At 42.7% G+C, this 60,629-nt stretch overlaps 2 protein-coding genes and 1 pseudogene across 2 annotated transcripts; all 3 read left to right on the plus strand.

Annotated features, from left to right (window-relative positions):
- The first annotated feature begins 4,790 nt into the window (after positions 1–4,790).
- On the plus strand, positions 4,791–11,959 carry Znf660 (zinc finger protein 660). The gene is made up of 3 exons (XM_021173253.3): positions 4,791–4,864; positions 5,649–5,744; positions 8,741–11,959. The coding sequence occupies exon 3, from the start codon at positions 9,034–9,036 to the stop codon at positions 10,045–10,047; it is 1,014 nt and encodes a 337-aa protein (XP_021028912.1). The 5' UTR covers positions 4,791–4,864; positions 5,649–5,744; positions 8,741–9,033; the 3' UTR covers positions 10,048–11,959.
- Positions 11,960–15,643: 3,684 nt separating this feature from the next.
- Znf197 (zinc finger protein 197) lies at positions 15,644–25,806 on the plus strand (annotated as a pseudogene).
- On the plus strand, positions 25,410–33,553 carry Znf35 (zinc finger protein 35). Its single transcript, XM_021171246.2, has 4 exons — positions 25,410–25,552; positions 27,320–27,608; positions 28,608–28,752; positions 31,921–33,553. Exons 2-4 carry the CDS (start codon positions 27,420–27,422, stop codon positions 33,159–33,161), a joined length of 1,575 nt encoding a protein of 524 aa, XP_021026905.1. The 5' UTR covers positions 25,410–25,552; positions 27,320–27,419; the 3' UTR covers positions 33,162–33,553.
- The last annotated feature ends 27,076 nt before the right edge of the window (positions 33,554–60,629 follow it).

The following is a 60,629-nucleotide window of genomic DNA, read 5'->3' on the forward strand; positions in this document are numbered from 1 at the left end:
TCCTTCCACCTTCGTGGGAGTTCCAGAGATTGGACTCAGTTCACAAAAGCAACTGAGAGGAGAAAATGGTTTATTTTGGTTAACAGTTCAAGAGAAATACAATTTATCACAACAGGGAAGACATGAATAGAGGCAGGTGGTGGTGCGTGGCTTTAACCCCAGCACTCAGGAGGCGAAGGCAGGTGGATCTCTGAGTTTGATGCTAGCTGAGTCGACAGAGGGCTAATTGCAGGACAGCCAGAGCTACACAAACCCTGTATCAAAAAAGTGGAAGGGGGAAAAAAAGCACTGTGGCTCCAGTGAGAAGCTGGGTGGTCACATCTTATCCACACACAACAGAGAGAACGAATGTGAAATGGGATGTCTACAACAAAGCTCCACCTCCTAGAGGGTCCACAACCTTCTCACATCTTAAACACACACAAAAGAGAGAACGAATGTGAAATGGGATGTCTACAACAAAGCTCCACCTCCTAGAGGGTCCACAACCTTCTCACATCTTAAACACACACAACAGAGAGAACGAATGTGAAATGGGATGTCTACAGCAAAGCTCCACCTCCTAAAGGGTCCACAACCTTCCCAAACAGCACCAACAACTGAGGATAAAATATTCACATACAGAGATAAATAAGCAAAGAGAGGTAAATAGCACCAGGCACATTTGAAAAAGCAACAGAAAACGTGTATACATGCATGCATATATACATACACAATCATAAAATTCATATGCAGCAACACCTTACGGGGTGATAAAGTTCCTCACAAGAACCAAAAACTAACAAAAACGTCAGTGCCATCAGGGAACATCTTTTTGAGCTGTTGGGGGTGAGGGTGGGGTCTAATAAACTCCCTAAATAGTATGACTATACCTGTTGTCCTTGGTTGCTTCCCAGAACTTGAAGTTAAGACCCTATTACTGAAGACACCACACATGTGGAACACAAAATTTGGAGAAATTGAGCTGGAACTGACTAAAAACAACCTCCTCATGAGAACCTAGCTTTCATAGGATTTGAAAAGTGTAGAGCAAGCTGCCAAGGGAGACCAGCAGTCAACAGTCCACCCCAGCTGAAAAGCCTACAAACCATACCAATGTGAGCCCTGACAAGGTATCCCAATGGAGCAATAGTCGTGGCTGCTAGCTAACTGCTGTCTAACTGGCCTTTAGGACTTATCAATATGTGTGAATTCATGCCCGGTACTGTCAAACAACCTGACTACTCATAGCTGGAGAGGTTATAGACCCTAGAGGAGGTCCAACATCAAATCAGAATTCAAATATGGAAAATAGTTCTGATGCCCAAACATGATGGTAAAGGGGCTAGGAAGTATACACTGAACCACTTGCTTCAGACAGGAAATAGTTCTGATGCCCAAACATGATGGTCAAGGGGCTAAGAGATATACACCGAACCATTTGCCTCTGACACATGCAAACAACATACACCAAAACCATATTCTCCAACTAGTAGGGAAAGTCATGCAGTCTTAACTTATTTGTATGGATGTTTAGCCTACATGTATGTCTCAGCACTTCATGTGTGTTTGGTACCTGCAGAGGCCAGAAAGGGCACCAGATCTTCTCTTAAAACAGAAGAGATTGTTATGAGGCACCATGTGAGTGCTTCGGGTTGAACCTAAGACATCTAGAAGACCAGCCAATGTGCATGACTACTAAGCCGCCTTTTAGTTCCAGCTATTAGATTTTGTTGATAGGAGTACTCCCCACATAAAGAGGCATTGTCCATTTATTCTTCACTGGACCAAACCAGTCCTCCCACTAATAAAGCACTGAGCTGCTGTACAGGATACCCAGCAGAGTGAGGAGCAGATTATCTTTTAAGGCATACAAATGTTTTGCTCAAAAACACAGTAAAGCTGGGCAGTGGTGACGCACACCTTTAATCCCAGCACTTGGGAGGCAGAGGCAGGTGGATTTCTGAGTTTGAGACCAGCCTGGTCTACAGAATGAGTACCAGGACAGCCAGAGCTACACAGAGAAACCCTGTCTCAGAAAAAAAAAAAAAAACAACACAGTAAAAGTCACACATATGATGGATGGTCCATTCCTTTTTCTTGGTAGTAGGTATTCCTGAAAAAAATGCCTGATTGGAATTGTTAGTTGACAAAACTACAGTGTTTCCCTTCTTGTTAACCAATTCCACACACTTAAAAAACTTTTTAGGAATGAGTGTATAGCTGGCATCATACAATGACAGCCAATAAAGTTCTTCTCCAAATTCTCTAGTTCCATTGTCTTCTGTGTAGCTATAGCATATGTTATATGTCCAGCTTCCCAATGTGTACCATAAGGATGACAGATTCAGTTTTCCATGGACCAGCAGTCACTCAAGGATTGGGTAAAAAGTAGGGAAGCAGACAAAGTAACCCCGGGGGGAAAAATGTATTTATCCTAGGCTGAGTAAAGGGTGGTGACCATAGCTGAAGTTTATGCATTTAGGCATAACCCATTTCTATGTACCCAGCCATAAGACTGGAGGCACAAATTCCATTTCCACTTTAAAAGATTGGGACATGCTATATTCCTCGAGGGTATACAAGCTGTCCTTTAGAGCAGAGGATGCCAGAACTATTGCAGTAACAGCATATCTGTGGCAGGCAGCCTTGGAAAAATTCAGAGCATATCGTGATGTCATCAAGAAGCCACAGTGAAACTTTTCCAGTCAGCATTAGGTTGACTTAACAAGGGGCAAAACAAAACAGTGCTGCTGATGAGAGAGCCACACAATGGGAGTTCTCAAGTTGAGTAGCTACTTCCCCTGAATTGCTGCATTTCCACCTAGAGGAAGTAGGGAAGCTATCAACATTAGGGAAGTAAAACTCATAAGGCTCAGGAAGTAAACACAACTTACAAGGTATTGCTAGAGTGGTAACTAGCAGTTACAAGCCCTTTCTGAAGACCCAAGTTAGATTCCTCATACCCACGTTGAGAGGTTCACAAGGACTTAAAACTCCAGTTCCCGAGATCTGATGACCTCTTTGGGACTCTGTGGGCACCAACATGTATGCCTACATGTACACACACACACACACACACACACACACACACACACTGTTTTTTATCTTACAAGACTCAGAAAGATTCTGAAACCTAGAAAATTCATAAGGCCCCTCCACAAGTTTATAAAAGTAGTAAGAATATAAGGCGGGTAGTGGTGGTACTTGCATATAATCCTAGTACTTGGGAGGCAGAGGCAGGTGGATCTCTGAGGTGAGGCCAGCCTGGTCTACAGTGTGAGTTCCAGGACAGCTAGGACTACACAAAAAAACTGTGTCTCAAAAAAATCCAACCGAACAAGAAAAAGCAGAACAAACAAAGAAAAAACCCACAGGAGAAAAGAGACTCTCTGACCAGTCAAGATGTAAGTTGTGCAAAGCTCTACGGGAGCAATATTTAGATATTTGGGACTACTCACCCATGCTAGAGTGTGGTTTCCAGTGATGCTGCTGCCCCTGACTCGTCCATGTTCCTATAAGGAATCTCTCATGTATTTTCCTGTAATTCTTTGGTCTGATGGTGGTGTCCTATCTGGAGGAAATAGAAATTGTTTACATAGCCCCTGGAAAAATTACACAACACTGCTGACACAAGAAGAGGAATTCAAAGAAACAAAGATGCAATAAGTTTTTAACATATGAGCCTCTGAGAGACATTCCAGATTTGAACAACAGTGACCAACATATAATTCATTAGTAAATCACTCTGGTCACCCCTTCAAAATGTGTATAGTCCCAATTTTTACTTGCTATTTCATTTCCAGTCGAAGTCATCATTTCCCTCTGCACAAAATGCAATACCTTTTTTAATAAATTTGTGTTTGTTCTTCCTGTCTCTCAGCCTGTTCTCCAAAAGGCAGCAGGCACTACTAACTGTAAAAGACAAATTAGCTTTCACACAAGGTCATTTTAGAATACCTCCAAACACAGAGCAGATTATTCAGAGAATTTACAGGAACAGGCTTCTTGGCTCATTTCATATTTCGTAGGCAACAAATATTGGAATGTGTGACAACACACACACACAACCAACAACCTAACAACAACAAAAGAAAGCTTGTGTCTCTCCTTGTTTCTGAGTTCTTAACAGCTTGCTTCCTGCAGCATCCAGAGAGATCCAAAGCGCTTACCACGGCCTCTAATATCCTTACTGCCTCAGGTAATTCCTGATCCAAGAGTTTTGCTCCTAATGTTCCGACAGGAACACACTTTTCCCAGATGTCTGCATGTTTCCTTCGTTTCCTAAATAAGCTTCGTCTATGCAGTCTACCACTTCTCCCTCTTTTGGTTCGCTACCCAATAGCTACCAGGTATCTCTTTTCACCTCCCTTTACTTTAATGCAGCCTCACTGTCTTTACCACTGCGTGTGCAGTTCTTAGAACAGTGACAGAGAAGTAACCCACCATTATGTATTTTCACCTGCTGCAATAAATAGCCGAATCTGACTGTGAGGCTAGGGGTTGTCTCTGAGAGCCTCAGTATCCGGAAGAGGCCTGGCTGACCAGGTTATTGGTTTCTCTCCCCGTGCTACCTGAGGCCTTGGCTGAACTCTCCACGACTGTCCACCCAGTTAGTAATAGTGATGTCTGGAAGCCAGGGCATCTGCAGATCTTCAGAGCTTCTAAGGAACCTGGACAGCTCAGCCCTGGGGCACAGAGATGCTGAGACCTCCGGCTGCCTAGAAGGGACTGAGGGACTGAGGGGCGTGTCAGCTGGACGACTTGGCCTTGGTACAGAGATGCGGAGACCTCCCATTGCCTAGAAGGGCCTCAGGCGCAAGGAAGGCATGCAAGTCTCTGTTGCCATTCGCCGGCTTTGTTCCGGAGGACTGCGTGTGGTTCGGTGAGGGGTACGCCCTGGGCATTGGGCTCCAGGAGCGAGTGGCTCCCGTGGGTGGTGCCATCCTGGGTCTCAGGGGTGCCTGCCTCTGTCCAGCATCTCCTGTGCGGGGGTGCAGGGTGGGGCGATGACAGGACCTGCCAAGGCTCTCGGGGACCAGGCTCTCCCAGGACGACCCAGCCGCGGACCTGTGTCCAAGCCCAGCTGTGTCGCCAGCCAAGACACTGGCGTCTGGAAGAGGGGGTAGGATTGTCCAGGAATAGTTACTCATTTATGCCCTCAACCAAAACCACCCATCACTGAAAGAGAAGATATGGAACAAACTTATAGGCCGACCCTGCTCATCAAAAGGGCAAACAGCATATTCCAAGGCCGAACAATTTTAAGAAATCAGTAATCAGTAATGTTTATTTAGCATCCATTAAAGGCCTTATGTGTAATACTTATTATTCTTATTACTGTTATTATCACTATTGTTGTAATTTGAGACAGGATCTCACTATGTAACATTGGCTGACTTGAAACTTGCTCTGTAGACTAGGTTGGCCTTAAACTCACAGATTCACCTGCCTCTGCTCCTGGAGTGCTGGGATTAAAATCATATTTGACTACCATGCCCTGCTACTAGTCTTTTTTTTTAATTAATTTATTATTATTATTGTGTTGTGTGTGTGTGTGTGTGAGAGAGAGAGAGAGAGAGAGAGAGAGAGCATTCTGCAGGTCAGGGGGTTAACAGAAGACACAACACTGCCTTGGGTGTAAATCTCTCACGTGTATCTGTTTACAGCGACTCAAGATCTTCCGCACTGAATCCAAGGAGGCGATCAGGAAAAGTGTGCTGGACAGATCCTTTGGAGCACATTTACTGTGTTTGAGAATGAGGGTGAGTTGTTCTCTTCTCTTCTGAGTGATCGACAGCCAGTCTGCCTGTGAAGTCAGTCTGGAGAGGGGAGAGGGGAATCTTGCCTATTAAAGGAAATGGGATCAGGATTGAAGGGACTCCTTTCCTTTCTCCTCCCTGAAGTTCCCCTCCCCCTTATTTCTCTCTCTCTCTCTCTCTCTCTCTCTCTCTCTCTCTCTCTCTCTCTTTGAGATGAGGCCTCAGTACCCTAGGCCACCCTCAAAACTGCTATGTGGTCAAAGACTGATCTTGAACTCCTGATTCTCCTGTCTCCACCTTCCAAGATTTTATATACTTATGCCACTATGTCTGACAGAAAGGGAGAATTTCCTGAGGATATTATCAGTTAGCAAAAAACACAGAAGTGAGAGGGGGAACCTGTGGAGCTTGAGGAGAGAGGTTGGGGTGATGGGAAAGAACGATATGAGGGAACTCAGACTTGAGTGTGATGAGACTTAAATTTGAATACTGTAAGGTCTAGTCTCCCTATTTGTCCGTTGGATGTAAGACTTGGAGCTGGGTCATCACAGGAAATATGGGGGCAGTTTCCAGCACTGAAGATTGCTGTGAGTTCCAGGTCAGCCTGGGCTACCTAGTGAGACCTTGTCTGAAAAAATAAAAATCAAAAGAGTCTAGTATACTGGTGCATATGTTCTAGCTTCCAAAATTCTGACAGTCCCTGAAAAAAGTGTGACCAATCAGTTTCCTAGTGAAGGCAGACTCTTGAATGGTTTATACTGAGATATAGTTGCTAGGACTACAAATATATTGTCATATTTATTTAGAATATGGAGTCTTTTAAAAGTAATTATTGTAGCCTGGCATGGTGGTACATGCCTTTAATACTAGCACTTGGGAGGCAGAGGCAGGCAGCAGATCTCTGTTAGTCCAAAGCCAGCTTGGTCTACTTAACAGGAAGCTAGAGCTGTATAATATGTATATATATATATATATATATATATATGTGTGTGTGTGTGTGTGTGTGTGTGTGTGTGTGTGTGTGTGTGTGTGTAGGGAGAGGGAGAGAGAGAGAGAGGGTCAAAAGAAGGTGTCTGAGTCCATAGAATTACAGATGATTGTGATCTGCCATGTGGGTGCTGGAAATTGAACCCAGGTCCTCTGTAAGAACAACAGGAAGAGACCACTGAGCCATCTCTCCAGTCCCAAAGTAGCCCTTCTTCATCAGATATGATCTGACATCCATCTTCCTCCTTGAGTTCTACAGAAATGCTGTGAGCCTCATCACAATGACTTATTAAGTGTTAAAGAGATGTTAGTGAAAGGATAGCAAATTTCAGTTCAACAGAAGAATAATAAGTTCAGGAAATTTATTGGTCATAGTTATAACAGCATGTTGTATCCTTAAGTTCCTCTCATTACATACACACAATTAAATGGTTATACTAACTTCACTTAACTATCAGAAAACACACCGTGGATAGACAGGATTTTTATTTTTAGCTTTTTTTTTTTTTTTTGAGGCAGAAGCTCATGCTATACAATATTTATTAAACAAGGGTGAGGATGCAGGGTGCAGGATTATATCATCTATATGTTTAACTATTCAGCAGTGTGTTCATAGTCTGAAGGAAGCACACTGTGAGGACATGTGCATGGGTGTGGCGCAGTCACCTGCCAGTCAGTGTGCTTTTACACTTCAGCACCTCCAGATTTGAGGGCTGCAGATGTTACATACACATGCAGGGTTTTGTATCCAGCGGATCATGACATTTCTGTTTGCTCCTGATACATGGCTTTATGCCTGAGCCCCTCTTGTGGTACTGTCCCTACTCTCTGCCCACATTACTGTCACACCATACACCATTCTGGCAGAGGTCCTTTGTTACTCTTTTTTATTTTTATTTTTTTTATTAGGTATTTTCCTCATTTGCATTTCCAATGCTATCCCAAAAGTCCCCCATTCCCCTACCCACCCACTCCCACTTTTTGGCTCTGGCGTTCCCCTGTACTGGGGCATATAAAGTTTGCCAGTCCAATGGGCCTCTCTTTCCAGTGATGGCCGACTAGGCCATCTTTTGATACATATGCAGCTAGAGTCAAGAGCTCCAGGGTACTGGTTAGTTCATAATGTTATTCCACCTATAGGGTTGCAGATCCCTTTAGCTCCTTGGGTACTTTCTCTAGGTCCTCCATTGGGGGCCCTGTGATCCATCCAATAGCTGACTGTGAGCATCCACTTCTGTGTTTGCTAGGCCCCGGCATAGTCTCACAAGAGACAGCTATATCAGGGTCCTTTCAGCAAAATCTTGCTAGTGTATGCAATGGTGTCAGCATTTGGAGACTGATTATGGAATGGATCCCCAGATATGGCAGTCTCTAGATGGTCCATCCTTTTGTCTCAGCTCCAAACTTTGTCTTTGTAATTCCTCCTTTGTTACTCTTAAACCCTATTCCTCAACTTGATCCTTCAGTTGCAAAACAGACACCTAAAACTAGCACAGAAAGCTGGCTCTAGCCTCAGATAAGCCCTGTGAGCTATGCTGTGCTGGACTCACTCAGTATTTGAAGGATGGTGTGAAGAGCCACCAAGAAGCTTACATGCAGAGGTGCGGGCTGGGACCTGGTGCCCAGACCTCAAGAAAAACATAAAACCTCAGTTGGACCTTAAAACAGTCTCAGTTGCTATTCTGTAGTTCTGTTTGTTCGATGCCAACCACTGAATCAAGGAAATATTTCAGCAAGAAGTAAAAACCAGACTAGTTTGAACATTAGGCATTTCAGGTACCTGAACCAAGGACCTTTGCTCATACGTTTTCTCAGTACAAGAGTATACCTGACCCTGCCTTTCAGTTGTTTTGCTCCCATTTTAGAGAGTGGAACAAGACGAGAGCAGAGTGGATTTTCCACTGTCTGTTGCAGTTCTGAGGCTGGACGTGCTGAGCTTCTCCCCTTGTCTGTCTTTATCTTTTATTTTATTGCCTTTTATCTAACCTCACTCTTCTCATTGTTTTGAACAGTTCTCTGCTTTTGAACACTCACCCTTCTACGTAAGGCTCTGTGACCTACTCCATCTTGTCCTCCTGGAATAATTCTCACCCTATTACAGGAAGGTGGGGCATATACACGTTCTCTTTCCTGTCAGGTGGTGAAATAGACTGAAGGGGGTATTAATTCTAAGACATCATTCCTGAACATCAGAATCATGTTTTACCCCCAAGAGAATTGCACATAAGTGTTGCAGAGGAAGTAAAAGATTTAAAAGGAAAAGAGAAGAGGAAAACGGTCACTGAGATGCCCCCGGCTGGAGAGGATGCGGAGAAAGACAGGAAAGTTCAAACATAAGACATTTGAAGATAGCAAGTCGCCCACTGAAGGGAGTGACCAGGAGCGTGAAAACAGTGGTCCTCAGTTCTGTGCCTCCACGACGGGGAAGAGAGGTCATGGTGAAAGGAGACAGTTTGTGTGCACTGAGTGTGGGAAAGCCTTCAGTCAGAGTGCCAACCTCACTGTGCATGAGCGAATCCACACAGGGGAGAAGCCTTATAAGTGTAAGGAATGTGGAAAAGCCTTCAGTCACAGTTCCAACCTTGTGGTTCATCAAAGAATCCATACCGGACTTAAGCCGTACACATGCAGTGACTGTGGGAAGGCATTCAGCGGGAAGTCACATCTCATCCGGCACCAGGAAGTCCACAGTGGGGAGAAAACACACAAATGTAAAGAGTGTGGGAAAGCCTTCAGCCGGAGCTCAGGACTTATCTCTCATCACAGAGTTCATACTGGCGAGAAGCCCTACACTTGTATTGAGTGTGGGAAAGCCTTTAGCAGGAGTTCAAACCTCACTCAACATCAGAGAATGCACAGAGGGAAAAAGATTTACAAATGTAAAGAGTGTGGGAAAACATGTGGTTCTAATACAAAGATTATGGACCATCAGAGAATTCACACTGGGGAGAAGCCCTACGAGTGTGCCGAGTGTGGGAAAGCCTTCATCTTCAGGAAAGCTCTTAATGAACACCAGAGACTCCACCGCAGAGAGAAACCTTACAAATGTAACGAGTGTGGGAAAGCTTTTACTTCTAACCGAAACCTTATAGATCATCAGAGAGTTCACACTGGAGAGAAGCCTTATAAATGTAATGAATGTGGTAAGACATTCAGGCAGACATCTCAGGTTATTCTACATTTGAGAACTCATACTAAAGAGAAACCCTATAAGTGTAGTGAGTGTGGGAGAGCTTATCGTTATAGCTCACAGCTCATTCTGCATCAAAGGAAGCACAATGAAGAGAAAGAAACCTTACTGTTTACCAGCCAGGTGTGATGGCACATGCCGTTAATCCCGGCATTTAGGAGGCGTTAGTTTTAGGCCAGCCCGGTCTACATAGCAAGTTCTAGACTAGCCAAGGCCACAAAGTGAGACCCTGTCTTAGGAAAAAAAATGGCAATAATGTTAATTACTACTTTTCTGAAAATTAGATTTTTTAAATAACATTAAACTTAATTCTGCTTCTACAAATCCGTACACAGAAAATAGTAAGTAGCTAAAGTCTAACAAAAGGGATATTCATGCCAGCATTATACATAGCTGAAGGGGAAAATGAAGAAACAAACAAAATACAAACCAAACTACCAAACAGAGACCACCCAAACTGTAGATTATTATATGTGCAGTGTGAAAGGAATGATAGTCTATTCATATTTTGCTTCTGAAACCATTTTTTAAAAGAATTTTTAATGTATGCCATGGGAGAAATTTCTGGATAACATGGAAAGTGGAGGAATGAAATATCCAGATAAAATATTTTCACCTAGGAAAACGGAGAAAGAGAAGGAGAACCAAACCTAAATTTTCACCATAGTTATCTCTAGGTGATAGGTTGTAGATTATTTCTATTTTCTTCTGTATGCTTTTCTAGGCTTTCTAGATTTTCTACAATGAGAGTGTTACTTTTATATTTACAAAAAAGTATAATCTATTTTAAATACAAGTACATGCTTGTTTTTATTTAGTGGTAGGAAAAGTACCTATTGTGTAGTCTTTAAATCTTGGGATTCACCCTAATCCTGGCACTGGCAGAAGTGAAATTATGAGCGAATCCATTTCTTTTAGAATCCACTTCCTGCTACCGAAGGGGGTGGAACTTTTGTTCTCTGCAGCCTCAGACTCTGATCACTGATGCTGCCTTTGTTCTCTGCAGTGTCAGACTCTGTGCTCACCAGCGCTGCCTTTGTTCTCTACAGTGTTAGACTCTGTGCTCACCAGTGCTGCCTTTGTTCTCTGCAGTGTCAGACTCTGTGCTCACCAGCGCTGCCCTTGTTCTTTACAGGGTCACTCTGTGGTCACCAGTGCTGCCTTTTGTCTTCTGCAGTGTCAGACTCTGTGGTCACTGTTAGGTGAGAGCACAGCAGGACTTTAGTGCACCTTCTTTCCTGTGTAGTGAAATAACCGTCCTATAATGGATGACTACCTGAGCTCCACCCTTCCAAAAGAGATGTCTAGACAGTTAGAGGAGACCTGTGTCCTGACCCACTGGTTGAGCACCAGCTTCACTACTTTGGATGAGTGATGACACTACTCGGACTTGTGTGAGAAGGGAAAGGTTGTTCACTTCAGAGGGATGTGTGAGGATTAAGTGAAATGATGCTATGATGATGCCACACCTGGCACGTGACAGAACAGAGTGCACACCTTTAATACCAGCATTTGGGAGGCAGAGGCAGGCAGATCTCTGCGTTTGAGCCCACCCTGATCTACACAGTGGGCTCCAGGACAGCCAGGGCTACACAGAAATCCTGTCTTGAAAAACAAAACTTGGGCTGGTGAGATGGCTCAGTGGGTAAGAGCACCCGACTGCTCTTCCGAAGGTCCAGAGTTCAAATCCCAGCAACCACATGGTGGCTCACAACCATCCATAACGAGATCTGACTCTCTCTTCTGGAGTGTCTGAAGACAGCTACAGTGTACTTACAGATAATAATAAATAAATAAATCTAAAAAAAAAAAAAGAAAAACAAAACTTGTCTGAGTTGAGAAGAAAATGGGTAACAAACTATCATTTTATTATTATTATTATTATTATTATATATTTATTTTTATTTTATTGGTGTTTTTCCTGCATGTGTGTCTGTATGGGGGTGTTAGATCTCCTGAAACTAGAGTTACAGACAATTGTGAACTGCCATATGATTGCTGGGAATTGAACCTGGGTCCTCTGTAAGAATAGCCCTGAGCTCTTAACCCCTGAGCCATCTCTTCAGCCTCCAAAATATCATTTTACATGGTTTTGATTAAAGGGAAATCTGGCAGATTTCTGAGTTCGAGTCCAGCCTGCTCTACAGAGTGAGTTCCAGGACAGCCAGAACTACACAGAGAAACCGTCTCAGAAAAAAAAAGGGGGTGTGGGCGGGGAAATATGTAAGACAATGCTGGAAGGTATTCTCCCGATGCTTAGAGGATGCTTTTAAATCATGTGTACTGCATTCTAGATGGAGCTCAATAGGCTGATTCTCCACATCAGCTCTCTCTGTCCTTCTAGTCTTCATGCAGGCTAACAATAAATACCCTAAACGTTTAACATGTCTCTAGGGCAATAGTTTCCAGTCTTCTGGGGATGAATTTGTTTTTGTGTTTAGGGATGGATCGATTTTCATTGTTTTATAACTTGAAAGAAGCAAAACATTGTCTCTACAGAGGAATAAACATCACTGAAGTAAGAAGGCTGTGAACTCAAGAAAAATTCGGTGCTCTGCAAAAAAGTTTTTGCCGAGCTGGCAATAACTACTCATTTCTGGTTTTTAGCCTAACAGATTAAAGCTTTATCTCCAACTAGTGGTTGGAAACATTGTCTTTTAACAGTTGGTCTAGTGTCAGAAGCCTCCTCTTAGATGTCAAGTTTTGGATGTTGGGGCTTAGAATCCTTGGATTCATAGTTTGCTCACACAAAGTAGTCCCTGATGCTCAAGTGTGAGCCGTTCACCTCCTGAGTCTACTTTTGACTGCTGCTTCACAAACCTTTTGTGAGAAGCAAGAAAAATGTGGGATTTGTTTTTGTGTGCAAAGTAGGAAACTCAAGGGGGCAGGTCACATGGCCCAGTGTGTAAAGGCAATTGCCTGACCAACCTGAGTGTCATCCCAGAACCCACGTAAAGGTGGAAGGAAAGAACTGACTCCACAAAGTTGTCTTCTGACTTCCATACTGAACACTCTGTCACACACAGGCACACATCTGGCACATATAAAATAACAGTAAAATATTTTACAGTATGGAACTTATCAGTTGTAGAAAATTAGTTTAAATAACTTATTAAAATCCCATTCCATCAAGCCAGATGTGGTGGCACAACACTGGGGAGGCAGAGGCAGGTGCATCTCTGACTTTGGGGCCAACCTGGTCCACAGAGGGAGTGAGTTCCAGGATAGCCAGGGCTACCTAGAGAAACACTGTCTCAAAAAGACAAAAACAAACAAGCAAAGTTCCTTTCCATCACTCATAGATGAGTTACCAAGCATGGCAGGTGTCTTATTTGTCTTATACATATCACCTCCTTATTTAGAATGTAATTATTTTATTAGCCTTGGAAAAACTGAGCTGACCTTCCTGGTATCTGATCCTTCCCACTCCACTATTCTTTCTATATGTATTCCTTATTAACTATAGACTTTCATCATGTTCAGAGTCTTTCTAGTCAATGCCCCAGGCCCAGAAGCCATAAAGGAAAAGGTCTGTTACATGTCACCAACCGTGACAACCACAAAGTCACAGATACATAACAAACTGGGGTTGGCTGTCACAGTGCATGCCTTCCTCCAGGCGCTCAGGAAGTGGATCTCTGTGAGTAGGAGGCTAGCATGGTCTACCTAGCCAGTTCCAGACCCTGTCCCAAAGAAACAAACTGGGAACAACGTGCAGCTCCAATCCTCAGAGTCAGGTTTCAGGTGGGAACCAAGAAAACTCACTCCAAAGATGGAAGCTTATAAATGAAAGCTTCCTTTCCTGAGCGCTCAGGGAGGCATTCAGCTTGGGATCTGAACCTCGTCCCCGAGGGAAAGCTGTATCACAGATTTAGAGGGAAATAAGAGGGGCTGAGGAGGGCTTAGGATCAGTCAATCATGTTTTTTTGACATTAAGGATTAAGTGAGGGAATATCTGTTGGAGACTGAGCCTTTTCCAGGACACCTGGCTTTAAGGCCCTTAACTCATCCTCCTAGATGTTTGGTCTGGAGCTCAAGGGAACAAAGGAGCTGGTTAGATGGGTGCAGTTGATGAGAGCTGGGCAGGCCGTCGGTTACATATTTTTACAATTCAGACACCTTTGTTAAAATAACAGCAAGTTTTACATAAACCGGTAGGTTTATGAGGCAATTAAGAAAATCTTTGGAGGGGCAGGGTAGGAGCAGGTCCCTGAGCCTGGAGATATGAACCCCGCCTGACCCTGTTAACAAAATGGGGGAGCAAAATGGGAGAATTGCTTTTGAGAAGGCTGGGCTCCAGTGGCTTGCTCCTTACAGTCAGCAAAGCCCTGCCATTCCTTTGAGCATATGAGTTTACAAGACTCAGCTGTTATCTCTTCCTTTGAAAATACAATATCTTCCTGAAATAGTGTTCATGAATAGGCTTTGTATGTTTTTCTTTTAACTGCAATTCAGGGTTACCCCTCATGAATGCCACCTATGCTTGTGTGCTTATGCATTCTGTTAAGTGTGTTCACACATTGAACTTTTGTTTAGATTTTTGCCTCTCCTGATTGGTTATCAGCAAGCTTGTAAGGGTCTGACTGTATTAAATCAATGAGGAGGCTCATAAATCAGTGATGTGACTGTTAAACCTTAAAACTTGTAAGATGTTTGCACCCTTTGGCCCAACAGTTTTTCTTCTAGAAAAGTATCCTGGAGAAATGAACAAGAGATATAACTAAAGATTTAATAATAACAATTTGTTTCTGTTTTGTGTGTGTTTTTCATTTTGCATCCAAACAATGCTGTTTCTGATGATCATATGATTTCTGGAGAGCCACAGCCCAGGATCTTATTCAAGGTTATCAAAAATATTTCAGTTAACCTAATGAACACTTCTTAGAGAAAACTGTGTAGGGCCAACCCAACTACACAACTTAATCCAGCCTTGAGCATTGGAATCACCCCATATGTATGTCAGCATTAATCTTTGCTGAACTTCAAAAGAGAGTTAGTTACCTATGGGGTAAGGAACACTAAACCCAAGAATCAGGCTCTGTACAGGAAGTTGAATGAGGGCTTAAGGATACAGTTAAGTGGCAGAACATACACTGGACGTGTGCCCCAAGCACCACAAGACAAACCAAACCAAAAGCCTTGGAGTATTCAGACATCCCAGTCTCAGAACTCCGTACAAACTACTGTGAGCCTGTTACACGCTAAGAAACCAAACTTACACATGAGGTAACCTGCTCCAGCACCTGTTCCTGAGCATCCAGGAAGCCCGGTCAGTGTTGGGTACAGTTTGTTGTAAGTAGGTGGAAGAACTGTTGAGAATATAGACCAAAGTCATTCCATTCATTTGGTCTCAGACATATCTGTCCTGCAGGGCAAGGGACTTTTGTCAAAGGAGGTATTCTAGAGAACCTTACATCCCGGAAGCATCTACTCCTGGAGCTGGTTGGGCTCTAGAAGTCTTGGCTTTTGCTCCAGGATAAGTGTCATACTTTTTATTTATAGTCAGCAGTATACAGTCTTGCATCAGTTGGGAAGAGGGACCTCAACTGAAGAATTACCTTAATCAGATTGGCTTATGGAGAGATTGTGTCTTGATCGATAATTATGTGGGAGGGCTCCAAACCAATCCCTAGGTAGGTGTGTCTGGGCCTATAAGTAAGTAAGCAAGCAAGCAAGCAACATTTTTCTACGGTTTCTGTATGAGTTCTGGCCCTGACTCCCCACAATGGACTTTGACCGGAAATATAAGCCAAGCAAACCCTTTCCTCCTCTAAGCTGCTTTTTGGTATAGTGTTTATCACAGCATCAGAAAACAAACCAGAATGGTAACTTTAAAGTTTGCCTGAGGTCTTCCAGGCATCGTTCTCCGTGCTCTAACAACCTTAAATTCCATTGTCTGTAGCAATTTGCACCACATAGTTTTACACTTATGAAACTCTGTTCTTCAGCATCGTAGCAGTGGTGGTAGATCAAATATCTATAAGATTTAAACTTTGAAGCATATTACCAAAGTGCTTTTGATCAGTGAAATTTCTTTCTTTCTTTTTTTTTTCCCCCGATGGGGATTGCATTGAATCTGTAGATTGCTTTTGGCAAGATAGCCATTTTTACAGTGTTGATCCTGCCAATCCATGAGCATGGGAGATCTTTCCATCTTCTGAGATCTTCTTTAATTTCTTTCTTCAGAGACTTGAAGTTCTTATCATACAGATCTTTCACTTCCTTAGTTAGAGTCACGCCAAGATATTTTATATTGTTTGTGACTATTGAGAAGGTTGTTGTTTCTTTCTCAGCCTGTTTATTCTTTGTGTAGAGAAAGGCCATTGACTTGTTTGAGTTAATTTTATATCCAGCTACTTCACCGAAGTTGTTTATCAGGTTTAGGAGTTCTCTGGTGGAATTTTTAGGGTCACTTATATATACTATCATATCATCTGCAAATAGTGATATTTTGACTTCATCTTTTCCAATTTGTATCCCCTTGATCCCCTTTTGTTGTCAAATTGCTCTGGCTAGGACTTCAAGTACTATGTTGAAGAGGTAGGGAGAAAGTGGGCAGCCTTGTCTATCCCTGATTTTAGTGGGATTGCTTCCAGCTTCTCACTATTTACTTTGATGTTGGCTACTGGTTTGCTGTAGATTGCTTTTATCATGTTTAGGTATGGGCCTAGAATTCCTGATCTTTCTCCTCATCTAATGAGATGGTCATGTGGTTTTTGTCTTTTTTTTAAATTTAGCCCATTTATTTAAACTTCTCAAAATTATTCCATTTCAACATTTTTTACATTTATTTATTTATACTGTTTTTTTTTGTTTTTGTTTGTTTGTTTGTTTGTTTTTGGTTTTTCGAGACAGGGTTTCTCTGTATCGGTTTTTGTCTTTGAGTTTGTTTATATAATGGATTACGTTGATGGATTTCCATATATTAAACCATCCCTGCATCCCTGGAATAAAACCTACTTGATCAGGATGGATGATCGCTTTAATGTGTTCTTGGATTCGGTTAGCGAGAATTTTATTGAGTATTTTTGCATCGATATTCATAAGGGAAATTGGTCTGTGATCAGTGAAATTTCAATTTGACTGCCCCCCAAAGTGGACAAGAAGGTCTACCTCCTGCACGCACTTGTGGTATTAATGCTGCCTTTCCAGCCTCCATTAGGCAAATTAACACTGGGAGCCTTCATCTTCTTTCTCTTCAGAAGTTTATGGGTCATTTGATTCCTACTTGTGTCTCTCCCACATTTTTCTTTGATACAACTACTTTTCCACTGTAAAATGCTGTGTCCCTTTTTTTCTCTGTCTGTTTGCCTTTCAGTATTGTTTATGAATTGTTATTTTTTTTAAGCCTTAGAAAATTGTTTTTGAGTTTCATGCATTTAGCAAATTGTATCTTATATCTTGGGTATCCTAAGTTTCTGGGCTAATATCCACTTATCAGTGAGTACATATTGTGTGACGAAGACCAAAGTGTGGACACTATGCCCCTTCTTAGAATTGGGAACAAAACACCCATGGAAGGAGTTACAGAGACAAAGTTTGGAGCTGTGACGAAAGGATGGACCATCTAGAGACTGCCATATCTGGGGATCCATTCCATAATCAGCTTCCAAACGCTGACACCATTGCATACACTAGCAAGATTTTGCTGAAAGGACCCAGATATAGCTGTCTCTTGTGAGACTATGCCGGGGCCTAGCAAACATAGAAGTGGATGCTCACAGTCAGCTATTGGATGGACCACAGGGCCCCCAATGGAGGAGCAAGAGAAAGTACCCAAGGAGCTAAAGGGATCTGCAATCCTATAGGATCTGCAACAACAATATGAACTAACCAGTACCCCCCTGGAGCTCGTGTCTCTAGATGCATATGAATCAGAAAATTGCCTAGTCAGCCATCAGTGGAAAGAGAGGCCCATTAGTCCTGCAAACTTTATATGCCTCAGTACAGGGGAACGACAGGGCCAAGAAGTGGGAGTGGGTGGGTGGGCGAGTGGGTGGGGGAGTGTGTGGGGGACTTTTGGGATAGCATTGGAAATGTAAATGAAATAAATACCCAATAAAAAAAAATAAAATTGTTTTTTAGAGTTTAGCACATTTGAGGCTTGAGAAATGGCTCAGTGGTTAAGAGCATTTGTGGGTTGTTTGTTTGTTTGTTTGGTGACAGACCCACATTTCACTCCCAGAGCCTATATGATGATTTAAAGCCATTCATATTTCCAGGTGCAAGGTACCCAGTGCCCTTTTTTGGCGTCTGTGGGCACTCGGCAAGCATGTGGTGCACAGACATATGTGCAGGCAATATACATAGAGTGAAAATAAGTAAGTAAGTTAGATCCCACTTTGGGCCTGTCGCTGGACCTTCTTTTCTTCAGGCTCCTCTCCATGTCTATCCCTGTAATTCTTTCAGACAGGAATAATTATGGGTCAGAGATGTCATTGTAACCCATGAATTATTGATACTAGAGACACTTCAGTGTCGTACAGTTTGCCTCTGCACTCCCCGCCAGAGGCTCCCATCCTCCCCCCTCCCCATACACACCCCCTTTCCCCAACACACACAGCAGCAACCAAGATATGCAGGCAGCTGGTTTCTGGGCTGCATCCTCCTGCAGCAGCTCGGGCTCTCTCCCCCTCCCCTAGCATTAAAATGGCACAATCCATGATGAGGAGGTTCTAAGGAGATGTTTTCTCTCCTCTGAGTCTCCAAAAACTAACACTCCTGCTGATAGGAACTCCAGGTTCCTGTCCTTGAGACCTTAGAAAAATAACAAGCTCAGGAGAGACCATAGAAAAATATAAAAGATAAACAGAGGTCAGGTCACAGACAGTTACAACTGGCCATAAAATTAGTCCTTAAACAGACACCCATTACCCCCCCACACACACACACACACTTCAATACTATTTCACCCTCTACTACCCTTTTCTGTAAATATTCACACTATTCCTCCTAACTATACTGTATATAAACCCAATATTTTCTAGACTCAGGATCGCTTGCCAACATTCACATGGTGAGTACGAGACAGACGATCTGGGTTCAAACTTAAAACAATAAAAAGACTCTTTTGTGAGTTACAGCAGATTTCACAATTCTTGGACTTGTCTGGGTTTCCCATAGACTCAGGACATAACAATGTAACTGTGGGATGGCAACCTCATCCCTCACTTGATGCCCTGTCTTCCTGCTGGAGGTAGGCTCTATAAGTTCCCTCTCCCTACTGTCAAGCATTTCATCTAAGGTCCCTCCCTTTGATTCCTGAGAGTCACTTACCTCCAGGTCTCTGGTGCATTCTGGAGGGTCTCCCCAACCTCCTATTTCTTGAGGTTGCCTGTTTCCATTCATTCTGCTGGCCTGACACTATGGAGCATTCAAAAATGGGACCTATCATGACTGCCCCCTGAAAGACCCAACAAGCAGCTGAAAGAGTCATATGCATATATTTGCACTCTGCAGAAGAATGGGCAGAAGCAGCTGACCTCTGTTGTTGAACTAGGGAAAACTGATAGAAGCTGAGGAGAAGGGAGATCCTGTAGGAGAACCAGTAGTCTCAATTAATCTTGACCCCCGAGATCTCTCAAAACACTGGACTACCAAACAAACAGCATACACCAGCTGATATGAGGTCCCCAACACACATACAGTAGAGGACTTTGGGCCTGTGTTCATTCAGAGATGATGCACCTAACCCTCAAGAGACTAGAGGCCTCAGGGAGTTAGAGGTCAGGTGGGGTGGGGTGTGGGGGCATCCACGTGGAGACAAGGGGGTGGGGAGGAGGTGTGGAATGTGGAGCAGTCAGAGGGTGGATGGGGGGCAGGGAATGGAATATGGCATGTAAAAAATAAGTTGTTTAAAAAATAAATAAAAGCATTTTGCATTAAATAAGTTTTTCAGCTATTATTATATTCATTTATTTACTTTAGGGGAGGGAAGGGATGAGGATGGCTCAGTGGTTAAGAATACTAACCACTCTTACAAAGGACCAGGATTTGATTCCCAGCACTCACATGGTGGCTCACAGCAGTCTGTAACTCCAGGTCCAGAGGATCAGATACCCCTTTCTAGCCTCTGTGGGTACCAGGCATGCGTGTGATGCATAGACATGCATGCATGCAGGCAAAACACTCATTGACATGAAATAAATAGACATAAATAAATCTAAAACCATGTTTTTAAAGTACATTCTTCTAAAGGACAGAAATGTAGTCTATTGATGGATCGCCTGCCTAGCATGTAGAAGGGCTGGGTTCCATCCCCAGCACTGCAAAAGTGAGTGAATAAACAAACACAACATGTGTCCTTATACACACAGCATTTATCCTTACACAGTGTGTGTCCTTATACACACATGTGTCCTTACACACACAACACGTGCCCTTACAGTATATTTTAAGCCATTGAATAATTTTTGTTCTTAAACTAGGTGTCATATCACATCCTGTAATACTTATACCCGAGAAGCTGAAATGGGAAAGCTGTGAGCTCAGCACTGTGCTGTGCCACATAACAAGATGACAGAAACAAACAGACAGACAGACAGACAGACAGAGTGTCATGGTGGTGCTACCCTGTAATCCCAGTGCTTAGGAGACAGACAGACAGGGCACTCATGGATTTGAGGATATTCTGATCTACACAGTAAGTCCAAGACCATTTAAGTTACACATTGAGATCTCTTCTCAAAAGAAGCATTGGCTCAGGGTGTGCCTTGGTGGTAGAAGGCTTGTCTCACACAAAGCCCTGGGCTTCATCTCTGGCACCATTAAAAAAAGAAAGAAAGAAGGAAAGGAAGAAAAAAAAAGAAAGAGAGAGAGAGAGAGAGAGGAAGGAAGGAAGGAAGGAAGGAAGGAAGGAAGGAAGGAAGGAAGAAAGAAAGAAAACCAACAACAACAAATAGTCTTTTCAAAAATATAATTTGATAACTTCACATTTAATTCCACTTACCAGTATGGTAGACCATTAAGGAGAATGAGAAAGTAACATCAAAACTGAGTACTTTCCAGATAGCAGGCTACCAAAAGAAACGTCAAAAAGATTTCAAGGACATATTTCTCAGGTTCTTGCTTTTGAAGAAGAGTTGCAAGTTTTGCCAAGTTGGTTGGAAAATGAAAAGAGAAAAACTAGATATAGTGAAGAAAGGTTCCCTGTGTGAACAAGAGAAGAAGATAAGGGCTCCACCAGAAAAACGAGGCCAGAAGTGGAGGGAAATTGAAGAAAATTTGACCTTGGATTCAGCTACTTGTAGAAGTTTAATAGGTATTGGGCTTTTAAGTGTAATATATGTTCTAAACATTTGTAGTAAAATCCCCCACCTATAAACCTTCAGAGAATCTACAGTGGTGAGAAACCTCATGTGGAAAGGGCTTTATTCAGCACTCAAACCTTCTAATGCACTGAGGAACCATTGTGTGGAGAGACCTGTTAGATGCAATGACTGTGGGAAAGCATTCCCCCAAAGTGCTTATCTTCTGAACCACCAGAGAATCCACACTGGGGAGAAACCTTATAGATGTGAGGTATATGGAATGGGCTTCTGTGGACACTCAGGCCTTATACATCAATGATAGCATTCAGAGGAGATTCATATAATGTAATGTATATACAATATAATGTAATGAATGTGGGAAGGTGTTTTTCTCAGAATACTTACCTTATTCAACACCAGAGGCTCTGCAAAGGGGAAAAGCCCTATAAAAGCAATAAGTCTCACAAAGCTTTCATTCTAAAAAAGAGCCTTATCCTGCATCAGAGAATCCACTCTGGGGAAAAGCCCTGTTGTTGGGGTTGAGGAGTCACCCCACAAACCACATGAACACATGAACACCAATCTCAGTCAGACAGGGAAATTTATTGAATGCACACCCTAAGACTAATGGATCGGGCGGGGGGGGAGGGCTGGAGAGATGGCTTAGCAGTTAAAAGCACTGACTACTCTTCCAAAGGTCCTGAGTTCAATTCCCAGCAACCACATGGTGGCTCACAACAATCTGTAATGGGATATGATGCCCTCTTCTGGTGTGTCTAAAGACTGCTACAGTGTACTCATATACATTAAATAAATAAATATTATTTAAAAAAAGACTAATGGATCAGGAATGCAGCTTCAGTCTCAGGAGCTGGGAGCTGCGACCTCAAACATTTCTTAGGGCTAGCTTATGAAGGCTAAAACCACAAAAACCACATTGAGCTCATATGCAGGTACAGAAAAGTGCTGCCCGGTGGTCAGCCCTGACTCAAACTATTTTAGACATACCAGTTCACGTTGACCTTTAGTTTGCTGGGTCCTACATGAAGCTAGTAGTTGTGGGATTTCTTAAGGTTAACAAGCCACATAACATACAGGACATATAACAGGGTGTATGGTCAGCATGACCCTCCTCTGAGTCAAGTTATTTTTCTGCATCAAAGACTGGCAGGCATATTACAACAACAGTATGAAATAGCTGGTGGGCATGGAACAAAATGGCTTCAGTTTTGTGAGGGAGGCAGGACTCAACGCCTATAAATGTGTTGGATGTGGGAAAACATTTGCTCAGATCATGTACCTTGTTGACCATCAGCGACTTCACAGTGCAGAGACTCTTACAAGTGTAAGGAATGTGGAAAAGTTTTCATTCTAAGCAAAACCCTCCTCTTACAGCAGAGCCCAAACAGAGGAGAAAAACTTTGATTGTAAAAAGTAGGGAGATGTTTAGTTCCAAGTCAAACCTCACTGACCATAAAAGAATGCAGAGCAGAGAGAAGCCTTACAAATGCACCCAGTGTGATGAAGCTTTAGCCAGAGTGCTTATCTGTGTGTCATCAGAGACTCCACAATGGAGAAAAGTCCTACGGAGTATGGGAGAGTTTTTATTCCTAAGAAGAGCCTCATTTTCCATGGAAGCTTCCACACTGGAGAGACTCTCCATGAGCGCAAAGACTGTGGACTCAACAGAGACCTTTCTGACCATGAGAGACTCTGTCACGGGGAGAAGCCATATAAATGTGGATAGTGTGGGAAAGCCTTTATTATGACCAAAAGTTTCATGGTCCTTCACAAGCTCCACACCCAGGAGAAAGCATTCAAGTGTGAGGGCTGTGGGAAGGTGTTATCATTCAAGCCTGCTCGTACTGTAGAGTCCACACTGGAGAAAAGCCCTTTGAATGTAGTGAGTATAGGAGAGCTTTCAGTTCAGTCAGGAACCTCACTGAGCATAAAGCAATCCACAGTGGTAAGAAGCCTGTGAGTGCAGTGAGTGTGGAGCATGCTTCATTTGGGGGGAGGGGAAAGCCTCATTGGGCATCAGAGGGTTCACGAAATCCACAATGTGGGGAAAAATCTTATGAATATCATATATGCAGAAGAATCCTTACCCCTAGCAGAAATCTTATGGTCCATCAAAGAATTCACACTGGAGGAAATAAACCTATAAATGTGGAAAGTGTGGAAGAGATTTTAGTCAGAATGAAAATTTGGTGGTACATCAGAGAATACACACTGAGGAAAAACCTTATGAGTGTGAGAAATGCAGCAAATCTTTTGCCTCCAAGAGAAATGTAATTGGCCACCATAGAATCCACACAGGGGAGAAATCCTATGGATGTAATGATTGTAATAGAGTTTTTAGGGAAAAAATAAAACATCACCGTACAACAGAAAGTTCACACAGATGAAAATTACCATGAGTGTGTGGGGTTCACAAAGGAATTCTTATGGACTTCAAGACTTCATCAATAACAAAAGTTCATACTGTGGGAGAATTGTTTGGGCTGCAAATATGAGTCCATTGAGTCCCAAATAGAGATTTGGGAAATCTAGGTAGGGCTAGGCATATGCATTAGTATAAGAGTGCTGACCAGCATACACGAGATCCTGGGTGTGATGGTCTGAATATGCCCGGCACTATTAGAAGGTGCGGCCCTGTTGGAATAGGTGTGTCACTGAGGGTGTGGGTTATAAGACCCTCATCCTAGCTGCCTGGAATCCAGTATTCTGCTGGCAGCCTTCAGAAGATGTAGAACTCTCAGCTCCTCCTGTACCATGCCTGCCTGGATGCTGCCATGTCCCTGCCTTAATGATAATGGACTGAACCTCTGAATCTGTAACTCAGCCCCAATTAAATGTTGTCCTTTGGTCATGATGTCTGTTCACAGCAGTAATGCCCTAACTAAGACACTGGATTTGAACCCAGAACAGTAAAAAAGAAAAATACAGTCATATGTGAAACCGCACGCAATCCCAGTGAAGTAACTGTTGAATATGACCCCTAGGTCTTAATAGGGAAAACTCATGACCGCTCTTACAGACAAGTTGAAGGAACTTCACCTAGATTTCTAAAGTCTAGAAAAACAATCTCAGTTCTAATTAAAAGATAGTTTGTACCAAATCATTTATTGTGACTCTGGAAAGAGGCTTTGGAGCACTTTAAGACCGAAGAAACTGAGTTTGTCTCATAAAAAGTAATGGTGAAGTTGTAAATGATAGCAAAATAAACATTTTCTTAAGATGGTGTAGGTGCTACAGAAAACCTATATAATAGTTTAATCCAGAGTTGTGATACAGTTCTGCTGCCTGAGAACAACCTGTGAAGAGCACTGGATTTAGAATCAGAAGACATGGGGTTTGGAGTCTGGATTTCCCCTATACTATGTGATGTCATTTATGGCCTCAAACTCCTGGTGCCCCAGGCACAGCCTCTTGAGAGCTGGGATCACAGATGTGAACCAGCAGTTCTTGGCATGATACTGTGTAATCATTTAAGATTTAGCCAATGAGGAACCTGAGTGAAGGGTGCTGCCTTCCTCTGGGTTTATCATTTCAAACACCCAAAACTAAAGAGCCATAGCTGGAGTATTGTGAAACTCATTTGGGGGGCATCTCTGCCTGAAACGTTTGTGAGCTTTGTTATTGTTAGGTTTGATTTTTGTTTTGAGGACCCGGTCTCTCTATGTAGTTCTGGCTAAGCTGGAAATCACTATGTAGATCAGGCCAACCTCCAGTGCACAGAGATCCACAAGATTATGGTATGGCTCTGTGTGCTGGTGTGCACCACCACTTCTAACGGTTTTGAAATCTTTTAAGACAGTTAAGTACATCTGAATATGAATGGTTGTTAATTTTTCTTATTGGCAATGATGGTGGTATACTTGGAATAAAGAATTTTACTGTTTATAATTTCCAAAATTGACCTTAATTATATATGAGAATTAAGGCAAATATTGTCGAGATGAAGGATAGGGGTATCCTCTATCCTATGAAGGATAGGGGTACCATCCATCAACCTTTCTGTACCATTTGATATTTTGAAGATAAAAATGCTGAGGGAATTTTCTAAGATCGTGAGCTCTGGTAGGTAGGTGCTCGGCTTGGGAGAGTGCCGCTGCCTGGCCGGCAATTGCTCTGCCCGCCCTGGGCACCGAGGTGTACGACCCCCGTAGATTCCTAGAGAGGCCGGCCTGCCTGAGGAGCCGGAAGCCCGGCGCAAGGCACTTCCTGTCCGGTCATTGTTCTCAGCCCCGTTGCTGCTGAGAGACTCTGGAGTCCCATCCGCGAAGCGGCACGGGCCCGGCTGGACCTTCGTGGCGAGCCGGTCGCAGCGGGCGGCGAGGGGCGCGGGACTGTCCTCCACCGGACCATCGCGGGGCCGGGAGGTAGCTCGGGGTGTCCGGGCCGGGCGGCGAGCCTGCTGGTGGGGATGGAGGAGGGTGGCCTGTGCAGATGGCTCCGGCCTGCTGGGGCGAGGGGCCCGACAGTCTGGCCAGGAGACTCAGGCACGTGGTGGGACGAGTCTCAGAGGCTCTCCTGCCAGAATAACCCGCCAGAATTACTCTTTGAGGCCGTGGTGAAAAGCGTGGCATTACTTAAGAATTTAAGTTTGCACAGTGAAGTTGATGTTGGAAAATGAATATGAGTACCCTGAAGTAGCAGCAGAATAAGGCAATTTAGTAAACATTAGCACCGGTTTCTAGTAAAAGAACCAAAGAGGGATAGAAGTACAAACTTCAAACTCCTTATATACAGCTAAAATAGATTGTTTGGCTTTATTTAAAATAAAACAAAACACCTGTCGGCTTATCTGAAATAAAGAGGTCCCGTTAATTAGTAGTCGTGTGCCTGGCTTTATATGCTGTTTTAGAAAGCAGTTTGGCAATAAATATAAACCCTTAAGCTAGTGATCTCGCAGTTCCTTCTAAAGGAGTAATGCAGCTGGTCAAAGGAATTCTTTGTACAGGAAACTATTACCAAAATAAGCAATAAAGCCCACGTTTGTAAAGAAAAGATTGTAAATTTAGAATGCTCTGTCAGAATAGTGTGTGTGTGTGTGTTCTGTATCTAGTGTATATTGAAAGACAAGACTGCTGTAAAACACTCATTGAGTCAAGAACTGGTTGTAGCTCAGTGGCAGAGCATTTGTCTAGTATACATTAGGCCTTTGCATGGATTCCCAGCACGGTAGAAACAACAAGCGAAACCACCAGTACAGAAGGGTGAACCCTGCGCAAGTGCAGTCTGAAGGTGCACACACTGGGGACTGGGTAGGGTATCACCCAATTTGTGTATGTATATGTTTATGCGAATGTATGTATAGGTCAGTTTTATGTGTTTATTGACAATTATAGATTATTTGTGCAACAATTAAAAATAAGGATAAACAAGGTCAACATGAGTAATTTTGTTTTACAACCAAAATTTAGTCTTATCAAATATTTGGAAGATGTGGGAACTACAAAAATGAAACAGACAAAAAGAACCTCAAAAGTACTTGTAGTCATACTCTCTGAAATAATCATTCTTTTCTCCTTGGTAGTGAATCTCTGTAAGATCCCCTTTTTAAAAATAAGTCTAGCTGGGCAGTGGTAGCACACCTCAGCACTTGGGAGGCAGAGGCAGGCAGATCTCTTGAGTTCAAGGCCAGCCTAGTCTATAGAGTGAGTTCCAGGAAAGCCAAGGCTATACAAAGAACCTCTGTCTCAAGGAAACAAGAAAACAAAACAAAATCAGTTCCCATAGTAAAAACAAACTGTAAGTAAAATAATAATTATCACTGGATTGGAACTTTTCCTTACTCTTTTTCTATATAAAAGTTTTTACAGTTAAAATGTTAATCTTTCTTTCTTTCTTTCCTTTTTCTTTCTGAGTCTCAGTATGCAGCCCTGGGTGGTCTGTGTAGACTTCCCAAGTGCTGGGATTAAAGGTGTCTACTACCAGGCAAAATATTATTTTGTATCAGAAATAAAAAGTGGTTTATACATCTATTTTTGTTATTTATAGTCAGCTCCTATCATTTGAAGGAGAATGAAACATTATGAAACATTACTGTTTTACTGTGACCACCAGCCGAGGACTAGTAACATCAACCAGTGGCTGTGTGTTATCCTTGCTAGATTTGCTGTTAACTCTCTTTTCTGGTGTTGCAGTGAATAGCTCATCTTGGCTCTGGAGACTTGAAGGTTAGATGGAGCTTGACCGATGTTGGGTATCCCTCAGCTATCAAGGATCCTGCATTGAACAGAGAAGATGACTGCAGAATTGAAAGAGACCATGGGCAGAGCCTCTTGGGACCCAGAGAAGGTGAAAATGGAAGAAGATGATGAAAGTGTCATAAGTCAGGCATCCAGCCAACAAGGGTACTCTGAGAACGGCAAGGACTGTGCCCCAGGGGAGGGTCCTTATGGAAGCATCAGTGTATCAGAAGATGAGGAAAAGGTAAATGATGATCTCGGAGAGAAGAGAAATGCAGACCCCAAATAGTGTCACAGGCCCTCTGCTGCCAGACCCGACTCCATTTTCCTGATTAGGGCTCTGACCTTTATTCCTTTGCAGTATAGTGAGATTTTGCCTTCTGAATGATGTGCTGGTTCTGTAGGTTGCAGCTTCCAACCATCGATACATAGAACTTGATCGTGACAGTATCTGGGTGCCCTCATTATACTCTTATTCTAATCAAACCAGATTCTGGGAATAAGACCTGGGTTTCTGTGTTTTTACAAATACATTTGGTGACTCCATCCAGTTCCTTATCATAGTTAGTGTCTGCCCTCCGAGGTATTGATGCAAGTGTAATTAGGTGTACGAGGTCTGGGATGTTGCTGCAGATACTGCTCATCTATAGGCAAATAGTTCAGCTCAGCCTGGCCTGAGTTCCTGAGTCTCCTGCCTTCACTACCCATGTGCTGGTATTAAGGGCATGCATAGCCACACTTTGGCTTGCCCTTAATGGTTTCAGGCACACCCCAGGTTCTTTCAAAAGTCTTCCAGAGCGCTCTATGAGAGTATATGACCAGAACCTTGGTAGGTTTGATCTTTGGGGAGCAGAAAATCCTGCTGAAAAATGTGTCCCAGTACCGCCCGCCCTCAAACTCTGTTAACCAGGAGTGACCTTAAAGCTCTGATCCATCTGCAGCCACTCCCCATGTGCTGGGCTTACAGATCTGTGCCAGCACACCGTGAGGTGAGCGCTGTGCGATCTAAGCTCCTTAAAGCCACACACCCTGCTGGTCTAAGCTAGGATTCACCAACAGTATAGGGTGTGTGTTGTAGAGCTGAGTGATGTTACAAATCAAAGTGGTAGCTTTGCTTCTCCACCCAGGTCTCCTTCAACACAGTCTCTGTGAGCTCCAGGAATGGGTTTTCATCCTTGAAGCTGTAATCACAGTGCTCCAGCCTTCAGTCCCTTCATAAACAAACTATATCATTTGTTTCTAGGGTCAGGAAATGTTCCAGGAAATGGCAGTGGTGCTAAAAGCAACACAGGAGGCTGCTGCTGCTTCACCCCTTGGGAGCTACTCGTTGGCAGGGACTCTGGCCGAGAGTGAAATTCTGGAGCCTCATGGGAACCCAACCCTAACAGGTAAAGTTCAGCTCCCTGGTCTCAGTCACATTAAGACTGTGGACGGGTGTCTGCTTTCTCTTTTTGAGTCACATAGTGTGAAGTGTTGACCCTGTCAATCGTTCAGAGCTGCTCGAATGGTTGCCACGGTGCGTGACTCGTTTCACACAGGCTAAAGGCCACAGAGCTGAATTCTAAGCTCACTTTTTCATCGTGCTTATTGTTCAGCACTTTTCATGTCCATACACATGTAAACCCATGTCTTCATGGTTTTATGGTTATTTATAAGTTGCAAGCAAAGGATAGTGCTCTGTACATTTATTTTCATTTTCTTTTCTGAGATGGTCCCATGGCCCACACCAGCCAGGAATTCACTAAATAGACAAGACTAACCCTAACCTTGAGTGTTGGACTCCTGTCTCTCCCTCCCAGGTGCTCCCATGTGTGCTGGGATTAAACCTAAGGCTTCATTCATGGTAGGTAAACCATTCACCAATCAAGTTACATCCTCAGTCTTAAATGTCTTAAATATCTTAAGAGAAGGCTCGACAGGTAAGAGCTCTGGGTGTTCTCCCAGAGGACTTGGGTTTAATTCCAAGCACCCACATGGCAGCTCACACCTGTCTATAAGTCCAGTTCCAGTGGACTCCCTCAAAAATTCATGTAGGCAAAATGCCAATACACATAAAATAAAACGAAATAATTTTTAAAAGCAACTTTAGGACTAGTGAGACAGCTAAATAGGTAAAGACTCCTGATGACCTAAGTTTGATCCTGAGACCCATGTAGTGGAAGAAAGCAATGCATTGACTCCCAGAAGTTGATCTCTGACCATCACACGTGTGCTTTGACAAGCTATCTCCATCTTTTAATAAATATAATTTTAAAATTCTTAAAAGATACCTTTAACTTGGTATCATTGCTTTTAACCCCAGTACTCTGGAGACAGCGACAGTTGAATCTCTCTAAGTTTGAAACAAGCCTGGTCTACATAGCTGGTCCAGACCAGCCAGGGTTACATAGTAAGACCCTGTCTCAAAACAAACAAAAAATACCTTCAACATGATTTCATTAGTATGGAAATGGTTTAAAAAGTTAATTCAGGCATTGGTCATAGTGGCTCACTCCTTTAATCCCAGCACTTAGGAGGCAGAGACAGCTTAGATCCCTGAGTTCTAGGCCAGCCTGGTCTTCAGAGTGAGTGAGGACTACACAGAGAAACCTTGTCTTAACAAATTAAACAATAGTTCAGGGCTATCAGATAGCCTAGTGATAAAGGCAGTTGTTCAGTCCCATGGGACTACATGGTAGAAAGAGTCAGCTCCTGCAGGTTGTCCTCTTGACTTCCATATGCACACTGGCATATACACATATACACAAAATACAAATGCTGGAGGGTGGGGTGACCAGTTTACTCAAATACAGAGATTAGAAGGTATCCAAGAAGCAGATGGAGGTGTTCATCTTTTCTGATTGTAAGAGAACGCAGACTAAAAACAGTAAGGTGTTCTCATTAATTAAATCAATCCTTTTTAATGTTGTTTTTGTTATCTTGGTTTGCTGTTTTGTTTTGAGATAGGGTCTCTACATAGCCCTGGCTGTCCTGAAACTCATTTATGTAGAAGACCAGAGTAGCCTTGAACACACAGATAGCAACCTGCCAAATGCCTTCCAACTGCTGAAATTAAAGGTTTATACCACAACACATTGCCCATGAAATCAGTCTTGATTAACTGGCAGAATTTTGCCTGTGAAAGGGGGTTGAGAATGTGTTTGCATGGGTCAGAAATGTCTCAAGAGGGAAAAATTATGCTTCGTAACTAAAGAGGACACAAAGTAGCTTAGAGAGCCAACTTCATGTAAATTTCAAATCTTTTTTGTTTTTTATGCCAGTGTCTCCTGTAGTTTAGACTTTGAACCTTTGAACGTCCTGTCTCTACTTCTCAGATGTTGAGATCACAGGTGTATACTATCATGCCCACCTGATATCTTTTTATGATTAGGCTTTAATTATGCATGTGTGTACGCACACCACAGTGCACATACAGAGGTCAGGAGACACTTGTGGAGTTAGCTTTGCCCTTCCACTTTTAAATGGTCCCAGAGGTACCGGTAGCAAGAATTTATACCTGCTAAGCATTATATAGATTCCATGTTTTTTTAAAATAATGAAGGGTATGAGTTTATAGATCAAATTGTAGAGCACATATTTAACATATTTGCTGCCTTTTGTTTATTCCTCTGCACCAGGAAAAAAAAAGTATTAGGAAGTCAGATACTGACATGAGAACTTACTGATGCTCTGGCTGTGGTTTGGTGATAGGATATTTGTATGACATTGTAAGTCCCAAGTCCTTTGGAAGAGCAGCCAGTGTTCTTAACTGCTAAGCCACCCCTAGCCTTGGTTTGGTTTGGTTTTTGAGACAAAGTATCTCTGTTTAATCCTCACTGTCCTGGAACTTGCTGTAGGCCAGGCAGGCTGTCCTCAGACTCAGAGCCATCCTTCTTTCTCGGCTACCCATGTGCTGGGATTACACATGTGTGTCACCATATCCAGATTTTATCCTTCTTTTGCTATCATTTTCACACACACAAAAGCCTAAGTTGGAAGGCCCTTTGTTTATGGAAAGGGATTTTCTATAATTAACTGATCAGTGCTCTGCTTATCTACACTAGCCAGCTGCTCAAGGAAAAAGACGGGCTGTGGAAGGGTTGGTATCCTTCCTAGCCAGTCACAGTGGTCAGACTTCTGATAACCTGAGTGTCATCTAGAGTTTTGGTCTGTTGCTCTGGTTAAGTGTCTGGTATTGCTGACAAAATTAAGGAAGGAAGTTTCTCTTTTAGTGTACAGTGGTTTGAGTTCAGAGTAGTTTGTACGGAAAATGATAGCAGGATTATGTGGAAGATGAAACAGTTCATCGCAGGAAGAACAGGGCCTGGATCTGAAGTTTCCAGAACTTCCCCCAAAACACTGCTGGCTAGGGGCAAACATTCAGCATGTGGCCTTATATGTGACACTCTTACCAGAACCATAATAGATTCTGGTGAGGGCAGGTGTGTGGCAGAGCACAGACCCTTCTGTGGTATTCTTCTCTTTGATGAAGTCTTTTATTTTCCTGACCTTGGTAAGCCTGTTCTTTTTATAGGTCAGAGGAAACTAACAATTATATTTTCTGTTTCTTGGTACAGGTACCAAAAGCAAGAACCTAGAGTTATTGATTCCTAAAAAGGAGATATGTGATGACTCGGAGAAGCCCCCCATGATTTTAGGAAGAATCCAGAAAGGTGACCTTCAAGGACCTGAGTTAGGAGAATCTTGTGAAAAGGGAAATGTGTTAAAAGGGCTGAGGATAAGGAAGGAAAAGGGAGATTTGGGAGAAGCAACAGTGAAAGACTGTCCATTGTCTGAAAGCTTCCGAGACGAGGAAGAATCCAAGAAGTCTAGGGGGAAATACAGCCTCAGATCTGCTCCTGGTAAAAATCAGAAAATACAGCCTGGGCAAAAGCCATTTACATGTAGCGAGTGTGGGAAAGGCTTTAGTCAGAGTGCAAATCTTGTTGTGCATCAACGAATCCACACTGGGGAGAAGCCCTTTGAGTGTCATGAGTGTGGGAAGGCCTTCATTCAAAGTGCAAACCTCGTTGTGCATCAGAGGATCCATACTGGACAGAAACCCTATGTCTGTGGAAAATGTGGGAAGGCTTTCACTCAGAGTTCAAATCTGACTGTCCATCAGAAAATCCACTCCTTAGAAAAAACCTTTAAGTGTAGTGAATGTGAGAAAGCCTTCAGTTACAGCTCGCAACTTGCTCGGCACCAGAAAGTCCATATAACTGAGAAATGCTATGAATGCAATGAGTGTGGAAAAACCTTCACTCGAAGCTCCAACCTCATCGTCCATCAGAGAATCCACACTGGGGAGAAGCCTTTCGCCTGCAGTGACTGTGGCAAAGCCTTTACTCAGAGTGCAAATCTTATTGTGCATCAGAGAAGCCACACTGGTGAGAAGCCGTATAAGTGTAAAGACTGTGAAAAAGCCTTCAGTTGTTTTTCTCACCTTATTGTGCACCAGAGAATTCACACTGCAGAGAAACCTTACGACTGCAGCGAATGTGGGAAAGCCTTTAGTCAACTATCTTGCCTTATTGTCCACCAGAGAATTCATAGTGGAGATCTCCCTTATGTGTGTAATGAGTGTGGGAAGGCCTTCACTTGTAGCTCATACCTACTCATTCATCAAAGAATCCATAATGGGGAAAAACCTTATTCGTGTAATGAGTGTGGGAAGGCCTTCAGACAGAGGTCAAGTCTCACTGTCCACCAGCGAACCCACACAGGAGAGAAGCCCTACGAATGTGCTAAGTGTGGTGCAGCTTTTATTTCTAACTCACACCTCATGCGACATCACAGAACCCATCTTGTTGAATAGCAAGGAAGAGTACGATGCCCTGCTTTTGGTCATAACCTACTGCTCCTAATAGTAGGCACTTCTGTTCTTTATTCTTCCTTTGCCAAAATGAGGACTATACCCTTTAAAGTTTTATTTTTCTGGAAGGTAATGTAAAAACACATTTAGAGGCTAATTTAAAGAAAATAAAACTTAAACACCTAAAAGTCAAGGACTTTGTTTTAACTGTATGTATCCTAAGCAGTCCTGTTTTCTAAACAGAATGAGGGTTTTGTTGTTTTTTCCTCTCATGCATATACATACTGGTCTTAATCCTGCTAGGTTTCTAAGATCAGATGAATTCATGCATTGTGGGTGGTTTTGGAGCAGACAGATTGTGACTTTTAAAGGAATGGGTCCTATAAATTTATTCGTATTTTAAAGGGATGGATCCTATAAATTTATTTATTCGTATGCATGTATGAATTGAGTTTATTTGGAGGAAGTTTTTTGCTCAGTATTTACTTTAAAATTATGAGTTGATTGACCTTTGATCCTGTCCAAATCACATAAGCCAGTGAATTTCTATACTGATAGATGTGTTCATTACCCAGCTAATAACAACTTCTCCCAGATTCAGTTATAACTCTCGTGCCTGTAACTGCTCTCGTAACGTTTCTAGTAGGGGAGAAGGGGCTACCCTTGTCACAGCTGTCATAGGTACTCCTGCTGCATTGGGTCATCCCCTCTTCCTAGGCTGGTCCTGCAAAACCTGGTTGAAAATACCAAAGGCCCACTTCCACAGATGCTGGAATGTGAAAGCTTTTTGCCAGGCCTGTTGATAAGCATTAAGAGTAAAGCCAGGAGGCTACAGAGATGGCTTAGTTGGTAAGTGCTATATGCATAAGCCTGAAGACCTTAGAATTTAATTAAAAGGTAGACATGGTATGAGACTGGAGAGATGGCTCAGTTGTTACAAGCACAGCGAGGTTGTGGAGGACCCAGGTTTAGCTCCCAGCACCCACATTTGGTTCAGCCACTTTCACTCCAGTTTCAGCAGATCTGACATCCTCTTCTTTCTTCCGCATGCTCTGGGCATAGACATGGTACTCATTCATACATGCAGACCAAACAGAATAAAACTAGAAAATCTTAAAACAAAAAGGTAGACATGGTGATGCACATCTGTAACCCCAACAAAGAGGTAGGAGGGAGTGGAGAATATGGTAGGAGAGATGGGTGGATCACTGAAGATCTTTAGCCAGCCAGACTAATCAATGAGCTAGTTCGGTGTGAGGCCCTGTCTCCAGAGGTAGAGATCAATCAATGGAATCTCTTATTAAAGTTGACCTCTGGCCCCTACACACACACTTAATTGTACACAAAATAGAGCCAGAAAAATCATCCCACTCTCAAATGAGGATACTAGTTGTGGAGTGAAACATTGCAAAGCATGAAGTCATACACAGATATTTTGGCAGCACACCATTTTACTCCCGAGTTAATTCCTTCTGCTTTGGGAAAAGGTGTCCTTGGGCATTTGTTCCTTGGTGATTTGTCCATCCCACATCTATCATTTCTCCACAAGTCCCTAGTTCTGCCTTCCCTAAGCTTCCTGTGATTGTAACTCCTTTGGGAAACTCAGAAGTTATGAAGGTTCCAAGGACTGCACATTGCAGCAAGCTTTGCTCAATGGGAGGCCATACTAGGTATCTGATTTTCTTAAAACCACCATGTAGTGCCAGGAATTGAACTCCGGTCCCCTGGAAAAGCAGCTGGTGGTCGTGACATTTTTTTTTTTTTAAAGTGGAGGCAATTTTATGTCTCTCAGAGTCTGACCTTTCGATCTTGCTTCTTTAGATTGTCCCCCCTTGCCAAATGGTGCCATTTTATCTACTACTAAGATGTTTGGCTAGTCTTTGTCTCTGCTCTGATTCCGTAACTGGTCTAAGAATATTCCTGTTGCTTGGAAAAAATAAATAAATAAAAACCTATTTCTCAAGACACAGACAATTGTTCTCATGAGGTAAACATGAGAAATCTAGGCTCTACTATTCCTAAAATCTACTTAGTCCTCTGCTTTCAGCATCCCTTAGGTCTCTAATAGATATTACCATTTTAATCAAAGTAATTGTTTATAGTTTCTGCTAAGTGTCAGACTTATGATTAAGAAACCTGACTTAGGGCTGGTGAGATGGCTCAGTGGGTAAGAGCACCCGACTGCTCTTCCGAAGGTCCAGAGTTCAAATCCCAGCAACCACATGGTGGCTCACAACCATCCGTAACGAGATCTGGCGCCCTCTTCTGGAGTGTCTGAAGACAGCTACAGTGTACTTACATATAATAAATAAATAAATCTTAAAAAAAAAAAAAAAAAAAAAAAAAAAAGAAACCTGACTTAGCTGGATGTGGTGGCACACAGCATTGATGCCAGCACTGGTGGGGCAGAGCCAGGTGGATTGAGGCCAGCTTGGTCTACAGAGTCTCAAGACAGCCAGAGCTACATGGACCCCTGTCTTGAAAAAACAAAAACAAAACACACAAGAAACCTGACTAAGGTTTACTTAAAAATCTGTGTCAAGCCTTATCCAAGTGCTATACCGTAGTTACATTTTAATGCACAGTTTGTTCAGTACAGTTAACACTGACCTTCTGGGTGTTAATTTGATAACCACACTTGGGAGTCTATGCTGATGTGGACAAATGGTCAGAGAACCAGTATTTGGCCACTACCCCCCAGGTCAGCTCAGTCCCAGGGACTATAGACACAAAAGTCCCTACAGCTATGATAAGTTATCTGTCCTCTTGGTCAGAGAAGGCATGAGAACCTAGTACCAGCAGTTGGAGTCTAACAAGTGCACCTACTGCAAAGGAGAAAGGGCAGAAGGAAATGCCCTCAGTGCTTCCCAGTGATCCCACATGGTCGGCAAAGACCATAACTCAGCCCAACAGATGGCACAGCTGGTAAAATGCTAAAGGAACCCAGTGTCTTTCCCGTCTATGGGAATCAGAGGACTGTATTTCAAACTGGCCTTAAAAACAACAAATGGCTAATTCTGACCACCTACATGGTCTTAAACACCTAGCAAGAAAGCAGGAGCACGTTGGAAACTGATAACAAACCCTAAACTTTAAAAGGGCTATGCAGTTAGTCCAGCTTTACAGGCCTTTGCATGAGTTACTGACACACTAGATAGGTATTCACAGGCTTACCAGTTATAATCAGATTAAAAAACTGCCCTCTCAATTGTAAGCAAAATGTTTATATACTGTTGGTAATCTTAATTTCTCCTTTGCTTCAAAAGATCTAAAAAACATCTGCCTATTTTTTAGATCTTGTATGCCAAATATGACCATTGGAAAAATGTATTTTTTCCAGTTTGTATTTTTAAAGGTTTATTTATGTGCATTGCTGTTTTGCCTGTGTGTGTGTCTGTGAATGTGTCAGATCCCCTGGAACTGGAGCCACAGACAGTTGTGAGCTCCTATATTGAGTGTGGGGAATTGAACCCAGGGCTTCTGGAAGAGCAACCAGTGTTCTTAACTGCTAAGCCATCCTCCAGCTCTCCTCCCTCCCTCTCTCCCATTTTTTCTTCTCTTTGAAAAAGGGTTTCTCTGTGCAACAGAGCCTTATCTCTGGCCTTGAACTCACTGAAATCTGCCTGCTTCTGCTTTCGGAGTAATGGGATTACAGGTGCGCCTTAAAAGTGTGCCCCACTATGCCAGGCTTCCTTTTTTCTTTTTATCTATTTTCCTTTCGGATGTTAGCCAGGCCCTGAGCACATGCTCCCTGTGGGATGGACTTTTTCACTGTTTCTTGGAAATGTCAGTTTTCTTTTGCCGCCTGGCTGCCTGTTGACCTCCATTCCAAACAACATGGCTTTCTTTCTTCCTCTTGTTCATTTACTTTCTCCTAGCAGCTGTTGAGATTTATAGCTTACTGGTCCATTGTTTTTGTTTTCCTCTATGCTCTCATGACATTGTTCTCAAATTTCCTTCTGAGTCTGGTTCCAAATTCTTTTATTAATTTGACTAAAACTCCCAAAAGGGAACCTCAGTTTCCCCAGTAATAGCCCTCCCACAAAATAAAAAAATGTAATTTAAAACTTATATTAAGATTCCTTGAGGAAACGAATCCTCTCTGATTCCCAACTATACCTTAAACTGCTTTCCTGAGAAGGATAAATATTACTTGAGCAAACAGGAAATTCAAAGCAAGCAGCTTCCAAAACTATAGAAATGACAGAATCTGCTGGCTGCCTGAACAGTCACCCAAGGTTCCTCTGTAACTGTGGAGCATCTTCAGCCTACTAGCCCAGAATATCTGACAAATTTATCTGTGAAGCAGGAATATTGAAGAACTTGCCTGTCTTGTCTTGGCCAAGTTCGGCGTTTGACTTCCTTTATGTCCTACTTGGCCATGGTTTGGACAGCATGCTGTCAGCAGTTGAGGCAAGGGCAGGTTTTTTGCCCAGTGGCTAGCTTGCCACATTTTAATCAAACTCCATATGGATGTTCTTTGATGCCCATCATCTTCTTTAAAGTTGAGTGGGGGTGATTCCAGGAGCTGATATATCTCACAGTCACACACACACACACACACACACACACACACACACACACACCCCTTATATTAAAACATTTAAATGCCATATTCTGTAGATCTCTGAAGTATTTAAAGACCATCTATCTACCTAAGGTCTATATGAATAGGCAAATGTTGCTTGTTTCCATCTGTCTACCTAAAGTCTGTATGAATAGGCGAATGTTGCTTGTTTCCATCTGTCTATGTAAGGTCTATCTAAGGTCTACCTAAGGTCTATATGAATAGGCGAATGTTGCTTGTTTCTAGCTACTTACTATCTGATTAAATTTAAAACATCTATAGAGAGCTAAATAAAGCTTATTTTTGTAAATTTTACTAGTACTTAACAAGACTACAAGTTTGATTGACTGACCACTAATTTGCATTTCTAAATTATCCTAAACAGTTTATAATAGCTTTCAAGAACTAGAACTTTATATTACATTTAAAAATGAGTTGAAACATATATGCAGTATATTGTAGCAAAGTATAAACTTAAATTTCTATTAATATACAACAATCTATATCAAAATAATTTGGCTTGTTACTGCTCTTTAAAAATAGATACAAAAATCTGCCCTTTTAACTTATTATTCCTATATCCACCTTTTTTTCCTTTTCATCCCCTCTCCCCATTTTCCCCCAACACTAGTTAGAAGAGAAAAAGGATCCCCGAATCTAAACTTCTTTACTTTGTTTTCCTGACCAAGACCATAATCAACTTATCACCACCCCCTCACACAATCCATTACCCATTGTATGACCAAAAAATTACCCATCCCAGTTCTTGGAAGTGAGGAGGCGTCTTTGTTCTTAGAATTGCTTTCTGCTTTCTGGGGGCAATGGCATCTTGGGGGCCCTAAGAAAACCGTGATAATGGCCAAGTCCTGGGAAAGCTAGCTGTATCATTTGTTTTCCAGTCTCTGTGTAATAGGAAAGTGCAGGACTTAAAAGTTAAAACTGCTCTATATAATCTATCTCTGGGAGTCCTTCTTACCCCTTTCAGTTTATTAAGCATACCTTTCAAAGTACTATTAGATCTTTCTCTACCTGCTTGTCCTGTAGGATTGTGTGGTATACTTGTAACATGCTTTATGTTGTAACATGCAAAAAAAAAAAAAAACCCTGCTTTGTTGTTTTGTTTTGTTTAAAAAAAAAAAAAAACAAAATCATTTGACTTACAAAATGAAGACTTAGGAGCCGGATGCTGTGGTGATAGCCTGTTAGCTCAGAGAGGCTGAGAAAGCACCCAGTTGAGCTTCCTCCTCAACCCATGTCACAGAAGGAATAAACCAAAACGAACCAAAACCAAAACAAACAAACCGAAAACCCTTCTCTATGTCTTAAAATGCCTCTCAAACTGAATGTTTTTCATTTCTACATCCTGTGCATCACTTTATCCATCCTCCTGACTTCCTCTCATTCGCTATGGTATTTTCCTATCTTCACTCCCTGTCAATTGGTTGCTTGCTCTGCCTCTTGGGTTATGGTTGATTTTACTCCATTTTGTTTACAATAAACAGAAAGCACTAGGATTAAAGGTGTGTGCTAGGACTGAGACCCACCACAACTAGAGACAGGTTTTTCCAGTTTATAGTCTTTGACTTCACATTGTGATCAACTATCCTACAACACTAATCCCCACAGAATATTATCTGATTCTCCTATTATCTACTATTGGTTGAATTCAAAGCTTAGTCTGCTGTATAAGCCTTTATAAGATCATATAGCATATCCTTTATTTATTTTTTATTTTTTAGATCTTGTGAGAGAGGACCTGTAGGACCCTGGTAGACTCTTAATCTTAAAAATCTCAATGAGACACAGCTCATGGTTGAGAGGTTTGACCATGTACTGTGGTAGGCTCATCATGTTCTTCAGGCAGTAAAGCACTTGACTTTGATAAATTACCTTTGTCTCATCCTTCCCTCACAATAGTGTTGCCATGTCTGCATCTCACTTTATGGTTAAGCAGATATTTTTGATTAATATTTTGATCAGCATTATATACAAAAATATTTTGCACTAGCTTTGCAACTTTTTGTAAGTTGGCAGTGGGATTAAGGCATTTGTGTTTGATCACTGGTACCTTCACGATGGCGGGAGGGGAGGATCAACATCAGGTAGTTGTCCTTCGACTTCTCCATATGCTGTGGTATTGATGCAGACACACATGATGATGACAATGACTATTTTATTCTACTTAGTACATTTTTGTTTTTATGAAACAGGGCTTCTTTTTGTAGCCCTGGCCATCCTGGAACTTGCTCTGTAGATCAAGGCTGTCCTCAAACTCAGAGATCCACCTGTCTTTGCTTGCCAAGTGCTGAGATTAAAGACAAGCACCACCACCATTTAGAACAACAATTTAAACATTATTTCACTGGTTTTAAATTTTAAACAGCAGCCTATGTTGTGTTAAGATGGGCCTATAGAAAAACTATGATAACATTGAATTTGTACTGTATCAAGTGGAATTCCCTAGTCACTGTCCAGGATCTTTGGTAGATTGTAAATGTGGGTGAATAAGAAAGTGCATGAGACTGTTGTCTTGTGAGGGTTTTGATTATATTAACTGACATTGTTTTGAACATTATTGCATGGTGCACACTCATTGATTTTAACATTCCAGTTACCTTAATCTTTATCAGGATATAGCAAAAGATACTGCTCTGACTTGCAGTATTTATATGACTGTTGAGCATAATATTTATCTGACCCTACTACTCTTATAGACAGCTGGAAAGTGTAATTTATGAACTCAGAAGGCTACAGATTTTCACTGTTGTCTTGAGAGGGATTGTAAGAGTTGTTATATAGTTTTCACAGGCAGCAGCACTTACTTATTTTTCTGATTCTGTTTTCCACTTTTTTCTCTCTTATAAGCAGGGCTCTCTGGTTTCCAAACTTGACATTTTTTCTAATCAAAACAAAGAAATTTGTGATGCTGCAGATGCAAGAAACTAAGGTGGAAGAGAAATCTTGTCCAGGTGAGTTAGCAGTCTGTTAAAAAAAAAAAAGAAAAGTTAACAAGAATGCTATGGGAAGCCGGGCATGGTGGTGCACGCTTTTAATCCCAGCACTTGGGAGGCAGAGGCAGGTGGATTTCTGAGTTTGAGGCCAGCCTGGTCTACAAAGTGAGTCCCAGGACAGCCAGGGCTATACAGAGAAACCCTGTTTCGAATACCCCCCCCCAAAAAAAATGCTATGCGAAAATTTTAAAGGAACTCAGTGAAGCTTGGGGAATAATCATAGTCTTTTGGGATATCAAAGATGGACCTGGTAGAGCATCTCTGTGGCCACTCTCACCTCAAGTTCATTTTTCTTTCTCATCTGGGGAATTTTCCATTCCATCTTATTTTTACTATTCATTTTTTTGAATTCAAACCACCCACATGACCTTTTTTACATCAATTTTAGCTTGTGGTGAAGAAGTATTAAAAAAGTATAGCAAAGTAAAAACAAAATTCGAGGCTTTTGGGCCCAGGCTTGGGAGTGTAGCCTTTGTGGCTTAGTGCTCCAGGTACTGGTCATAAAACAGATAGCGACATTCCTTCCTCCACCCACCTGCTTCCTGGGTTCAATTCAAAGAATGACACCCTGACCATTACTGGAACCTGCAATGCAAATGTGCTATCTTTAGGGGCTCTTAGATTGTTAGGGGCTCTTAGAAACTGTCTTGAGAGATAACCTGACACTTGTGACTTTATACTTCCTTGTGACTCTTAACTGGTATTTTTGGTATTTTCCAACAACACCCTCCCCACCTCCATGAATTGTGGTTTCTTCCTTTAAATACCCCCTTACTCAGCTACTCGGGGCGCCATGGTCCTCTACCCCTGCGTGGTGTATGACCATGGGCCCGAGAACGCTCTCGAATAAAAATCCTCTTGCAGTTGCAGCAAGATCGTTTCTTGTGGGTGATTTTGGGGTGTCGCCTCTCCTGAGTCAGAACGTGAGGGAGTCCTCACGTTGTGGGTCTTTCATTTGGTGCATTGGCCGGGAAACGCGACCACCCCTCACACCCGAGAACCGACTTGGAGGTACGGGGATCCCCCTCTTGTGTGTGTGCCGGCCGGTGTCTCTGTTTTGAGTGTCTGTTTTCTGAAACGAACATTGGAACATGTGCTTGTTGTGTTGGGTTGTTTGTGTCTTGTCCTATGTTTCTGAAGCATGGCGAAGTCTGAGTTCGGATCCATCTGAGTTTATTAAATTTGTGTCTTGGTTTTCGGGTTGCGAGATCGTGGGTTCGAGTCCCACCTCGTGCCTTGGTTTTACACCTGGCAGAGTGAAATTTGTGTCTTGGTTTTCGGGTTGCGAGATCGTGGGTTCGAGTCCCACCTCGTGCCTTGGTTTTACACCTGGCAGAGTGAAATTTGTGTCTTGGTTTTCGGGTTGCGAGATCGTGGGTTCGAGTCCCACCTCGTGCCTTGGTTTTACACCTGGCAGAGTGAAATTTGTGTCTTGGTTTTCGGGTTGCGAGATCGTGGGTTCGAGTCCCACCTCGTGCCTTGGTTTTACACCTGGCAGAGTGAAATTTGTGTCTTGGTTTTCGAGTTGCGAGATCGTGGGTTCGAGTCCCACCTCGTGCCTTGGTTTTACACCTGGCAGAGTGAAATTTGTGTCTTGGTTTTCGGGTTGCGAGATCGTGGGTTCGAGTCCCACCTCGTGCCTTGGTTTTACACCTGGCAGAGTGAGGAACAAGTGTGCTTCTCTGGTTTTGGTCGTCTAGGTAGAAATGGATGCTGGTGTTTGTAGACGATGGGGTGATGGGGTCTGAAATGCGTGCGCGGTCGGTATTTGCAGCTGTCCTTTTGGGCCGTAAGGACCGGAGGACTGTGGTCGGCAGACGTGCTAGGAGGACCACAGGCTGTGGCCCTGGGGGACGCCCTGGGAGGTAAGGAGAGCCAGGGACGCCTGGCCGTCTCCGGATCGGTCAGAGGGACCGAGTTCTGTTGAAGCGGAAGCTTCCCCCTCCAAAATCGTCTAATTCTTTTGCCTGCTTGTGGAGGACAAAAAAAAGGGTCGAATGTGTCTAGATCTGTTGGTTTCTGTTTTATGTGTTTTTGTGTATGTGTTTAGAGCTATGTAAAAATCTAGAAAAACAAAGGTAATTCTCATAGGTGCTTTATACCCTGACTAGAGATAGTTTACACCTGAGATGTGAGAGAATGGGTTTTGAGAAAAGCAGTACTCTCCGACTATCTGGGGATAATTTGGTAAAAAATAAAATAAAATAAACAGTTTTAATTGGTCTTTGGAGCCCTGCACCTGTAGTTAGGAATCTAGTGTGGCTAGAGAAGTCCTGCTAGGAGCTGATTATAAATGCTGCTCTTATAGGGACCAGCAGCTTCTCAAGTTCTACAAAAATCTCTGTGCTTGTGATAATTAGATTCATCAGGTGACAAGGTGCTCCTGTCTTGAAATTACAGCTAGAAAAATTAAGAATTTTGTTTGGTATTAAATGAGCAAATGTATGCAGCCATTTCATTTTTGTTTCTAAATAGTTTCAAAAGTATAAATATGTTTTATATGTCTTGGTTATAGATTAGTGGCTCACAAGTTATTAGTTATGATTAAACATTTGTAACATTGGTAACAAAAAGTTGACTTAAAACTGGTAACTCTGGGTTAGAGTAATTTAGAACTACAACATGCAGCATGAGACAACCCATGGGAACAGGTCTCTAAAGATACGCCTAAATTGAGTAATATTCTATGTAATTCTTATCCTAGAAATCCGATTTATAAAAGATAAGATTTAGGGTAGTGTCTTTTTAAAATATTGGCAGCTACACCTTCTTGTGTTTGTGTGCAGGAACAGGCCACCAAAATTTATAGCAAGTAATGTTTTTAGAGTTCATTTTAAAAAAAAAAACTAGATTGTTTTCACTGTTAAAATTGGGTTTTGTTTCTCAAAATTGTGGTTGTACTCTTATGTTACAAGAGAAATTAAAGGTTTCTCCCAAATCGCAGCCACCAGCCAATTCGGCTCCCTATGAAGCCTCCTGAGTGGCCTAGTCCACAACCTTCCCCTTATCCACAGCCTCAACCCCAGCTGCCGAGGGAACCCTAAACCCCTCGGGGTGTCGAGAGGCGGACCGCTGCGGGTACATGGAACTGCAGAGCACAGAGTCCGGGCGGACTCTGGTGGACCCGCCCAAACTTTAAACCCTTCAGTACTGGTCATTTTCCTCTGTTGGTATTTATAACTGGAAAACTAACCACCCCCTTTCTCAGGATCCCCAAAGCCTCACAGGGTTGGTAGAGTTCCTTATGTTTTCTCATCAGCCTACTTGAGATGATTATCAACAGCTGTTGCAGATGCTCTTAACAACCGAAGAGCGAGAGAGAATTCTGTTAGAAGCTAGAAAAATGGCCCGGAAGCCAACGGAGGTCTACACAGCTACAAAATGAGATCAACATGGGATTCCTTTTGACTCGCCCCAGTTGCGACTGGGACATGGCTGAAGGTAAGGAGAGCTTGAAAATCTAACGCCAGGCTCTGGTCTCCAAGGTGCCTCAAGATGGGCCCACTAATTTGGCTAAGGTAAGAGGTAATGCAGGGGCCGATCGAACCTCCCTCAATGTTCCTTGAAAGACTTATGGAAGCCTTCAGGCAGTTCACTCCCTTTAATCTTACCTCAGAAGCCCAGAAGGCCTCAGTGGCCTGGTTGGCCTTCATAAGGCAGTTGGCCCCCGATATCAGAAAGAAGCTTCAGAGAAAAGAGGGAGACAGTTAGGCGATCTAGTAAAAGAGGCAGAAAAAGTGTGTGTGTGAGAGAGAGAGAGGCGGGAGGCAGAAGAAAGAAAAAACAGGAGGGATCGTAGACAAGAGAGAAATTTGACTAGAATCTTGGCCACAGTGATAGGAAAGAAAGAAAAAGACAGAATCTAGACAGGAAACCTGGGCAACTGAAGACCGAGCCTCAGCTAAAAAGGCTCAGCTGTGTCAAACTGAAGTTACTTATTTGAGAGACACCCTTCAAGACGGGAAGTAGTGGCTAACTACAACAAGGCAAGTAAGAAAATTCTTGGGTACTGCTGGCTTCTACAGACTCTAGACACCTGGGTTGGCGACCTTAGCTGCCTTGTTGTACCTCCTAACCAAGAAAGGGGAGGTGTTTTGTGGATCCCGAATTGCCAGAAAGCCTTTAAAAAAAATTAAAAAGGCCCTCTTGATGGCCAGCCTTTGCCTGACCTAACCAAGCCTTTCACTCTTTATGTGGAAGAGAGATCAGGGGTCGCCAGAGGAGTTCTTGCTCAGACTTTGGGACTTTGAAAAAGGCCAGTGGCTTACCTAACCAAGAAGTTACACCCTGTTGCCAGCGGGTGATTTTCTTGCCTGTAAGCTATTACTGCCATAATCTGCTTGTCAAGGATGCTGATAAGCTCACTCTGGGACAGTAACTAGCTGTAATGGCATCCCACGCTCTTGAAAGCATTATCCAAAAGCCCCCTGACTGATAGATACTCCTGTGACACATCAGAACTTTTTGTTGACTGAACGAGTGACCTTCGCTTCATTCCACCTGCTGTCCCACTGCGTGAGACTGCACCTACTCATCACTGTGCTGAGAAACTGGTACTTGAAATGATCTGAAGGATCAGATCAGCCTTGGCCTGAGGGTTCGAGCTGGTACACTGATGACAGTAGCTTCGAGGTTAAAGGTAAGCAGAAGGTGGGGACAGCAGTATGGTGGTGGACAGAAAGCAAGTGATCTAGGCCAGCAGCCTCCCTGAAGGGACGTCGGCCCAGAAAGCTGAACTTGTGACTTTGAGACAAGGTCCATAAATGGCAAAAGAAAAGTCTACACTGACAGCAGGTATGCTTTTGCCACTGTACGGAGCAATATACAGACAAAGAGGGCTGTTGACATCTGCAGAAAGACCTAAGATGCTGTGGCTAAAGAAAATCAGATAGCAGATCTAACTGCCAAACAGGTGACTCAAGGAGCAATGATCCTGGCAGTCAAGGAGCCTAAAGATTATTATGACATCAGAGAGACCAGCTTTAGATACACCCCTGAGCACTATCAAGTTTGGACAGTATTTGACTCGCCTGGGGGCCAAGAAATTCAAAGGTGTGGTTAGGTCCTTTGACTGCTATGTTACAGGACTCTCTGACTTGACAGAAGAAATAGCCAAAAGCTGCAAGGCCTGTGCTATGACGAGGTAGAATTTACAGAAATTAAGCCAGCTAGATATTGCAACAAGTACTTATTAGTGTTTATAGATACCGTTTCAAGATGGATAAAAGCTTTTCCTACCAGGACTGAAGATCCTAAAAGAAATCTTCCCAAGGTAATGGACCTGCCTTTGTTGCCCAGGTAAATCAGGCACTGGCCAAGATATTAGAGATCGGTTAGAAGTTACATTGTGCATGCAGGCCCCAAAGCTCAGGACAGGTAGAGAGAATAAATAGAACCATTAAGAGACCCTTACCAAATTGACAGCGGAGACTGGCGCTAATGATTGGATAGCTCTCCTACCCTTTGCTCTTCAGAGTTAGAAACACCCCTGGACAGTTTAGACTGACCCCCTTATGAATTACTCTATAGGGGGCCCCCTCCACTGGTAAAAATAGCCTCTGTACATAGTGCTGACATGCTGCTTTCCCAGCCTTTGTTCTCTAGGCTCAAGGTGCTCCAGTGAGTGAGACAGCGAGTGAAAAAGCAGCTCCAGAAGGCCTGCTCCAGAAGACCTGCTAGACATCTCCACGCAGAAAACCTCGAGACTCGGGTGGAAAGGCCCTTATCTTGTACTCTTGACCACCCTACTATCTACCTTTATGAGACCCCTTTTGATTTTTCTTCTGCTTTTAATTATAGGTCCATGTGTGTTAAATAGACAAGTCACCTTTATTAAAACAAGAATTAATGCAGTGTGGCTTTTAGTTTTGAGATAACAGTACCATGCCCTAAAGGATCAACTATGTCAGGGAGAAGATAGTGTCTAGTTCTAAGATTAGAACTATTAACTAGAAGAAGTGGGGAATGAAGAAGTATTAAAAAAGTATAGCAAAGTAAAAACAAAATTCAAGGCTTTTGGGCCCAGGCTTGGGAGTGTAGCCTTTGTGGCTTAGTGCTCCAGGTACTGGTCATAAAACAGATAGCGACATTCCTTCCTCCACCCACCTGCTTCCTGGGTTCAATTCAAAGAATGACACCCTGACCATTACTGGAACCTGCAATGCAAATGTGCTATCTTTAGGGGCTCTTAGATTGTTAGGGGCTCTTAGAAACTGTCTTGAGAGATAACCTGACACTTGTGACTTTATACTTCCTTGTGACTCTTAACTGGTATTTTTGGTATTTTCCAACAACACCCTCCCCACCTCCATGAATTGTGGTTTCTTCCTTTAAATACCCCCTTACTCAGCTACTCGGGGCGCCATGGTCCTCTACCCCTGCGTGGTGTATGACCATGGGCCCGAGAACGCTCTCGAATAAAAATCCTCTTGCAGTTGCAGCAAGATCGTTTCTTGTGGGTGATTTTGGGGTGTCGCCTCTCCTGAGTCAGAACGTGAGGGAGTCCTCACGTTGTGGGTCTTTCAGTGGTAGTTTTCTGTTTATCTCCATTAACCATGATTCTCGTACTCCCTGAGGATCCCTAACCCACTGCTGCCCATTCAGTGGAGGTTGCTCACTAATGAATAGTAAGCTTGAAGATCTCTGTCTCAGACACAGCCCCACGACAGTGTCTCCCGTAGCTTCCAGGCCACTCCTTTGCCCTGCCCACCAGCTATTCACTGATTACTTCCATTTCAGTTTGGAAGAAACATGCTGATCCAGAGGAGGCATTTCTCAGATTGACTCACCAGAAATAACCGGGAAGAAATGACATGAAAATTGATTGAAATCAAGATTTTACATTTGAAAATAAGTAGGCATATGAAGACATGAAGGAGAACTCACAGAGAGTATGAGAATTCATATTTTTCATAAACAGTCAAATCTCATACAAGAGATTTCATACTGGAGATAAAACTCATAACTGTGAAAAGTCCTTCCAAGCAAAGACAAATTTCTTAAAACATCAGAGACTTTATACAGGAGAGAAATTCTATCAATGCAAGGACTGTGGCAAAGACTTTTGTCAGAACCCACTTATTATTAAAGATCAATGATGAATTCATACTTGAGAAGAGTCATATAAATGTCGGGAATGTGACAAAACCCTTAATGAAAGTACCTTACTCAGTAAACATCAGAGAATTCACACAGGAGTGAGACCCTACACATGTAATGAATGTGGTAAAACCTTCATTCAGACCATTTGCCTTGATCGGCATCAGAGACATCATACTGGAGAAAAACTGTATAAATGCAATGCAGGTGTTAAGAGTTTATCCAGAATACAAGTCTCACTCAGCTTATGAGAATTCATACTGGAGAAAAGCCTTATTAATGTAAGGAATGTGGAAATCCTTTTGCTCATAGCTCATCTCTTACTGAACACCATAGGACTCACACTGGTGGGAAGCTCTGTAACTGTAGAGAACCTGAGAAAACCTTCCAATAATATGCTCTTGTAGGACCCTCGATATGGGGACCCCCACTCTAGCCCAGGGATAGGGTGCACCCATGAACACACAAGAATCCTTCTTTTTTTTTTTTTTTTTTTGGTTTTTCGATGCAGGGTTTCTCTGTGTAGCCCTGGCTGTCCTGGCACTCACTTTGTAGACCAGGCTGGCCTCGAACTCAGAAATCCACCTGCCTCTGCCTCCCGAGTGCTGGGATTAAAGGCGTGCACCACCACGCCCGGCTGAAGAATCCTTCTTGATGCAATACACACGAGGCTTTATTGGCAGAGCTCTGGGCTGACACGTACCTCACACAGGAGGCAGGAGGCTCAAAAGCTAGGGGTTTTTAAAGAAAAAAAGGGTTAGGGGTGCGAGGAATTTCGACAAAGGTATGGGATTGGCTCATTCAAACATTAACAAAAAGATGACATGTCAGCAAAGGGCATCAGGACTTTGTTCCTGTGGGCCGAGTACTTATCTTTGTTCCCATAGCAACCAGTTGATGTATGACTTTATCCTGCCTCAAGGGGCAATAGACAGAGGGGAGGTTCCGGCCAGATGCTGTTGACTCAGACAAGATAGCCCTGCTTGTGTCCTTGCATTCCTTTTTATCTTTATGGTCAAGCTGTTCTTAGGAATGTCTTAACAACAGCCCTGCCCTGGCATGCCTGGGCCTGTTCTGCTTTGTTCTTGGCCTCAGGCAGCGGGCTCATAAATAACTCCTTTACATGAATCACAAGTTACAAAATCTCATTTTCCTTCACTCTCCTTAGTGAACATTGCAGAATTCACATGGTGAGTGAGAAGCCTTATGAATGAGTTGCATGTGGGAAGTTGTTGAGACACATTCAGTCCTTTTTCGATATGAGAAACTACACATGGTCAACTAAGTGCAACCTTTAGTTTATGGCGTTTTTCCTAGTGGATGACTATGATTGTTGTAGGAAGGAGAGGAACGGTAAGGAAATAGCCTGGTGTACTGTACTCTGAAAGTGTCCCAGGAATGGAGAATACAGAGCTTATTCTGGGCGGATGTGAGTTGATAGGATATAAAAAGAACATTCTATGTTTTCAGATAAAGCCTTCCTAGTTCGTGTAAATTTCAAAGCAGAATCTCTCTTTAGGTGCATTATCTTGATACACAGCTTGCCAAATTGTCAATCTTCAGTCATGATACTGAAAGACCCACAACGTGAGGACTCCCTCACGTTCTGACTCAGGAGAGGCGACACCCCAAAATCACCCACAAGAAACGATCTTGCTGCAACTGCAAGAGGATTTTTATTCGAGAGCGTTCTAGGGCCCATGGTCATACACCACGCAGGGGTAGAGGACCATGGCGCCCTGAGTAGCTGAGTAAGGGGATATTTAAAGGAAGAAACCACAATTCATGGAGGTGGGGAGGGCGTTGTTGGAAAATACCAAAAATACCAGTTAAGAGTCACAAGGAAGTATAAAGTCACAAGTGTCAGGTTATCTCTCAAGGCAGTTTCTAAGAGCCCCTAACAATCTAAGAGCCCCTAAAGGTAGCACATTTGCATTGCAGGTTCCAGTAATGGTCAGGGTGCCATTCTTTGAATTGAACCCAGGAAGCGGGTAGGTGGAGGAATGTCGCTATCTGTTTTATGACCAGTACCTGGAGCACTAAGCCACAAAGGCTACACTCCCAAGCCTGGGCCCAAAAGCCTTGAATTTTGTTTTTACTTTGCTATACTTTTTTAATACTTCTTCATTCCCCACTTCTTCTAGTTAATAGTTCTAATCTTAGAACTAGACACTATCTTCTCCCTGACATAGTTGATCCTTTAGGGCATGGTACTGTTATCTCAAAACTAAAAGCCACACTGCATTAATTCTTGTTTTAATAAAGGTGACTTGCCTATTTAACACACATGGACCTATAATGAAAAGCAGAAGCAAAATCAAAAGGGGTCCCATAAAGGTAGAAAGTAGGGTGGTCAAGAGTACAAGATAAGGGCCTTTCCATCCGAGGCTCAAGGTTTTCTGCGTGGAGATGTCTAGCAGGTCTTCTGGAGCAGGCCTTCTGGAGCTGCTTTTTGCTCGCTGTCTCACTCACTGGAGCACCTTGAGCCTAGAGAACAAAGGCTGGGAAAGCAGCATGTCAGCACTATGTACAGAGGCTATTTTTACCAGTGGAGGGGGCCCCCTGTAGAGTAATTCATAAGGGGGTCAGTCTAAACTGTCCAGGGGTGTTTTTAACCCTGAAGAGCAAAGGGTAGGAGAGCTATCCAATCATTAGTGCCAGTCTCCGCTGTCAATTTGGTTCTATTTATTCTCTCTACCTGTCCTGAGCTTTGGGGCCTGCATGCACAATGTAACTTTTAACTAATCTCTAATATCTTGGCCAGTCCCTGATTTACCTGGGTAACAAAGGCAGGTCCATTACCTTGGGAAGATTTCTTTTAGGATCTTCAGTCCTGGTAGGAAAGGCTTTTATCCATCTTGAAACGGTGTCTATAAACACTAACAAGTACTTGTTGCAATATCTAGCTGGCTTAATTTCTGTAAATTCTACCTAGTCATAGCACAGGCCTTGCAGCTTTTGGCTATTTCTTCTGCCAAGTCAGAGAGTCCTGTAACATAGTAGTCAAAGGACCTAACCACACCTTTGAATTTCTTGGCCCCCAGGTGGGTCAAATACTGTCCAAACTTGATAGTGCTCAGGGGTGTATCTAAAGCTGGTCTCTCTGATGTCATAATAATCTTTAGGCTCCTTGACTGCCAGGATCATTGCTCCTTGAGTCACCTGTTTGGTAGTTAGATCTGCTATCTGATTTTCTTTAGCCACAGCATCTTAGGTCTTTTTCTGCAGATGTCAACAGCCCTCTTTGTCTGTATATTGCTCCGTACAGTGGCAAAAGCATACCTGCTGTCAGTGTAGACTTTTCTTTTGCCATTTATGGACCTTGTCTCAAAGTCACAAGTTCAGCTTTCTGGGCCGACGTCCCTTCAGGGAGGCTGCTGGCCTAGATCACTTGCTTTCTGTCCACCACCATACTGCTGTCCCCGCCTTCTGCTTACCTTTAACCTTGAGGCTGCTGTCATCAGTGTACCAGCTCGAACCCTCAGGCCAAGGCTGATCTGATCCTTCAGATCATTTCAGCGCAGTGGTGAGTAGGTGCAGTCTCACACAGTGGGACAGCAGGTGGAATGAAGCGAAGGTCACTCGTTCAGTCAACAAAAAGTTCTGATGTGTCACAGGAGCGTTGGTAGTCATCTATCAGTCAGGGGGCTTTCAGATAATGCTTTCAAGAGCGTGGGATGCCATTACAGCTAGTTGCTGTCCCAGAGTGAGCTTGTCAGCATCCTTGACAAGCAGATTATGGCAGTAATAGCTTACAGGCAAGAAAACCACCCGCTGGCAACAGGGTGTAACTTCTTGGTTAGGTAAGCCACTGGCCTTTTTTAAAGTCCCAAAGTCTGAGAAAGGACTCCTCTGGTGACCCCTGATCTCTCTTCCACATAAAGAGTGAAAGGCTTGGTTAGGTCAGACAAAGGCTGGCCATCAGTAGGGCCTGTTTTATTTTTCTAAAGGCTTTCAGGTGATCTGGGATCCACACAAACACTTCCCCTTCCTTGGTTAGGAGGTACAATGGGAAGCTAAGGTCGCCAACCCAGGTGTCTAGAGTCTGTAGAAGCCAGCAAGTACCCAAGAATTTTCTTACTTGCCTTGGCGTAGTTAGCCACTACTTCCCGTCTCGAAGGGTGTATCTCAAGAAAGTAACTTCAGTCTGACACAGCTGAGTCTTTTTAGCTGAGGCTCGGTCTTCAGTTGCCCAGGTTTCCTGTCTAGATCCTGTCTTTTTCTTTCTCTCCTATCACTGTGGCCAAGATTCTAGTCAAATTTCTCTCTTGTCTACGATCCCTCCTGTTTTCTCTTTCTTCTGCCTCCCGCCTCTCTCTCTCTCACACACACTTTCTCTGCCTCTTTCACTAGATCGCCTAACTGTCTCCCTCTTTTCTCTGAAGCTTCTTTCTGATATCGGGGGCCAACTGCCTTATGGAGGCCAGCCAGGCCACTGAGGCCTTCTGGGCTTCCAAGGTAAGATTAAAGGGAGTGGACTACCTGAAGGCTTCCATAAGTCTTTCAAGGAACATTGAAGGAGGTTCGATCGGCCCCTGCATTACCTCTTACCTTAGCCAAATTAGTGGGCCCATCTTGAGGCACCTTGGAGACCAGAGCCTGGCGTTAGATTTTCAAGCTCTCCTTACCTTCAGCCATGTTGCATTCGCAACTGGGGCGAGTCAAAAGGAATCCCATGTTGATCTCATTTTGTAGCTGTGTAAACTGCTGTTGGCTTCCGGGCCATTTTTCTAGCTTCTAACAGAATTCTCTCTCGCTCTTCGGTTGTTAAGAGCATCTGCAACAGCTGTTGATAATCATTTCAAGTAGGCTGATGAGAAAACATAAGGAACTCTACCAACCCTGTGAGGCGTTGGGGATCCTGAGAAAGGGGGTGGTTAGTTTTTCAGTTATAAATACCAACAGAGGAAAATGACCAGTACTGAAGGGTTTAAAGTTTGGGCGGGTCCACCAGAGTCCGCCCGGACTCTGTGCTCTGCAGTTCCATGTACCCGCAGCGGTCCGCCTCTCGACACCCCGAGGGGTTTAGGGTTCCCTCGGCAGCTGGGGTTGAGGCTGTGGATAAGGGGAAGGTTGTGGACTAGGCCACTCAGGAGGCTTCATAGATTTTGGAGGAGCCGAATTGGCTGGTGGCTGCGATTTGGGAGAAACCTTTAATTTCTCTTGTAACATAAGAGTACAACCACAATTTTGAGTAGCAAAACCCAATTTTAACAGTGAAAACAATCTAGTTTTTTCTTTAAAAATGAACTCCAAAAACATTACTTGCTACAAATTTTGGTGGCCTGTTCCTGCACACAAACACAAGAAGGTGTAGCTGCCAATATTTCAAAAAGACACTACCCTAAATCTTATCTTTTATAAATCGGATTTCTAGGATAAGAATTACATAGAATATTACTCACTTTAGAGACCTGTTCCCATGGATTGTCTCATGCTGCATGTTGTAGTTCTAAATTACTCTAACCCAGAGTTACCAGTTTTAAGTCAACTTTTTGTTACCAATGTTACAAATTTTTAATCATAACTAATAACTTATGAGCCACTAATCTATAACCAAGACATATAAAAACATATTTATACTTTTGAAACTATTTAGAAACAAAAATGAAATGGCCGCATACATTTGTTCATTTAAACCAAACAAAATTCTTAATTTTTCTAGCTGTAATTTCAAGAGAGGAGCACCTTGTCACCTGATGAATCCAATAATCACAAGCACAGAGATTTTTGTAGGAAAAACAGCCATTTGTTCCCTTACCATAGAACTTAAGAACTTGAGAGGCTGGTGGTCCCTATAAGAGCAGCGTTTATAATCAGCTCCTAGCAGGGCTTCTCTAGCCACACTAGATTCCTAACTACAGGTGCAGGGCTCCAAAGACCAATTAAAACTGTTTATTTTATTTTATTTTTTTACCAAATTATCCCCAGATAGTCGGAGAGTACTGCTTTTCTCAAAACCCATTCTCTCACATCTCAGGTGTAAACTATCTCTAGTCAGGGTATAAAGCACCTATGAGAATTACCTTTGCTTTTCTAGATTTTCACATAGCTCTAAACACATACACAAAAACACATAAAACAGAAACCAACAGATCCAGACACATTCGACCCTTTCTTGTCCTCTACAAGCAGGCAAGAGAATTAGACGATTTTGGAGGGGGAAGCTTCTGCTTCAACAGAACTCGGTCCCTCTGACCAATCCGGAGACGGCCAGGCGTCCCTGGCTCTCCTTACCTCCCAGGGCGTCCCCCAGGGCCACAGCCTGTGGTCCTCCTAGCACGTCTGCCGACCACAGTCCTCCGGTCCTTACGGCCCAAAAGGACAGCTGCAAATACAGACCGACCGCGCATTTCAGACCCCATCACCCCATCGTCTACAAACACCAGCATCCATTTCTACCTAGACGACCAAAACCAGAGAAGCACACTTGTTCCTCACTCTGCCAGGTGTAAAACCAAGGCACGAGGTGGGACTCGAACCCACGATCTCGCAACCCGAAAACCAAGACACAAATTTCACTCTGCCAGGTGTAAAACCAAGGCACGAGGTGGGACTCGAACCCACGATCTCGCAACTCGAAAACCAAGACACAAATTTCACTCTGCCAGGTGTAAAACCAAGGCACGAGGTGGGACTCGAACCCACGATCTCGCAACCCGAAAACCAAGACACAAATTTAATAAACTCAGATGGATCCGAACTCAGACTTCGCCATGCTTCAGAAACATAGGACAAGACATAAATAACCCAACACAACAAGCACATGTTCCAATGTTCGTTTCAGAAAACAGACACTCAAAACAGAGACACCGGCCGGCACACACACAAGAGGGGATCCCCATACCTCCAAGTCGGTTCTCGGGTGTGAGGGGTGGTCGCGTTTCCCGGCCAATGCACCAAATGAAAGACCCACAACGTGAGGACTCCCTCACGTTCTGACTCAGGAGAGGCGACACCCCAAAATCACCCACAAGAAACGATCTTGCTGCAACTGCAAGAGGATTTTTATTCGAGAGCGTTCTAGGGCCCATGGTCATACACCACGCAGGGGTAGAGGACCATGGCGCCCTGAGTAGCTGAGTAAGGGGATATTTAAAGGAAGAAACCACAATTCATGGAGGTGGGGAGGGCGTTGTTGGAAAATACCAAAAATACCAGTTAAGAGTCACAAGGAAGTATAAAGTCACAAGTGTCAGGTTATCTCTCAAGGCAGTTTCTAAGAGCCCCTAACAATCTAAGAGCCCCTAAAGGTAGCACATTTGCATTGCAGGTTCCAGTAATGGTCAGGGTGCCATTCTTTGAATTGAACCCAGGAAGCGGGTAGGTGGAGGAATGTCGCTATCTGTTTTATGACCAGTACCTGGAGCACTAAGCCACAAAGGCTACACTCCCAAGCCTGGGCCCAAAAGCCTTGAATTTTGTTTTTACTTTGCTATACTTTTTTAATACTTCTTCAATACCAACTGATGAACACCCTACAAATGCAATGAATGTGGTAATGCCAGGCACTTCTAACAAAGTTCAAGTCCTTTCATCTGGCCTATGCCTATACCACACGTCTTGGGTTGCCCATCTGTGAGTTCTTAGGATTCTGCAATATCACTACTGCAAACTTTGGTATATTTGGTATATTATCACAAACACTTAATTTTTGCTGGGAGCCTCCCGGCCCAGGACTGGGTATTGGTGGAGTCACAGAGTAGGACTCTGGTGACGGCTTTAAAGTCTGAGGGTCTCAGGGCTTTCTAGCTCTCTAATTATACTGAAATGCTGATGATAACTTCTAAAAAGTCCTAAAAACTTTCTTGCTCTTTCTGAGGGTAAAAGACTGCAGGCTTAGTCAATTAACACCTGTAGCCTAACAGAGGATTAAGCAATGCAGCCTTTGTTCTATCTCAGCAGGAACTAACTTTCGGCCTGCTAGTCAGAAGTCGCAGGAAGAGAAGTCACTTAGAGAAGTGATTATAGAGTTTATTACTAAGTTGTAAAAAGTTTCCTATGAAAGCTATCTAAGGGGAAAAGTAGAAAGATTCTAAGTGGGGGCGGGGGGGGGGGAGGGAAAATTCTCTAAGTGGGGAAAAGGAAAAAATTCTAGTCTAAGTGGGGAAAGGCAAAAAAGTCTCCTCCATAGATCCCGCTCATCTTTGTCCTCAGTACTTATATACATCTTTCGGAATATGTGATCACATTACAAAGTTCATCAGAAGTTCACACAGAAAATCAAATCATAAATTGAAATTAAAGTTTACAACAGATAATGTTTACATGCATATCCATTAGGAGTAATTATCTGGCTAAACATCCATCACCTGTCTGAGCGCCACAGGTTCACTGAAGGTTTAAAACCATAACTAAGTTATTAGTGAAGCTTTGTATAGATAAACCCAGTCAATATTTTATCTCCTGTCCTAGCACCTATGATAAATCATTAGTTCCTTTTTTATAACATTTGGTTAATTGTTTTACAACCGCTTGGAATGTGCTCTGAGTAGGAGAAAGTCTGGTTACCATCTAAGAGCAATTAACTGGTGACACTTGGGAGACTGGCAGAGTTCTCATTGCAGCTTTGACTATCAGAAAAGGACCTAATAGCAGTCCCATTATAAAAGAGCTTAATAACCACAGATATAATTTTAGGAATTCTTATAGGATCATCATTAAGACTTAAGTCATCTATTTGTCTATATAGCATCATTACAAGATATTACATCTTCGTGGATCTGCAGAGATCTGCTCCAAAGGAGTGTGCTACTACTTAGTAATGTTATATATGTTTAATAATAACAGGAAAATCATATTAATAGCAAGAATCTTTCCTAAAATGAGTCCCTTACAACCTAGCTTAATAAGGGTTCACATGTCGCAGATTATATTATAATCCAACGCAGGCCACTTCAGGATGCTCACCTGCTAGTTATTAGCTTGTCCCATTATGACTCCTGACAAATTTTGTCTAAGCTCCCTGCTTGTACCACTTAATGATATGTTCAGCTAATATCTTAAAAAGTTTTCCCAGAGAGAAGGGACGCTTCTTCCAGCTGTGGAGGCACTAACAATGGACGCTCAGAAAGATGTTCAACCACCAAAGCAGCAGCCAATGATATATATTTGTGGAGAGTGTCACACCGAAAATGAGATAAAGTCCAGGGATCCAATCAGGTGCAGAGAATGTGGATACAGAAAAATGTACAAGAAAAGGACTAAAAGACTGGTGGTTTTGATGCTCAATGAAATGGGGGAGTTCAGAAGTGACTTCATTCATACATTTGCCTTATTGATGTTTCTCTTTAATGTATAGCATTTGGCTTAGTTTATTTAATGACAACAACTGTATGCCTATGACTTCATTTAGAAATACAATTATATTTTAATACTTTGTATAAAGGAAATTTTGGTTCAAAAAAAAAAAAGTTTCCCCCAAGCTCACATTTTTTCTCCAGTGTTTTGCTTTTCATTAATTATGGTATATCATGAGAGTTTAAAAGCCATATAGTGGGATATCTTGGACCTGCCAGCAGATGAATAAAGACATGGAGACATAATTATTTATAAAAGTCTAGGCACTATAGTTGGACAGACTCTGTTAGATCATACAAATTAATCCCAACTATTCTGGCCTATGTCCACGAAGATGTAATATCTTGTAATGATGCTATATAGACAAATAGATGACTTAAGTCTTAATGATGATCCTATAAGAATTCCTAAAATTATATCTGTGGTTATTAAGCTCTTTTATAATGGGACTGCTATTAGGTCCTTTTCTGATAGTCAAAGCTGCAATGAGAACTCTGCCAGTCTCCCAAGTGTCACCAGTTAATTGCTCTTAGATGGTAACCTATGGCACTTTACCTGTCTCACACTCTCAGACCCAGCACCTTTTCCTTCCCGTTTCATACTGGCAAATCCTCCCGAGTCTGCTTCTTTTCCCAGAGACCCTCTCTCATCCTGGAAGCCCCGCCTTCCCTTTCCTATCTAGCTATTGCTGTCAGAGATGAATTAAGCCTATCAGTGAGTTAGGGAGCTGCGTGTTTAAAAAAATACCAAGGTAGATGATAAACCATAAGAGTAACAAAACCAAAATCTAGCCAGTACTCAGTTCTCTGTGGTACAGCAATCAACAGTTGAATAATGCAAAGACTACCTTCACACAAGGTACAAAAATGTTACCCATACTTACCTATCAGCAACTTTAGGCATGAGCATTGACACTTATCATTGTATCCACAGTATCTGGCACTTAAAGGGTACCCAAATGTCTATTAAACTAAACTGAACTGTTTAATTAGACTTTTTTTTTCCATTTTATGTGCATTGGTGTTTTGCCTGCATGTATGTCTGTGTGAGGGTGTCAGATCCCCTACAACAGGAGTTACAGACAGTTGTGAACTACCATGTGGGTGCTAGGAATTGAACTAGCGTTCTCTGGAAGAGCAGCCAGTGCTCTTAACCATAGAGCCATCTCTTCACACACATACCCTAATTAGACATTTGAACATGCTAGCATGAAGATTATGACTTAGGCCCCAAGAAAGTAGCTATGATGAAATATCTGTGAAGTATTGCTAGAAGCAAGAATTTTCAAACTTTCTCCAAGGTGTTTGAAAAAATTAGGGAACATCTCACATTAGATGAAAATAAATATATTCTCAGAAGCACACCTATGTCAATCCATAAAATAAAAAGATAGGCACCAAAAAGTAATGCTAGCCCAGGAGAAGGTCACTTACTATTAAAAAAAAAAAAATAAAGTGGAATCACTACTTGAGTGTATGGCCCCCTAGGATCTGGAGTAATAGCTAGCTAGTCGTGTTCACTCTCCATGCTCTGAAGTTTGTTGATTTAAGGATACAGTAGACAGAGGCATTAGATTCTCAAAAGTATGCAACAGGCCACATACGCAGTATCTACTATTCAAAGTACAGTGTTCTCAGTTTTCATTGCTATTTCACTTTTCTCCTCTGTTCCAAATAACTCTGTGACTTTTCCCTTTATGGAGTTCAGCCCCTGGGGCTCTACTCATACCTTATCCCTAGATTAAAAGATTCAACATTTTTAACATCAAGATTTCTGCTCTCAGCATCTCAAGACAATTACAGAAGTGGTTTTGTTTGTTTCGAGATGGGCTATTCCTGTATAGTTCAGGATGACCTGGTAATCGCTATCTAGTCTAAGCTAGGCTTTCCCTGATAAATCTCCCTGCTCAGCTACCAAAGTCCTTGAGTTTTAGGCCTGCATCATCACACCCAGCTAGAAATGAGAATTTGCATTTTAACTTTCCCCTCCTGTGTAAGGCAGAACCCTTCACCTGGGCAATGCCCATCTTTGTTGTGTTCAATGTTTTTTTGGTGTCCCACTCTACCATTAATTTTCTACTACACGGAAAGGAATTTATCCGAGCTGGCCAGGGTGGTGTACACCTATAATCCCAGCATTTAGGAGGAAGAGATTGGCAGATCTCTGAATTCATCCAGGGTTACACAGAGAAACCCAAGTCAAGCATAACAAGTACCACAAGGAAAAAAAAAATCCCAAAATGCAGACTATGAATTCTAGTGAATTACTTTATGGACAGCACCCCATGCCAAACTTATTTCCCATACATATAGTCTTTGAAACCAAGGTAAGACAAAAAAAAAAAAAAATCATTGGGATATTTGAACTAGAGATAAAAACTTGCTGTTACCAAAGATGTGCTATAAATATAACATTTGTAAAACTTATGGGGCACTTAGTACCATAGCACAGCATGTCAAAACCAACAGTTGCTATACCAACAGTTGCTATAAAAGTTTGTTTTCTTGCATTGCTTTCAATATAGTGGCATGTCCCCCCTTTCCTTTTTTTTTTTTTTTTTTTTTAATATTGTTGGGAATTGATCCAATGCTCAATGTTTGCACAGGAGGTCTATCCCTAAAGCATAGCCTCAGTTTTGTCCACTTCTGATTTGTTCCCTTAAGTGATGGTTTTGGGAAAACAACCCATTTGAAAGTTTGAACAGTGTCTTTGCATTTCATTGACTTATCAAATAATTGTTTCTAAGATGAAGCTGCCTGGCATCCCAGAATGGTGTAGGACATGGTTCTTTAGTCTCAGAGTCATGGTATGGCAGCACTAGCTGTTGCTTTCCTGATGATCCAATCCTGTTCCCATGTTGGTGACCTCAAGCTCCATCACTTGGGCTTGAGGAAAGTAGAGAGAGACATAAAAAAAAAATAGCGCTTCAGCTTTTCTGAGGTGAGCTACACCCAGTCCCCTTCCCACACATATAATTTAAAATAAAACACATCTTTTTAAAAAATTGCTTTAGAGCTCGGCAGTGGTACTAATCTTAGCACCTGGAGTCAGAGGAAGGCAGGGTGAGTTCTATGACAGCCATGGCTACACAGAGAAACCCTGTCTTGAAAAAAAATTTTTTTTCTTTTAGCCAGGCATGGTGATATATGAGGCACATGGATCTCTGGGTTCCGGGTTATACAGGTCTACATAGTGAGTTCTAGTACAGTCAGTGATACACAGGGAGATCTTGTCACAGGTTCTCAAATTATTGAAAAACAGTGGAACTGTTTGTTACATGAAGAGATTGTTTATTAAGGTAATTATGCTGTTATTAAAGTTTTCTGTTTTTCTTGACTGTTTAAGAATTTAAAATTCCACAGAAAATGTGTTTTCAAAACGCTAATTTGTAAAGCAACCGTTGGCTCCCCTTTTCTGAATACATTTAAGTGGCAGGAGCTGCAGTGTGTAGGTTTCCTTGTGTGAATGTGGAAGACCCTGTGAATTTGCCGCTAT

The sequence above is a fragment of the Mus caroli genome, unplaced genomic scaffold (genome assembly GCF_978045245.1).
Source record: "Mus caroli unplaced genomic scaffold, Mus_caroli_1 scaffold_11, whole genome shotgun sequence".
Classification (NCBI taxonomy): domain Eukaryota; kingdom Metazoa; phylum Chordata; class Mammalia; order Rodentia; family Muridae; genus Mus; species Mus caroli.

Excerpts from the sequence above, each read along its gene's own strand:
- Znf660 (XM_021173253.3), top strand. The coding sequence starts at position 9,034 with ATGCGGAGAAAGACAGGAAAGTTCAAACATAAGACATTTGAAGATAGC.
- Znf35 (XM_021171246.2), top strand. The coding sequence starts at position 27,420 with ATGACTGCAGAATTGAAAGAGACCATGGGCAGAGCCTCTTGGGACCCA. Across the intron at positions 27,609-28,607 it reads TATCAGAAGATGAGGAAAAG|GGTCAGGAAATGTTCCAGGA; the intron begins GTAAATGATGAT and ends ATTTGTTTCTAG. Across the intron at positions 28,753-31,920 it reads TGGGAACCCAACCCTAACAG|GTACCAAAAGCAAGAACCTA; the intron begins GTAAAGTTCAGC and ends TTCTTGGTACAG.